General features: G+C 37.0%; 3 protein-coding genes across 9 annotated transcripts; 1 reads left to right on the top strand and 2 right to left on the bottom strand.

Annotated features, from left to right (window-relative positions):
• Positions 1–35,269: 35,269 nt before the first annotated feature.
• On the top strand, positions 35,270–48,146 carry LOC107819489 (cationic amino acid transporter 9, chloroplastic). 2 transcript variants are annotated; one of them, XM_016645594.2, is made up of 9 exons: positions 35,270–35,570; positions 37,593–38,002; positions 40,752–40,928; positions 41,067–41,291; positions 41,378–41,554; positions 42,525–42,761; positions 46,573–46,662; positions 46,773–46,968; positions 47,845–48,146. In XM_016645594.2, exons 1-8 carry the CDS (start codon positions 35,318–35,320, stop codon positions 46,917–46,919), a joined length of 1,716 nt encoding a protein of 571 aa, XP_016501080.2. In that variant the 5' UTR covers positions 35,270–35,317; the 3' UTR covers positions 46,920–46,968; positions 47,845–48,146. The 2 variants fall into 2 exon arrangements, with proteins under 2 accessions (XP_016501080.2, XP_016501079.2); XM_016645593.2 differs by lacking the exon at positions 47,845–48,146 and having other exon boundaries at positions 46,773–47,368.
• An 85-nt stretch (positions 48,147–48,231) lies between these two features.
• Positions 48,232–55,184, bottom strand: LOC107819491 (peptidyl-prolyl cis-trans isomerase FKBP20-2, chloroplastic-like). Of its 4 annotated transcripts, none has more exons than XM_016645595.2 (8): positions 55,026–55,184; positions 53,436–53,517; positions 53,156–53,388; positions 52,890–52,999; positions 51,632–51,740; positions 51,464–51,540; positions 50,979–51,076; positions 48,232–48,633 (listed from the first exon to the last, which is right to left on the bottom strand). In XM_016645595.2, exons 1-8 carry the CDS (start codon positions 55,069–55,071, stop codon positions 48,573–48,575), a joined length of 816 nt encoding a protein of 271 aa, XP_016501081.1. In that variant the 5' UTR covers positions 55,072–55,184; the 3' UTR covers positions 48,232–48,572. The 4 variants fall into 4 exon arrangements, with proteins under 4 accessions (XP_016501081.1, XP_016501082.1, XP_016501083.1 ...); XM_016645596.2 differs by having other exon boundaries at positions 53,156–53,376; XM_016645597.2 differs by lacking the exon at positions 50,979–51,076 and having other exon boundaries at positions 55,026–55,183.
• Positions 55,185–62,112: 6,928 nt separating this feature from the next.
• On the bottom strand, positions 62,113–67,006 carry LOC107819492 (phosphatidylglycerophosphate phosphatase PTPMT2). Of its 3 annotated transcripts, none has more exons than XM_016645600.2 (7): positions 66,555–67,006; positions 66,111–66,462; positions 64,323–64,445; positions 63,878–63,971; positions 63,619–63,701; positions 63,451–63,540; positions 62,113–62,801 (listed from the first exon to the last, which is right to left on the bottom strand). In XM_016645600.2, the coding sequence occupies exons 2-7, from the start codon at positions 66,324–66,326 to the stop codon at positions 62,451–62,453; spliced, it is 957 nt and encodes a 318-aa protein (XP_016501086.1). In that variant the 5' UTR covers positions 66,327–66,462; positions 66,555–67,006; the 3' UTR covers positions 62,113–62,450. The 3 variants fall into 3 exon arrangements, with proteins under 3 accessions (XP_016501086.1, XP_016501087.1, XP_075102369.1); XM_016645601.2 differs by having other exon boundaries at positions 66,111–66,334; positions 66,555–66,692; XM_075246268.1 differs by lacking the exon at positions 64,323–64,445.
• Positions 67,007–72,089: the final 5,083 nt, after the last annotated feature.

Below are 72,089 nucleotides of genomic sequence, written 5' to 3'. Positions count from 1 at the left end.
GATTTCTTCAAGACTTCAACTTGGGTAAGTGTCCTATATCCAAATGTGATTATATTTCATAAATCCATGGTCATATTCATCATTTATTTCGGATTTAAATGGAAGAAATCAAGATTTTTGCAAAATCTTCCAAAAACAAAAATTTAAGATTTGGAGGTCGAGTTGTTATCGGATTTTGGTAAAATTGGTATGGGTGGACTCGTAATTGAATGGATTATCGGATTTTATAAGTTTTGCCGGATTCCGAGATGTGGGCCCCACGGACAAATTTTGAACTAATTTCGGATTTTAATGAAAATGTAATATTTTCTTATGAAATTGATTACTATAATTTTTGTTGACTGTATCGAATTAATTATGACTAGATACGAGTCGATCGGAGTCTGAAAATTGCGGAAAAAGCATAATACTTTATTAAATTGGAGCAAGTCGAGGTAATTGACTTGTCTAACCTTGTGTGGGGGAAATTTCCCCTAGGATTGGTATTGATGTGATTATTGAAATGTATTGAAAGTCGTGTGCATGAGGTGACGAGTGTATACACGGGCTAAATTGCGAAAGATTATATTTTTAAATTGTGTATATCACTGTTGCGCATTTATTAAATTATTTTATCTTGTTATATTCTTCATCATTGATCTGAGATATATACTTCAAATTTGTTTGATCTTTTCTTACTAATTGTTTTACCTGTTTAGTTGAAACTTGGTTTCTTTTATTCTGTGCATTATTTGAAGGCTGATTTTCTTTAAATTAAATATTATTAATATGAAGTATTTGACATTTTTAAACCTGATATTGAAGCAACGTAGTAAAGATTTTGAAATATTATTTTCCTAAATTATTTACTCCTGAATATTTTTATACTCATTGTGAGGGAGCCGTGAGCTCTTTATTGTGGAAAACTATTATTGATGATTTATTTTGGCATGAGCCCTGAGCTCTTTATTGTGGAAAAATATTGTTGTTGAATTATTTTGGCAAGTTAAATTATTTGAGCACTTGAGGTGCAAATTGTGATATATTGTGATATTGATACGCATGCAGTGGTATAAGGTCTGGGTGTTGAAACGCATGCGGTGAGATAAGGGTGGCTTGATACGCGTGGCTAGTAGGGGAACTACTAGAAGTCATGCGGTGTGATAAGGGTGGCTAAAACGCGGGATGCTATTTCGGGAAAAAAATATTTTCTTTAAATAAATTGTGAAGGCTCCCGCGGTGATATAAGGAAATGAGATATTGTGAATTTATTTATGATTTGAGACTACGAGGCGGTACCTCGGGAGTACCCTTGTTGATATTGATTTATGGTCATAGTTGCTTTCGATTAATTGTTGTGATTTTCATAAAGTTGAAGAAAATTCTGTTTTGATTCCACGAGATATTATTTGTAATTATTTGATGCCATTAAATGTGACATACTATTTGATTCATTTCCAATGTCATTTTATTTTACTACATTGATAAATATTTTACCATGCCATTATTATATTCCAGTAGGGCCTCACCTGACCTCGTCACTACTCTACCGAGGTTAGGCTTGGCACTTACTAGGTACCGTTGTGGTGTACTCATACTACGCTTCTGCACATCTTTTTGTACAGATCCAGGTACATTTTACCAGCCTAAACATCAGTGAGTTACCTGCACACGGAGACTTTGAGGTATATCTGCCAGCGTCCGCAGACTCCGGAGTCCCCTTCTATCATTTTATGTTGCTTCCTTATATTTTATTTAGACCTTGACATATAGAGACATTGAGAATAAATTCTTAGAAGTTTGTGACTTATTTCTACCGGGTTTTGGGAGTTGAAATTGTTTGAATTGTATTTTATTTATTTCATATATTTATTATTATTCCGCATTGATAGGCTTACCTAGTCTTAGAGACTAGGTGCCATCACGACATCCTACGGAGGGAATTTGGGGTCGTGACAAGTTGGTATGAGAGCACTAGGTTCATAGGTGTTATGAGTCACAAGCAGGTTGAGTAGAGTCTTGTGGATCGGTACGGAGACGTCTGTACTTATCTTCGTGAGGCTATGGAACAGTTAGGAAAATATTCACTTCTTTGATTCCTTATCGTGCGACATTGATTTAGCTTGAACATATATCTCATATTCCTTTGTATCCACTTGTGTATGACATTGCGCACTCAATATCAGTTGTGCGTCAACGGTTCGTGATGCCTCAGATGGACTACGAGGGAGCCAGAGATGCTCAAACCTTGCCTTAACGTGTGGTTCCGACTGAAGATGTGGGCATATTGAGAGATCACCTAGTGAATCATGTGCGGGGTGCAACGGACATTGGCGTCTGGTTAATTTATACGAGCTATGAAGGTTATTATTGTGGATCATCGGACATTGTGACCTATGAATTCACGCCGTCCACTATCAATGGGTGGATTGCGGGGTCATGTATTATATCAGTTTTGGGCCTGAAATGCATATATGTGGTACTGAAAGGCTCCCTAAAATTTACACATGTTTAAGACCTGAGATTTTGTAGAGGATAAGGTTGGGACTTGCGGTATGTCCGCCTCCTTAATAATCCTATACTTCAATATCAAAGGAGTTATAGAAACAACTCTAAATTTGTAGAAGGTCTACTCAGCGTGGACGTCATTGTTGTGGATTTTGGGGTGCTTCGGAGTAAATGCACTTGTTGACGAGAGTCTGGACTATGTGGTTCATGACAAGATGTGTCTGTATGGAGCTCTACTTTTGTGATCGTTGCGTATAAATAGGGGTAAGGGTTACCCCAAAGAAGAATCAAAGAGTATGTTAAGAAATGGGTCAGCTCAACAGTGTTGAGTCAGCATAACAAAAGAAGAAATTTGCCTTGGGAGAGATAATTCTCCACCAGTGTTCGTGGTAAGCCTATGAAGAGGGCAGACCAGCCAATGCAACACCGCCCACTTGGCTCAGGCAGTCGTCCAGCCCAGTCCACACATCGGATTACTCGGGGTCTCCGTAATGCGTGGCGCATAGGGTTTGAACGGTTGCGTCATGTCACCATTGACGATGTCAGAATATGCCATCAAGTTTAATAAGTTAGCCCGTCATACTCCTACTTTGCTTCCTACAGCCAGAGGGCGAGTCCACAGACTCATTAAAGGACTTAATTATAATCGTAAAATTTTGTACGACTCGGGAGCTACAAGCTGATACTTCATTTATGCTAGTTGTACAAATTGCCAAGATATTAGAATGTGTTCGGGGTAAGGAAAAAGGAAACTAAGGAGACCAAGACGTCTCGAGGTTCTAGGGGATTCAGTGGATTCTACTCTACAAGTATAAATCATTATGGCGGGGGCTCAGGCAGTCGTCCAGCCTAGTCCGCACATCGGATTACTCGGGGTGCTCCAGTAAGTTCTTTTAATGCACCACCGACATGAGTTCCTATAATGGTTATTCCAGTTATCTGCACAGACTCAATATGAGCAGCCTAACCCGCAAAAGGGTTGTTATGAATACGGTGATACTAGGCACATCATGAGAAAATTATCCCAAACTTGGGAGAGACATATTTCATCAAAGCACTCAGGCTACGTGCCCCATTGTAGTTACTACACCACCCACACGACCAGTTAAGGGTGGAGGATAGACGGGTAAAAGGCGTCCTAGAGGTGGAGACCCAGCCGTTGATATATTTATTTTACGGTATGGCAGAGGTCGCTACATCAGATGGTGTCGTTACAGGTACGACCTCGATTTAATATAAAGGAATAATTTCCTTAAGTTGATTCGGTTCTCAATATCGAAATGAGTCTTCCTATCGTGCTCCACTTATGAGTGAGCTTCATAATTCTATAATTTACTTATGTGTTTACCCTGTTGGGAGATTTTATGAAGATAACTACGCCTATCATTTCGTGTTGGTCACTAATAAGAGCTGCGAGGCTAAATGTGGCTTTCTGTTACTCATTTCGGTAAATTTTGATGTAAATTCCGAATAATTAATTGCAAATTATGAATTATATGCCCTACCGGTGTGGCGTTCATTATGTGTTGTGATTGGGTGTAACCGAAATTATTTAAAAGGAGAAAATAGAAATTTTCAGTTGGCACGATGTGCATATTACTTGTGATTCAGAACTGAGGAAGAGATCCTCACATTTTTATATAAATTGATATGTTTAAACCGGGCTACGAGCTGTGGTGGAAGTTATATAAGGACGAGATCCTTGTGAGAAAATTCTTATGTTTAAGTTCTCCCTTGTGAAATTAAATTTGTACTATAGTACTAATAGGGAGTCATGTCTGTTAGGCTTATTTGAAAATTCTTATATGAAATTCTCTGTGCATAGTTGCCAATTTTGTGTTGTAATTATTGAGTTTTAACCTATGAGGTAGGTTCCCGCCTAGGTGACGTTAAATGTGACTCGTTAATTCGGGTAAATAATTTTGAAGTCTTCATGCCTCGCATCTAGTTATCAGTATTGTGAAGGTTTGCAACGAGATTTTTGTTAACATGAGGTTAAATGACGATTCTCTAATTGATTATGAACAGCTATTAAGACCAAATTGATCCAAGAGGGTGCCCCATTTACAGGGTCAGACGAGTGTGAGTTAAGCTTTCAGAAGCTCAAGATCACTTTGACTCCAACACAAGCGTTGGTATTACTTACATGTTCAAGGTCTTATACTGTGTATTGTGACGTGTCGCGTATTGGTCTCGGCACAATGTTGATGTAAGACAGTAGGGTGATTGCCTACGCGTCCCGACAGTTAAAGGTACATGAGAAGAATTATCCGGTCCATGACCTTGAGTTAGCAGCTATTGTTCATGCCTTGAAGATTTGGCGGCATTATTAGTACGGTGTCCATTGTGAGGTCTACACCGATCACCGAAGTCTATAGCATCTATTTAAACATAATGATCTTAATTTGCGGCAGCAGAGGTGGTTGGAGTTGCTTAAGGATTATGACATCACCATTCTCTATCATCCTGGGAAGGCCAATGTAGTGGCTGATACCTTGAGTCGTAAGGAGTTTGGGCAGCTTAGCATATTTACCGGTAGCAAAGAGGCCTTTGGCCTTGGATATTCAGGCCTTGGCCAACCAGTTTGTCAGATTGGATGTTTCCGAGCCGAGTCGAGTTTTGGCTTGTGTGGTTTCGCAGTCTTCTCTTTATGACCGTATCATGGAACGTCAGTATGATGACCCCTATCTGCTTGTCCTTAAGGACACAGTTCAGCACGGTGATACCAAGGAAGTCACTATTGGAGATGAAGATGTATTACGGATGCAGGGTAGGCTATGTGTGCCTAATGTAGATGGTTTTCGTGAATTGATTCTCCATGAGGCTGATAATTCGCGGTACTCCATACATCCGGGTGCTGCGAAGATGTAGCAGGACTTGAGGCAATATTATTGGTGGAGGAAGATGAATAAAGACATAGTGGAGTATGTAGCTCGGTGTCTAAATTGTCAACAAGTGAAATATGAGCATCAACGACCTAGTGGATTGCTTCAGAAGTTAGTGATTCCAGAATGGAAATGGGAGAGGATCACTATGGATTTCGTTGTTGGGCTCCCACGGACTCAGAGGAAGTTCAATGCAGCTTGGGTGATTGTGGATAGATTGACCAAGTCAGCTCATTGCAATCCTATGATGACTACCTACTCTTCCGAGCAGTTGGCTCGAATCTATATTCGCGAGATTGTCAGATTTCATGGCATACCGATATCTATCATCTCTGACGGGGTACGCAGTTTACATCATGGTTCTAGAGGGCAGTACAACGTGAGTTGGGTACTCGAGTAGAGTTCAGTACAACATTTCACCCTCAGACGGACGAGCAGTTCGAACGCACTATTCAGATACTGGAGGATATGTTTCGTGCGTGTGTGATAGATTTTGGGGGTGCTTGGGATCAGTTCTTACCACTTGCGTAGCTTGCTTACAACAACAGTTGTCAGTCAAGCATTCAGATGGCTCTGTATGAGGCCTTGTATGGTAGGTGTTGCCGGTCCCCAGTGGGTTGGTTAGAACCGGGCGAGGCTAGGCTATTGGGTATAGACTTGGTTCAGGATGCCTTGGAAAAGGTTAAGTTGATTCAGGATTGACTTCGTACAGCCCAATCTAGACAGAAGAGTTATGCGGATCGGAAGGTTCGCGATGTTGCATTCATGGTTGATGAGCGGGTATTGCTCCGGGTTTTGCCTATGAAGGTTGTGATGAGGTTCAGGAAGAAGGGCAAGTTGAGCCCTAGGTATATTGGGCCTTTTGAGATTCTTGAGAGAGTTGGAGAGATAGCTTACAAGCTTGCACTACCACCTAGTCTCTCTGGGGTTCATCCGGTATTCCATGTTTCCATGCTTCGGAAATATCATGGCGATCTGTCTCATGTGTTAGACTTCAGTTCGGTTCAGTTGGACAAGGATCTATCTTATGTTGAGGAACTAGTGACTATTTTGGATAGGCATGATCGAAAGCTGAGGTCAAAGAACATTGCTTCCGTGAAGGTTCAGTGGACGGGTCATCCAGTCGAAGAGGCGACTTGGGAGACCGAGCATGATATGCGCAACTATTATCCACACTTATTCACCAGCTTAGGTACTTTTTCTAACTCCGTTCGAGGACGAACGTTTGTTTTAGAGTTGGAGAATGTGATGACCCAAAATGTCATCTTTAAATTTAATAGTTAATTTTGTGTTCTAAGACCTCGAAAAGCACTATTTATCATTCCTTGACTTGCGTGCGCAGTCCATAAAATTTTCAGAAAAGTTTTCAGGTGAAAAATGGATTAAAATGTGAATTAGAGCTTTAAAACTCAACTGAGTTGACTTTGGTCAACATTTTGAGCAAACAGACTCGGATAAGTGTTTTGACAATTTTGGTAGGTCTGTATCGTGATTTGGGACTTAGGCGTATGCCCGGAATCAAATTCCGAGGTCCCTAGCCAGAGATATGAAATTTTGATGAAAAATTTAAAGTTTAAGTTCAAATAGTGACCGGATGTCGAATTATGTGCAAATGACCACGGAATAGAATTTTGATGATTCCAACAGCTCCGTATGGTGATTTTGGACTTAGGAGCGTGATCGGAATTTTATTTGGAAGTCCGTAGTGGAATTAAACTTGAAATGCCGAAAGTTGAATTTTTGGGAAGTTTGACCGAGGGGTTGACTTTTTGATATCGGGGTCGAAATCCGATTCTGAAAATTTTCATAACTCAGTTATGTCATTTATGACTTGTGTGCAAAATTTGAGGTCAATCGGAATTGATTTGATATGTTTCGGCGCAAAATATAGAAGTTAGAAGAATTGAAAACTCATAATTCGATTCGATGCGCGATTCGTAATTTCGGCGTTGTTTGGCATGGTTTGAAGCCTCAACTAAGTTCATATTGTATTTTGGGACATGTTGGTATATTTGGTTAAGGTCCCGAGGGCCTCGAGTGGATTTCAGAAGGTTAACGGAATGGATTACAGACAAAAAGGAACTGCTGGAATATTTCTGCTGCAGAAGCTATTTTTGGACAGCAACCGGTGCAATCGCAGAGCTGACATTGGAAGCTTATATCTCGAAATCTATAATGAATCTGAAAATTATCAAAACATTAAAGTTGTAGCCCTTTGATTCTAGTTTCCAGAACGATAAACCATTTATTATTCAGACATTTATACAAAATGTTATGATCGATTGACTGAAGCTGGTATTGCAGATTTTTGCTACAGCAGTGTGCATCGCCAGAAATTTCTGCTGCACAGGGCTAACTTTGGGAGCTTATATCTCGCAATCTATAAGGAGTTGGACGATGAGAAAAACATGAAAGTTGTAGTACTTTGTATCTAGTTTGCAGAACTTTAAACCGTTTGGCAGTTGGAGTTGAGTACAAGAAGTTATGATTGATACACTACAGGCTGTCGAGGAAGAGTTTGATGTTTTCAACATAAGCATGTAATGATCCAAAAGTCCATTTTTAGTTCTAGAGATCGAAATTCGATTTCGAGACTTTCGACATTTTGATAATAAATTATAGGAGTGATCTGGAAAGTTTGGTCTAATTTCATCAAGTCGCGATTGAGTTTTAAGCGCGAAATATGAGTTAATTGTTTAACGAGCAAAATTGGTATCACATTGAGCAAATGAGCTCCGAATTGAGTTTCGATTGAACGAATGGGTTCGTAGTTTTATTTGTGACTCATAGGAACAAGAATCGTCGAATTCCGAGTTTGTATGATGGAGTTAGAGCCTTTTTAGTGAAATAAATCTGTTGGTGTAAATAGTTTGGTGTGCACCTTTAGCGACCAGATGTGACACTTTTAGCGACGGGATTGGACTTTTAGCGACCGGAATAGTGTTTTTGGGGCAGAAACTTAAGGACCAAAAATGGTCATTTCCTTCATTTCGTTTTGGAGTTTTGGAGCACGGTTCTTGGGCGATTTTGAGGATTTCTTCAAGACTTCAACTTGGGTAAGTGTCCTATATCCAAATGTGATTATATTTCATAAATCCATGGTTATATTCATCATTTATTTCGGATTTAAATGGAAGAAATCAAGATTTTTGCAAAATCTTCCAAAAACAAAAATTTAAGATTTGGAGGTCGAGTTGTTATCGGATTTTGGTAAAATTGGTATGGGTGGACTCGTAATTGAATGGGTTGTCGGATTTTATAAGTTTCGCCGGATTCTGAGATGTGGGCCCCACGGGCAAATTTTGAGCTAATTTCGGATTTTAATCAAAATGTAATATTTTCTTATGAAATTGATTACTATAATTTTTGTTGACTGTATCGAATTAATTATGATTAGATACGAGTCGATCGGAGTCAGAAAATCGAGAAAAAAGCATAATACTTGATTAAATTGGAGCAAGTCGAGGTAAGTGACTTGTCTAACCTTGTGGGGGGGAAATTTCTCCTAGGATTGGTATTGATGTGATTATTGAAATGTGTTAAAAGTCGTGTGCACGAGGTGACGAGTGTGTACACGGGCTAAATTGCGAAAGATTATATTTTTAAATTGTGTAGATCACTGTTGCGCATTTATTAAATTATTTTATCTTGTTATATTCTTCATCATTGATCTGAGATATATACTTTAAATTTGTTTGATCTTTTCTAACTAATTGTTTTACCTGTTTAGTTGAAACTTGGTTTCTTTTATTCTGTGTATTATTTGAAGGTTGATTTTCTTTAAATTAAATATTATTAATATGAAGTATTTGACATTTTTAAACTTGATATTGAAGCAACGTAGTAAAGATTTTGAAATATTATTTTCCTAAATTATTTACTCCTGAATATTTTTATACTCATTGTGAGGGAGCCGTGAGCTCTTTATTGTGGAAAACTATTATTGATGATTTATTTTGGCATGAGCCGTGAGCTCTTTATTGTGGAAAAATATTGTTGTTGAATTATTTTGGCAAGTTAAATTATTTGAGCACTTGAGGTGCAAATTATGATATATTGTGATATTGATACGCATGCAGTGAGATAAGGGTGGCTTGATACGCATGGCTAGTAGGGGAACTACTAGAAGTCATGCGGTTTGATAAGGGTGGCTAAAACGCGGGATGCTATTTCGGGAAAAAAATATTTTCTTTAAATAAATTGTGAAGGCTCCCGCGTTGATATAAGGAAATGAGATATTGTGAATTTATTTATGATTTGGGACTACGAGGCAGTACCTCGGGAGTGCCCTTGTTGATATTGATTTATGGCCATAGTTGCTTTCGATTAATTGTTGTGATTTTCATAAAGTTGAAGGAAATTCTGTTTTGATTCCACGAGATATTATTTGTAATTATTTGATGCCATTAAATGTGACATACTATTTGATTCATTTCCAATGTCATTTTATTTTACTACATTGATAAACATTTTACCATGCCATTATTATATTCCAGTAGGGCCTCACCTGACCTCGTCACTACTCTACCGAGGTTAGGCTTGGCACTTACTGGGTACCGCTATGGTGTACTCATACTACGCTTCTGCACATCTTTTTGTACAGATCCAGGTACATTTTACCAGCCTAAACGTCAGTGAGTTACCTGCGCACGGAGACTTCGAGGTATATCTGCCAGCGTCCGCAGACTCCGGAGTCCCCTTCTATCATTTTATGCTGCTTCCTTATATTTTATTTAGACCTTGACATATAGAGACATTGAGAATAAATTCTTAGAAGTTTGTGACTTATTTCTACCGGGTTTTGGGAGTTGAAATTGTTTGAATTGTAGTTTATTTATTTCATATATTTATTATTATTCCGCATTGATAGGCTTACCTAGTCTTAGAGACTAAGTGCCATCACGACATCCTACGGAGGGAATTTGGGGTCGTGACAGCGCAACTGCTAAAACTCTGCGCACCATGCATCCTTAAGACTCTGAGGAACATACTCCCTTAAGAACATATCCGAAAATTGAGTCCAAGTGAGTGAAGATGCCTCAGTGGGACTATCCAACTCATATGCCCGCCACCACTGGTAGGTTGCTCCTCTAAACTGGAATGCAGTGAAAGAAACCCCACTGGAATCCACAATACCCATAGTACGAAGGATACGGTGACATTCCTCAAGAAAACCCTGAGCATCTTCTGAAGCTAAACCGCTGAAAGTGGGAGGGTGGTACTTCTTATACCTCTCGAGCCTGAGCTGCTCCCCCTCTGAAACTGTTGTCCTAATATCAGGCCGAACTGGGACAACTGGTTGCACTGGTATAACCTCTGGGGCATGGTCAACTTGGGCACGTGGCTCTGGAGTACGGGCGGCGGGAGTCTACGCTCCTCCCCCAGCCTGAGATATGGTAGGAGCAAGTGGAATTAATCCTTCCTCAGCTAAAGTGCCAAACATGCTCAAAACCTGGGCAAAAGTCTCCTGAAGTGAAGGAGTAGTAACAGGCATCTCAGGTGCCTGCTCTCCAACTGGAGCTATTGGTGGCTCTGGTGCAGCAGTTCGTGCATGTGCTCTGGCTGCACCACGTGGTCTTCCTCGTCCTCTGCCCTGACCCCGGCCTCTTGCAGCTCCAACAGGGGGCGCGGGTGTCTAATCATCAGATCCAGTTGTGCGTGTCCTCACCATCTGTGAGAGAATAGAAAGACAATTATTTAGAACTTTGAAATCAACAAAGGCGTACGATAAGGAATTAAAGAAGTGAATATTTCCTAACAGTTCCATTGCCTCTCGAAGATAAGTACAGACGTCTCCTAACCAATCCGCAAGACTCTATTAAACCTGCTTGTGACTCATAACACCTATGAACCTAGTGCTCTGATACCAACTTGTCACGACCCCAAATTCTCTCCGTAGGATGTCGTGATGGCACATAGTGTCTAAAACTAGGTAAGCCTAACAATGCGGAATAATAATAAATATCTCAAATAAATAAACTACAATTCAAACAATTTCAACTCCCAAAAACCCGGTAGAAATAAATCACAAGCTTCTAAGAATTTATTCTCAATGTTTCTATATATCAAGGTCTAAATAAAATATAAGGAAGCAACATAAAATGATAGAAGGGGACTCCGGAGTCTACGGACGCTGGCAGATATACCTCGAAGTCTCCGTGCGCAGGTAACTCACTAACGTCTAGGCTGGTAAGATGCACCTAGATTTGCACAAAAAGATGTGCAAAAGCGTAGTATGAGTACACCACAGCGGTACCCAGTAAGTGCCAAGCCTAACCTCGGTAGAGTAGTGACGAGTTCAGGTGAGGCCCTAGTAGAATATAATAATGGCATGGTAAAATATTTAACAATATAGTAAAATAAAATGACATTGGAAATGAATCAAATAGTATGTCATATTTAATGGCACCAAATAATTGCAAATAATATCTCGTGGAATCAAAACAGAATTTTCTTCATTTTTATGAAAATCACAACAATTAATCGAAGGCAACTATAGCCATAAATCAATATCAACAAGGGCACTACCGAGGTACCACCTCGTAGTCCCAAATTATAAATAATTTCACAATATCTCATTTCCTTATACCACCGCGGGAGCCTTCACGATTTATTTAAAGAAAATATTTTTTCCGAAATAGCATCCCGCGTTTTAGCCACCCTTATCACACCGCATGACTTCTAGTAGTTACCCCTACTAGCCACGCGTATCAAGCCACCCTTATCTCACCGCGTGCGTTTAATACACATACCTTATACCACCGCATGCGTATTAATATCACAATTTATACCTCAAGTGCCCAATATTTCAATTTTCCACAATAAATCAATAACAATATTTTTCAATAATAAAGAGCTCACGGCTCATGCCAGAATAATCCAACAATAATATTTTTTCTACAATAAAGAGCTCATGGCTCCATCACAATGAGTACCAAAAAATCTTACGAAAATATTGAAGAATAAATAATTCAGGAAAATAATATTTCAAAATATTTAATACGTTGCTTCAATATTAAATTTTAAAATGTCAAATACTTCATATTAATAATATTTAATTTAAAGAAAATCAACCTTCAAATAATGCACAATATAAAAGAAACCAAGTTTCAATTAAACAGGTAAAAAACAATTAGCAGAAAAAGGTCAAACAAATTTAAAATATATATCTCAGATCAATGATGAAGAATATAACAAGATAAAATAATTTAATAAATGCGCAACAATGATCTACACAATTTAAAAATATAATCTTTCACATTTAGCCCGTGTACACACTCTTCACCTCGTGTACATGACTTTTAACACATTTCAATAATCACATTAATATCAATTACAGGGAAAATTTCTCCCACACAGGTTAGACAAGTCACTTACCTCGACTTGCTCCAATTTAATCAAGTATTATATTTTTTCCTCGATTTTTTGACTCTGATCGACTCGTATCTAGTCATAATTAATTCGATACAGTCAACAAAAATTATAGAAATCAATTTCATAAGAAAATATTACATTTTTCAATGAAATTCGAAATTAGCTCAAAAATTGCTCGTGGGGCCCACATCTCAGAATCTGGCGAAACTTACAAAATCCGACAACCCATTCAATTACGAGTCCAACCATACCAGTTTCACTCAAATCCGACTCCGGATTGACACCGAAATCTCAAAAATTCGTTTCTATGAGATTTCTAAAATTTCCCAAATTTTAATCTCAAAACACTAATTAAATGGTGAAAACAATGATATATTCGTGTATATTGACCAAATCCAAGTTAGAATCACTTACCCAAATATTTTTTCTTGAAAATATATCAAAATCGCCTCTCCTCAAGCTCCAATTCGTCAAAAAGGCAAATGGGACGAAGTCCCCTGTTTTTATAACTTACGGATTTGTCACGGAGCTCGATTTTGTTAGGGAGCTCGATTTTGTCAGGGAGCTCGATTTTGTCAGGGAGCTCGATTTTTTCAGGGAGCTCGATTTGTCAGGGAGCTCGATTTTGTCAGGGAGCTCGATTTTTTCAGGGAGCTCGATTTTGTCAGGGAGCTCGATTTTGTCAGGGAGCTCGATTTTGACAGGCAACCCGATTTTGGCAGGCAGCCCGATTTTGGCAGCAGCCCTATTTTGGCAGGCAGCCCGATTTTGGCAGCAGCCCTATTTTGGCAGGCAGCCCGATTTTGACAGCATTTCCAGCAGAAAACTTGCAACAGCTTTTGCAGTAGCTAAGTCCTACTTTTGATCCGTTAACCATCCGAAACTCACCCGAGCCCCTCGGGACCTTAACCCAATACACCAACAAGTACTAAAACATCATACAAACTTATTTGAAACCTCAAATCACATCAAACAATGCTAAATTCACGAATCACACATAGATTCAAGCCTAATAAACTTTGAAACTTTCAATTTCTACAAACACCGGAACCTATCAAATCAAGTCCGATTGACCTCAAATTATGTACGCAAGTCATAAATGACATAACGGAGCTATAAAAAAATTTAAAATCGGATTTCGACCCCGATATCAAAAAGTCAACCCCTCGGTCGAACTTTCCAAAAATTCAACTTTCGGCGTTTCAAGCCTAATTCCACTACGGACTTCCCAATAAAATTCTGATCACGCTCCTAAGTCCAAAATCACCATACGGAGCTGTTGGAATCATCAAAATTCTATTCTGGGGTCATTTTCTCAAAATGTTGACCGAAGTCAAACTTAGCACTTTAAGGCCAACTTAAGGAACCAAGTGTTCCGGTTTCACCTCAAACACTTCCAAATCCCGAACCAACCATCCCCGCAAGTCATAAATCATTACAAGCACCTACGGAAAGTTTTATTTTAGGGAACGGGGTTCTAAAAGTTAAAATGACCGGTTGGGTCATTACATTCTCCACCTCTTAAACAAACGTTCATCCTCGAACGGGTTTAGAATTATACCTGAAGTGCTGAATAAGTCTGGATATCTGCTCCGCATGTTTTCCTCGGTCTCCCAAGTCGCTTCCTCGACTGGTTGGCCCCTCCACTGGACTTTTACTACAGAAATCCTCTTGGATCTCAACTGGCGAACCTGTTTATCAATAATGGTAATTGGCTCCTCTTCATAACCCAAGCTATTATCTAGCTGAACTGTGCTGAAGTCTAACACATGTGATAGGTCGGCATGATACTTCCGGAGCATAGATACATGAAAAATCGGATGAACTCCCGATAGGCTGGGAGGCAAGGCAAGCTCATAAGCAACCTCCCCAACTCGTTTTAACACCTCAAATGGGCCTATAAACCTTGGGCTCAACTTGCCCTTCTTCCCGAATCTCATAATTCCCTTCATCGGCGAAACCTTCAAGAGAACTTTTTCACCTACCATAAATGATATATCACGCGCTTTCTGATCCGCGTAACTCTTTTGTCTGGACTATGCTGTACGAAGTCGCTCCTGAATCAACTTTACCTTTTCCAAGGCATCCCTTACCAAATCAGTACCATATAACTTAGCCTCACCTAGCTCAAACCATCCGAGGTGAACGACATCGCCGACCATATAAAGCCTCAAATGGAGCCATCTCGATGTTGGATTGGTAACTGTTATTATAAGCAAACTCGGCCAAAGGCAGGAAACGATCCCACTGACCTCCAAAGTCAATCACACATGCCCTGAGCATATCCTCCAAAATCTGAATTGTCCTCTCTGACTGTCCATCGGTCTGCGGATGAAAGGCTGTGCTGAGCTCTACACGGGTCCCCAACTCACTCTGTACTGCTCTCCAGAAATGTGAAGTAAACTGAGGGCCTCTATCTGATATGATGGAAATTGGCACACCGTGCAACCGAACTATCTCCTGAATATAAACCTGGGCCAACCTCTCTGAAGTATACGTAGTCACAACAGGAATAAAATGTGCCGACTTGGTTAACCTGTCAACAATCACCCAAACTAAATCAAACTTCTTCAAGGTCCGCGGCAACCCAACTACAAAATCCATAGTAATTCGTTCCCATTTCCACTCTGGTATGGTCATCTGCTGGAGTAGGCCACCTGGCCTCTGGTGCTCATATTTAACTTGCTGACAATTTAGACACCGAGCTACATAATCAACTATGTCCTTTTTCATTCGTCGCCACCAATAATGCTACCTCAAATCACGATACATCTTTGTAGCATCTGGATGAATAGAATATCGAGAACTGTGTGCCTCCTCCAAGATCTTTTTCCTCAGTTCACCCACATTAGGAACACACAGACGATCCTGGAGTCGTAGAACACCATCTACACCGATAGTGACTTCCTTGGCACCACCTCGTAGTACTATTTCATGAAGAACCACCAGGTGTGGGTCATCATACTGGCGAGCCTTGATCTGTTCAAATAGTGAAGATTGGGCCACAACACATGCAAGAACTCGGCTGGGCTCTGAAATATACAGCCTCACAAGTCTGTTAGCCAAGGATTGAATATTTGAGGCTAATGGCCTTTCCTCTCCTGAAATGAAAGCCAAACTACCCATACTCTCCGCCTTTCTGCTCAAGGCATCTGCAACCACATTTGCTTTGCCCGGATGATACAAGATAGTAATATCATAATCTTTTAGTAACTCCAGCCATCTGCGCTGCCTCAAATTTAGATCCCTCTGCTTGAACAAATGCTGCAAACTGCGATGATCAGTGTAAACTTCACAAGACACCCCATAAAGATAATGCCTCCAAATCTTAAGAGCGTGAACAATCGCAGCTAACTCCAAATCATGTACCGGATAATTCTTTTCATGTGGCTTCAGCTGACGTGAAGCATATGCAATAACTTGCCCTTCCTGCATTAATACACAACCCAAGCCAATGCGCGAAGTGTCGCAATACACTGTATACATCCCCGAACCGGAAGGCAACACTAACACTGGTGCTGTAGTCAATGATGTCTTGAGCTTCTGAAAGCTCACCTCACAATCATCGGACCATCGGAATAGAGCACCCTTCTGGGTTAATTTGGTCAAAGGTGCTGCAATAGATGAAAAACCTTCCACGAACCGACGCTAATAACCTGCCAAACCCAGAAAACTCCTGATCTCCGTCGCCGAAGTGGGACGATGCCAATTCTGAACTGCCTCAATCTTTTTGGGATCAACTTTAATACCTTCGCCCGATACGATATGTCCCAAAAATGCTACAGACTCTAGCCAAAACTCACATTTAGAGAACTTAGCATATAGCTTTTGTTCCCGCAATGTCTGAAGCACTACTCTTATATGCTGCTCATGCTCCTCCTTACTACGTGAGTAGATCAAAATGTCATCAATGAAAACAATGACAAATGAGTCAATATATGGCCTGAATACCCTATTCATCAGATCCATAAATGCTGCTGGGGCATTAGTTAAACCAAAAGACATTACCAGAAACTCATAATGACCATATCTTTTACGGAAAGCAGTCTTCGGAACATCTGAATCCCGAATATTCAACTGATGGCACCCCGACCTCAAGTCGATCTTAGAGAATACCCTAGCACCTTGCAACTGGTCAAATAGATCATCAATACGCGGCAATGGGTACTTGTTCTTAATAGTGACTTTGTTCAATTGGCGATAATCAATACACATCCGCATTGTTCCATCCTTCTTTTTCACAAATAATACCGGTGCACCCCAAGGCGATACACTCGGTCTGACAAACCCTTTGGCTAGTAACTCTTCAAGCTGTTCTTTCAATTCTTTCAATTCTTTCGGAGCCATACGATATGGTGGGATAGATATAGGCTGGGTATCTGAAGCCAAGTCAATACAGAAATCAATATCACGATCATGTGGCATACCTGGAAGATTTGACGGGAATACATCGGGGAAATCCCGAACTACAGGCACTGAATCAATAACAGGAGTCTCTGCAGTAGTATCCCGAACATAGGCTAGATAAGCCAAACAACCCTTCTCAACCATGTGTTGAGCCTTTATAAAAGAAATAACTCGATTAAATGAACTAACAGGTGAACCTTTCCACTCCAGCTTAGGCAATGTTGGAATAGCCAAGGTAACAGTCTTGGCATGACAATCTAGAATAGCATGATATGGAGATAACCAGTCCATACCCAGAATAATTTCAAAATCGGTCATCTCAAGCAATAGGAGATCTACTCTAGTTTCATAACCACAGAATATAATAATACAAGACCGGTAGATCCGGTTCACAACAACATAATCGCCCACAGGAGTGGACACATAAACAGGAGTACTCAAGGACTCACGAGAAACGCCCAAGAATGGAGCAAATAGAGATGACACATATGAATACGTAGATCCTGGATCAAATAATACTGAGGCACCTTTGCCACAAACAGAAATAATACCTATAATCACGGCATCTGAGGCCTCTGCATCTGGTCTAGCCGGAAAAGCATAAAACCGAGCTAGAGCGCCAACTGGATGGCCTCCGCCTGGCTGACCTCCACCTCTAGGACGGCCCTTACCCACCTGTCCTGCACCTCTGGGTGGTCGGACTACTGGTGGAGCAACTGGTCCGGTAAGCATAGGCTGTTGACCCTGCTGTACTGGTCTACCCTAAAGCCTGGGCAAAACCTCCGCATGTGACTGGGATACCCGCACTTGTAACAACTCTTCGGTGCGATGGGCTGCTGACTAAGTGTCTGGCCCTGGGGACCTGAATACCCACTGGGAGGACCCTGAATAGCTGGTGGGCGGTAAGAACTCACTGGGATAGCACTGAGATAAGGTCACACTAGAGCACCTCGAGGAGGTGGTGGTGTTGGATATGGGGGTCTGCTGGACTGCCCCCTCACGAACTGACCTCTGCCCCCGGACGGAGCACCTCTGAACTCTCCAGAGTACCTGAACCGCTTATCTCTCATAATCTGCTCTCGGCTTCGCTGACGTACACCCTCAATCCTCTGGGCTATCTCAACAACTCGCTCATAAGAAGTACCCATCTCAACCTCTTGAGCCATAGTGGCCTGAATACTAGTATGTAAACCAGCTACAAACGTTCGCACTCTCTCCGCCTGTGCATGGCGAGATAATTCAGAAAACCTCGCCTCATAATCAGTCACTGACATCTGACCCTGCTGGAGCTGCTCAAACTGAAACCGCAACTCTTCCCTCTGGGAGGTTGGAATATACCTGTCCAAGAAGATACGGGTAAACCTGTCCCAAGTCATGGGAGGAGAATCTGCTGGTCTGCCAAGAGCATAAGACTGCCACCATCTACGGGCTCTACCCTCTAGCTGAAAAGTAGTGAAATCAACCCCATGGGATTCCAATATCCTCATGTTGTACAGTCTATCCTTGCAACGATCAATGAAATCCTGTGGATCCTCATGTCGCTCACCCCCGAAGACAGGAGGATGTAGTCTAGTCCATCTGTCCAATAGTTTCTGAGGATCGGCGGCTACAGCTGGCCTGGGCTCAGGTGTAGCTGCTGCCACTGGCTGGGCTCCACCCACGGGTAGTGCACCCTAGGTCTGATATACAATAGCTGCCTGTCCATGAACCTGTGCGGTAGGGGTCTGTGCTCCCCCGCCCGCCTGAGATGTGGCTGGGTCTGCCGGAAATAAACCGGCCTGAGTCATATTGTCCATGAATCGCAACATACGACCCATGACATCCTGAAATCCCGGTGCAGATGTGAAGTCCACCGGAGCTGGCTCTGCCACAGGCACCTCACCCTGCTCCTCAATAATGGGATTCTCTGCTGGATCCACTGGCGGCATAACCGGAATAGTCCTGGGATGTCCTCACCCTCTACCACGGGTTGGAGCCCTCCCTCGGCCTCTGCCTCGGCCTCTAGCAACTGGGGGAGTAGCTCTTCCCTGGTCTGAAATCTCATTAGAGCGTGTTCTCAGCATCTGTGAGAGAATAAGAGAAGGATATTTAGTACTACATCAATTGCACGATAGAATATGAAGAAAGGTAGTTTCCTAACACCATATAGCCTCTCGAAGATAAGTACAGACGTCTCCGTACCGATCCGCAAGACTCTATTAGGTCTGCTCATAACTTGTGAGACCTACATGAACCTAGTGCTCTAATACCATGTTGGCATGAACCAATTTCACCTATAGGTCGTGATGGCGCCCAACACTACAGCTAGGCAAGCCAACTAATAAGTCAAACATGCATTGGTTAAACTTTTATTCCAAGAAGATAATAAAATACTAATTTCTACCAATGTGTGTGCCAAGACCTGGTGTCACAAGTGCATGAGCATCTAGTAGATTATACAAAACTTCAAATACTGTCTGAAATAAAATAGACAGAATGTAAATATCAGAAGAGACACTGGTAGCTGCAGAACGGCTCAGAAAGGCAGCTCACCACTATACCTCGGGATGACGTGGGTATGTGATGATAGGTCCTCCACTAGTACCTATCTCAGATCCTGAATAAAAAGTGCAGCAAGTGTAGTATGAGTACGTAAACAACGTGTACCCAGTAAGTATCAAGCCTAATCTCAAAGTGGTAGAGACGAGATGGCCGACTTTGACACTCACTATAGGTGAATAATAATTGAAATAAAACTAAGATATTTAAATCAGCATGATTTACAGAATTTACAAATAATTTTTTTACTCAGCGAAAATAATCAAATTCCTTCAAATGTAACAATTCTCAATATATTAATTAAATTCCTTCAACTCAAATAATTTCCAATTTATCAATTAAATCTCATTTACAGGAGTAACAATTAATTCCTTAACAAGCAAGAATAATAATTTATTAAATTTCAAGGATTTTCCAATTTATTAATTAGCTTCACGAGCTGAAATAATTTATTAAAGTATCGTGTAATTATTATTATTAAGCACGATTTCTGTCGAGGACGTACGGCCCGATCCAGAGTGTCGTGTACACTGTCGAGGGACGTGCGGCACGATCCATAGATGCATCTATCCTGCCGAAGCGTTCGGCCCGCTCCACAAGAAAGGAGGACATTTTCTTATGTGCCTCCGGAAGGATAGTATGTTTATTATATGATAAATTTGGGAGGAGAACAATTTCTTTTGACAATTAATAATTTAAACAGAGAATCAAGTATATGAGGTTTTCATCCTTTAATATCTTTATCTAACAATTCACAATATATATTCATATATATATCAATTAATATTAATTAATCAAAGAATACAATTTATAAAAGTAATGCATGCTTTGAGTCCTAAACTACCCGGACTTTAGCATTAATAGTAGCTACGCACGGACTCTCGTCACCTCGTGCGTACGTAGCCCTCACAATTAGCAACAATTATTTAATCTTAATCACCTATGAGGTAATTTCCCCCTCACAAGATTAGACAAGAGACTTACCTCGTCTTGCTCCAATTTAATCCACTATAAGGCCTTTTCCACGATTATCCAACTCCGTCTGGCTCGAATCTAGCCAAAATAATTCGATACAATCACTAAATATTATAGGAATCAATTCTATAAGGAAATACTACATTTTTGATAAAAATCCCGAAATTAATTAAAAATTCGCCAGCGGGGCCCACATCTTGGAATCCGACAAAAGTTACGAAATCCGACAACCCATTCAATTACGAGTCTAACCATACCAGTTTCACTCAAATCCGACTCTGAATCGATACCGAAATCTCAAAATTTCGTTTCTATGAGATTTCTAAACTTTTTCAAACTTCAATCTCAAAACACTAATTAAATTGTGAAAACAATGATATACTTGTATATGTAGACCAAATCCGAGTTAGAATCACTTACCCCAATTTTTTTTCCTTGAAAATCTGCCAAAAGTCGTCTCTGCTCAAGCTCAAGTTCGCCAAAAATGGCAAATGGGACGAATGTCCTCTGTTTTTATAACTTACAGCTCTGCCTAGTTCGATTAAGGAGCTCGATCAGGGGAGCTCGATCTTGGGAGCTCGATCTCAGGGAGCTCGATCTCAGGGACATGGTCATGGCCTCGATCAGGGTATCGAGGTTGGGCCTTCGATCATAGCCTCAATCATTGCATCGAGTTTGAGCCTTCGATCAGGGCATCGAGCATGGGTCTCGATCCTAGCCCTCGAGCCTTACCTTCGATCATGCCCTCGAGCCTTGCCTTCGATCGAGGCTTCGAGCCTTGCCTTCGATCTAGGCTTCGACTCAGGCCTCGATCGTGGGATCGATATCTGGGGCTCGATCTGAGGCTCGATATCTGGGGCTCGATCTGAGGCTCGATCACAGCCCAGAATATGCAGCAGAAGAGAAAAAATTGCAGCAGCTTTTTAACTCAAATTTTTGATCTGTTAACCATCCGAAACTCACCCGAGGCCCTCGGGACCTCAACCAAATATACCAACAAGTCCTAAAACATCATACGAACTTAGTCGAACCTCTAAATCACATCAAACAACGCTAAAACCATGAATCATACCCCAATTCAAGCTTAATGAAACTAAGAGTTTTCAACTTCTACATTCAATGTCGGAACTTATCAAATCAACTCTGATTGACCTCAAATTTTACACATAATTCATCAATTACATAACGGAGCTATGAAAATTTTCAGAACTAGATTCCGACTCCGGTATCAAAAAGTCAACTCCCCGGTCAAACTTTCTAACTTTAAATTCCTATTTTAGCCATTTCAAGCCTAATTTCACTACGGACTTCCAAATAAAATTCCGATCACGCTCCTAAGTCCAAAATCACCATACGGATCTGTTGGAATCATCAAAATTCTATTCCGGGGTCATTTTCTCAAAATGTTGACCGAAGTCAAACTTAGCACTTTAAGGCCAACTTAAGGAACCAAGTGTTCCGGTTTCACCTCAAACACTTCCAAATCCCGAACCAACCATCCCCGCAAGTCATAAATCATTACAAGCACCATATGGAAAGTTTTATTTTAGGGAACGGGGTTCTAAAAGTTAAAATGACTGGTTGGGTCATTACAGTGATATCGTAATCCTTAAGCAACTCCAACCATCTCCGCTGCCGCAAATTAAGATCCTTCTGTTTAAACAGATGTTGTAGACTCCGGTGATCGGTGTAGATCTCACAATGGATACCGTACAAATAATGCCGCAAAATTTTTAAGGCATGAACAATAGCTGCTAACTCCAGGTCATGTACAGGATAATTCTTTTCATGCACCTTTAGCTGTCTGGATGCGTAGGCAATCACCCTACCGTCTTGCATCAACACTGCGCCGAGACCAATACGCGACGCGTCACAATACACAATATAAGATCATGTACCTGTAGGTAATACCAATACTGGGGCTGTAGTCAAAGCTGTCTTGAGCTTTTGAAAGCTCTTCTCACATTCCTCGGTCTACCTGAACGGAGTACCCTTCTGGGTTAATTTGGTCATAGATGCAGCAATAGAAGAGAAACTCTTTACAAATCGGCGATAATACCCTACCAAACCAAGGAAACTCCGAATTTCCGTAACTGAGGACGGTCTGGACCAACTCTGCACTGCTTCAATATTCTTCGGATCTACCTTGACCCCCTCGCATGAAACTATATGACCCAAAAATCCCACTGAATCAAGCCAGAATTCACACTTAGAAAATTTTGCGTATAGCTTCTTTTCTTTCAAAGTCTGAAGCATAGTCCTCAGGTGATGTTCATGATCTTCCCGACTCCGAGAATACACCAGAATGTCGTCAATAAATACAATGACAAAAGAATCAAGATAGGGCTGAAATACACTATTCATTAAGTGCATAAATGATGTTGGGGCGTTGGTTAGCCCAAATGACATCATAAGGAACTCGTAATGACCGTACCGTGTCCTGAGAGCAGTCTTCGGGATATCTAGCTCCTGAATCTTCAACTGATGATAGCCTGAACGTAAGTCGATCTTAGAGAACACTCTGGCACCCTGAAACTGATCAAATAGATCATCAATGCGTGGCAATGGATACCTGTTCTTCACTGTAGCCTTGTTTAGCTGGCGGTAATCAATACACATCCGCATAGAACCATCCTTCTTCTTCACAAATAAGACAGGAGCACCCCAAGGTGATATACTGGGCCGAATGAAACCCTTATCAAGCAACTCCTGTAACTGTTCTTTTAATTCTTTCAACTCTACTAGGGCCATACAATATGGTGGAATAGAAATGGGCTGAGTTCCCGGTAATAAATCAATTCCAAAGTCAATATCCCTGTCGGGTGGCATACCTGGAAGATCTGCTGGAAATACATCAGGAAAATCCATCACTACAGGAACTAACTCCATAGTAGGAGTATCAATACTAACATCTCTCACATATGACAGATACGCATCACACCCCTTCTCAACCATTCGTTGAGCTTTAAGAAATGAAACAACCCTGCTATGAACATGATCCGAGGTACCTCTCCACTCTAGCCACGGTAGACCTGGCATAGCCAACATCACCGTCTTGGCGTAACAATCCAGAATAGCATGATAGGGCGACAACCAGTCCATGCCCAAAATAATATCGAAATCCACCATACTTAGCAATAATAAATCAGCCCTAGTTTCAAAACCACTGATAACAATTAAACACGACCGATACGCACGGTCCACAATCATAGATTCACCCACGGGTGTAGATACATAAACAGAAGAACTCAAGGAATCACGTGATACGCCCAAATACGGGGCAAAATAAGATGACACATAAGAATAAGTAGAGCCTGGATCAAATAAGACTGACGCATCTCTATGACAGACCGGAATAATACATGTGATAACATAATCGGATGCAACAACATCTGTCCTAGCATGAAGGGCATAATATCTGGCCTTGCCTCCCCTCTAGGGCGACCTCTACTTGCCCGACCTCCACCTCTAGCTGGATGTGCAGGTGGAGTGACAACTGGTGCAGTAATCATGGCCTGAGAAGCCTGAGGACCCTGTGGAATAGGTGGGGCCTGAGAAATCCGTAGAGGTGCACCCCTCCTAAGTATGGGGCAATCCCTCATGATATGACGAGTGTCACCATACTTAAAACAAGCCCTCGGAGGACGTGGCTGTTGGGACTGGCTCGGGCCTGATCGACTAGACTGTTTGAAAGCACCCCGTACAGGAGGTACAGAAGACACTGGTGGTGCATAATATGGAACCTGAGGTCTGGGAGTAGTCAGAATACTACTAGAAGCTAAAAGTGCTAAAAGAATAGGACGGCTCACATAACCTCTACCATGACGGGCTGCAACTGGGGCACGAGAATTATTATATGTTCCAGAATCTCGGGGTCTCTTAGCTTCCCTCTCTTCCCTTTCCCGAGTCCGCATACCTTCCAATCTTCTAGCAATTGACACACCCTGTTGGTATGTGATGTCCATCTCTAGCTCTCGGGCCATACTGTATCTGATACTAGGGTGAAGAACCTCAATAAATCTACGAACCTGCTCTTGAACAGTAGCAACTAAGGTTGGTGCATGCCTAGCCAAATCACTGAATCGGACCGCATACTCTGACACGGTCATAGAACCCTGGCGTAACTGCTCAAACTCTGCACGCCATGCATCCTTAAGACTCTGAGGAACATACTCCCTTAAGAACATATCCGAAAATTGAGTCCAAGTGAGTGAAGATGCCTCAGTGGGGCTATCCAACTCATATGCCCGCCACCACGGGTAGGCTGCTCCTCTAAACTAGAATGTAGTGAAAGAAACCCCACTGGAATCCATAATACCCATAGTACGAAGGATACGGTGACATTCCTCCAGAAAACCCTGAGCATCCTCTGAAGCTAAACCGTTGAAAGTGGGAGGGTGGTACTTCTTATACCTCTTGAGCCTGAGCTGCTCCCCCTCTGAAACTGCTGTCCTAATATCAGGCCGAACTGGGACAACTGGTTGCACTGGTATAACCTCTGGGGCATGGTCAACTTGGGCACGTGGCTTTGGAATACGGGTGGCGGGAGTCTGCGCTCCTCCCCCAGCCTGAGATGTGGTAGGAGCAAGTGGAATTAATCCTGCCTGAGCTAAAGTGCCAAACATGCTCAAAAACTGGGCAAGAGTCTCCTGAAGTGCAGGGGTAGTAACAGGCATCTCAGGTGCCTGATCTCCAACTCGAGCTACTGGTGGCTCTGGTGCAGCAGTTCGTGCAGGTGCTCTGGCTGCACCACGTGGTCTTCCTCGGCCTCTGCCCCGACCCCGGCCTCTTGCGGCTCCAACAGGGGGCGCGGGTGTCTAATCATCAGATCCAGTTGTGCGTGTCCTCACCATCTGTGAGAGAATAGAAAGAAAATTATTTAGAACTTTGAAATCAACAAAGGCGCACGACAAGGAATCAAAGAAGTGAACATTTCCTAACAGTTCCATAGCCTCTCGAAGATAAGTACAGACGTCTCCGTACCGATCCGCAAGACTCTACTAAACCTGCTTGTGACTCATAACACCTATGAACCTAGTGCTCTGATACCAACTTGTCACGACCCCAAATTCCCTCCGTAGGATGTCGTGATGGCACATAGTCTCTAAAACTAGGTAAGCCTAACAATGCGGAATAATAATAAATATCTGAAATAAAGAAACTACAATTCAAACAATTTCAACTCCCAAAACCCGGAAGAAATAAATCACAAGCTTCTAAGAATTTATTCTCAATGTCTCTATATATCAAGGTCTAAATAAAATATAAGGAAGTAACATAAAATGATAGAAGGGGACTCTGGAGTCTGCGGACGCTGGCAGATATACCTCGAAGTCTCCGTTCGCAGGTAACTCACTAACGTCTAGGCTGGTAAGATGTACCTAGATCTGGACAAAAAGATGTGCAAAAGCGTAGTATGAGTACACCATAGCGGTACCTAGTAAGTGCCAAGCCTAACCTCGGTAGAGTAGTGACGAGTTCAGGTGAGGCCCTACTGGAATATTATAATGGCATGGTAAAATATTTAACAATATAGTAAAATAAAATGACATTGAAAATGAATCAAACAGTATGTCAAATTTAATGGCACCAAATAATTGCAAATAATATCTCGTGGAATCAAAATAGAATTTCCTTCAATTTTATGAAAATCACAACAATTAATCGAAGGCAACTATGGCCATAAATCAATATCAACAAGGGCACTACCGAGGTACCGCCTCGTAGTCCCAAATTATAAATAATTTCACAATATCTCATTTCCTTATACCACCGCGGGAGCCTTCACAATTTATTTAAAGAACATATTTTTTCCGAAATAGCATCCTGCGTTTTAGCCACCCTTATCACACCGCATGACTTCTAGTAGTCACCCCTACTAGCCACGCGTATCAAGCCACCCTTATCTCACCGCGTGCGTTTAATACCCAGACCTTATACCACTGCATGCGTATTAATATCACAATATATCACAATTTACACTTCAAGTGCCCAATATTTCAATTTTCCACAATAAATCAATAACAATATTTTTCAATAATAAAGAGCTCACGGCTCATGCCAGAATAATCCAACAATAATATTTTTTCTACAATAAAGAGCTCACGGCTCCATCACAATTAGTACCAAAAAATCTTACAAAAATATTCAAGAATAAATAATTCAGGAAAATAATATTTCAATTTTTTTAATACGTTGCTTCAATATCAAATTTAAAAATGTCAAATACTTCATATTAATAATATTTAATTTTAAAAAAATCAACCTTCAAATAATGCACAGTATAAAAGAAATCAAGTTTCAATTAAACAGGTAAAACAATTAGCAGAAAAAGGTCAAACAAATTTAAAATATATATCTCAGATCAATGATGAAAAATATAACAAGATAAAATAATTTAATAAATGCGCAACAATGATCTACACAAGTTAAAAATATAATCTTTTACATTTAGCCCGTGTACACACTCGTCGCCTCGTGTACACGACTTTTAACACATTTCAATAATCACATTAATATCAATTCTAGAGAAAATTTCCCCCACACAAGGTTAGACAAGTCACTTACCTCGACTTGCTCTAATTTAATCAAGTATTATATTTTTTCCTCGATTTTCCGACTCCGATCGACTCGTATCTAGTCATAATTAATTCGATACAGTCAACAAAAATTATAGAAATCAATTTCATAAGAAAATATTACATTTTGCAATGAAATCCGAAATTAGCTCAAAAATTGCCCGTGGGGCCCACATCTCGGAATCCGGTGAAACTTACAAAATCCGACAACCCATTCAATTACGAGTCCAACCATACCTGTTTCACTCAAATCCGACTCCGGATCGACACCGAAATCTCAAAAATTTATTTCTATGAGATTTCAAAAAAAATTCAAATTTCAATCTCAAAACACTAATTAAATGGTGAAAACAATGATATATTCGTGTATATTGACCAAATCCAAGTTAGAATCACTTACCCAAATATTTTTCCTTGAAAATATATCAAAATTGCATCTCCTCAAGCTCCAATTCGTCTAAAAGGCAAATGGGATGAAGTCCCCTGTTTTTATAACTTACAGATTTGTCAGGGAGCTCGATTTTGTCAGGGAGCTCGATTTTTGTCAGGGAGCTCGATTTTGTCAGGGAGCTCGATTTTTGTTAGGGAGCTCGATTTTGTCAAGGAGCTCGATTTTGTGAGGGAGCTCGATTTGTTAGGGAGCTCGATTTGTCAGGGAGCTCGATTTTGTCAGGGAGCTCGATTTTGTCAGGGAGCTCGATTTGTCAGGGAGCTCGATTTTTGTCAGGGAGCTCGATTTTGTCAGGGAGCTCGATTTTGACATGGAGCTCGATTTTGACAGGGAGCTCGATTTTGACATGGAGCTCGATTTTGACAGGCAGCCCGATTTTGACAGGCAGCCCGATTTTGGCTGGCAGCCCGATTTTGGCTGGCAGCCCGATTTTGGCAGCATTTCCAGCAGAAAACTTGTAGCAGCTTTTATAGCAGCTAAGTCCCACTTTTGATCCGTTAACCATCCGAAACTCTCCCGAGCCCCTCGAAACCTCAACCCAATACACCAACAAGTCCTAAAACATCATACAAACTTATTTGAAACCTCAAATCACATCAAACAATGCTAAAATCACGAATCACACATAGATTCAAGCCTAATGAACTTTGAAACTTTCAATTTCTACAAAAACCGGAACCTATCAAATCAAGTTTGATTGACCTCAAACTTTGTATACAAGTCATAAATGACATAACGGAGCTATGAAAATTTTCAGAATCGGATTTTGACCCCGATATCAAAAAGTCAACCCCTTGGTCAAACTTCCCAAAAATTCAACTTTCGACATTTCAAGCCAAATTCCACTACGGACTTTCAAATAAAATTCCGATCACGCTCCTAAGTCCAAAATCACCATACAGAGCTGTTGAAATCATCAAAAATCTATTCCGGGGTCATTTGCACATAATTCGACATCCGGTAACTATTTGAACTTAAACTTTAAATTTTTTATTAAAATTCCATATCTCGGACTAGGGACCTCGGAATTTGATTCCAGGCATACGCCCAAGTCTCAAATCACGATACGGACCTACCGAAACTGTTAAAACATTGATCTGAGTCCGTTTGCTCAAAATATTGACCAAAGTCAACTCAGTTGAGTTTTAAACCTCTAATTCACATTTTAATCCATTTTTCACCTGAAAACTTTTCAGAAAATTTTACGGACTGCGCACGCAAGTCGAGGAATGATAAATAGTATTTTTCGAGGTCTTAGAATACATAATTAATTATTAAATTTAAAGATGATATTTTGGATCACCACAGAAAATTTGTGTCCAAAAGAATTACATGCCTCTAAATATAATAGAGCAAACCTTATGATACACGGGCTTATTAGCATTCCAGAAGTCTTATCGGTGGTATGATTAGGTCCAAGCTTACTAATTATAAGAGGAAATATACCCCAAAGGATATAATTGATGATGTGAAATCAGATTTTGGTGTAGATGTTAGTTACATGTTGGCGTGGCGGGCTAAAGAAAAGGCAATGAATTTTTTGAGAGGTGAACCGGTTGATTCATACAATAAATTACCAGGATACTTATATACAATGGATATGACATATCCTGGTTCGCATATTAGAATGGTAAAATCGCCAAAAAATGAGTTCATGTATGTGTATATATCTTTGTATGCCTTTATAAAGGGGTTCGATCATTGTAGACCCATTGTGGTTGTGGATGGAAGCCACTTAAAATCGTATTACACCGGGACATTCATCTCGTCCAGCACGTTGGATGGTGCAGGTGAGTATGGGGATTATAATAAAATTTGATTATATTACTACCTATTAAAGATTGAAATACATATTTATAATATGTATGCAATTGTCTTTATATATACTACCACTAGCATATGGTGTTATTGATTCATAGAACGATGCTTCTTGGTCGTGGTTCTGTGAGCAATTCAAGGAAGAATATGGTGAGAGGGAAAACATGTGCATCGTTTTAGATAGGAATGAGAGTATCATCAAATCTGTATCAAGAGTGTATCCAGCGGTACCACATTTTACTTGTATATGGCATCTATGGAACAACGTATATAAGAAATTCAAAAAGAGTCATTCAAAGTTGAGCGAGATATATTTCTCGATGGCAAAAGCATACATACATGCTGAATTTGACAGTCTAATGGAGAAGGTGGAGAAGGTAGATATTAGGGTGAATACACGTGCACCTCATATGTCATTACAACAAACTTTGGTTTGTAATAGTCAGAGCAATAATCTTCTGGCATTAGAAACTTGCTCTTCAAGACAGCCCAAGCGTGTTGGCATGGTAATTCATCAACTTGGAACTACCCACAACTGCATTTTCTCTCTAAGAGGCACACGATGTAATGCCTTCATCGTTCACTGTATGCAAGTATTCGGTCGATGGTACCACCTACATTTAAACAAAGACCAATTAGTTTAAAACATTTTTAAAAAAAATCATTTATATATCAAAGAATAGACGTATTAATTACAATATAGATATATAATTAAAATATAATTTAAATATACAGCATTAAACTTTTATTTAGCTTTCAGAATCATCATATATATTGAATTCAAACAAATTTGTATTGAATACAAACATATATGTATATATAAAATACAAAGAAAATACAGCTATATACAATGAAATACATTGAATACAATATGATACATTCTATATGTAGGCTGGTAGAATATTAAAGATGATTACATCTTGATTGGTGAATACAGTGATATATAGTAACTATCTGCTTATGAAGTGCATATGGTTAGAAACAAAACCATTAAATTCAACTAACGATACAATTAGCATAAGTTCTGTATTTTGAATAGTAGAAATTGTATCAAAAATAAATACACCTTGTACCATGGATAAATATAGGATACAATGACTTATAAAAAAATAACTTACAGTCATGCGTGTAGACATTACCTCATTCAAGGTAAGCATATCATGGGTTTTTTTTTCAAGCGTTGTGTATGTCTGTGAAGTTTCTTTCCGATTGCTGCAATTCCAACGTCCAAACATCTTCCTAACTTCTTCGAGGAAGTCGTATATTGCCAATTCCCTTGCTGACACAAGTGCGGCATTGATTGACTCAGCAATATTTGACGTCATGGTCCATCCCCTATTAATAGGTGCATACAATCTAGCCCACTTTTCGTATCCAGCAGGAAGTTGTCTTACCACCCAAATGGAAAAGACCTCCTGGAAGGCCAAAGAAGAAGCGCGAAAAGTCGTTCAGTGAATTGCCACAGAAGAAAAATCAACATTCATGTAGCATATGTGGGCAGGAAGGTCATAATAAGCGTACTTGTAGAAATGTTCCACGTAGGACTTAGTTCACATTCCGACTTGTATTAGTGATATAACGATGTGTCATAGATTCAGGTTACATTTTGAAATAATACATTTTGAATTTTTGCATGAATATATTCTGGATATAGTTAGTTGGCGTATTAAATCTGAATACATAATTACAATACGAGTATTACATATCAATACAAAATGTTAGAATATGAGTGTATTGTAAATAGATTTCATATGTCATTCATCATAAATCATTCATGTTTTTGAATACATTTAAATACATCTAAATATAAAACATGTTTGGATGTGAGATTGTATATGGTTTCTAAATGTGAAATACATCTAAACACTGTTTCTGACTTGAAATACAACCTGTTAAATACATATGAATACAATCTGCCAATATCATATAAATACAACAGGTTGAATATATGTAAATACAATCTGTTGATTACAAATGAATACAACATGTACAATTCATATGAATGCAAACTGCTGAATACAGATAAATACAACCTGTTGATTACAGATGAATACAAACTGTTGAATACAAATGAATACAATCTGTTGAATACAGATGAATACAATTTGTTTAATTCATATGAATGCAATCTGTTGAATACAGATGAATACAACCTGATTTATTCATATGAATGCAACCTATTGTATCCATACAAACACAACCTGTTGATTACAGATAAATTCTGATGCATAAAAACATTGAAACATCGACTGAATAGTTGAAATGATTATATATAAACACTGTGGATACAGTGAATAAAATATAAACATGATTTTTTCTTAACTAAACACCATATTTACCAAAACATTATCCAAAATACAGTATTCACACAAAACTACCATCCAAAACTACATTCACATAAAACTACTTTAACATTATCTTAACCGACGTATCCGAATCTGTGATTTGTCTAACAATCTTTGAGGGTGCTTCGTTCTCGCTTATGGCATCAGCGTCTATCTTCTGCATAGCATAGTCCCAAAGGAGCGCACCATATCTTTGACGGAGTAAATTGGCATCAAATATTGATTGTGGAACCAAACCAACAGTGCTCAGAAACTCTGCGTATGCCGCGACATGCAACCCACAATCCCTGAAAAAACAGATTGAAACAATAAAAAACAATTCATATTATTATATTTATAAACGATACAAGCAATAGGATTGAATACATACATGCTCCCAGATTTTTGTTGAGGCAGATTTGAAATGAAAACAACATCAAAGGGATCAGTTTGTGCCTTGTCACTGTATGCTGAGTCATAAGACCAATCTATGCCTTGCTTATCTCTGTAAAAATTATTGATCGATAGATACAAAGGTACAAGCTTAGCTAGCTTATCTACCTCAGAAGCCACATAGGCATCATGACCTGCCGATTTGTATGAGTCATATACTTTGATACATCTCTCCTTGAATGAGGCAACTGCCAATATCTAATGAAGTTTGTCTTTCAAGTTGACTGGTATAAAGATATTGTCAACAGTATGCCACGGTACATTAGCTAGCAATATGTAGCCCCTTATGTACTCACATACCACATCCTCTTCTTTGGCTAAATTTGCATTGCTATCTGTATCAGCATACCTGTCGAAGATTTCAACGATTCTTGTCTTGAATATACAATCAACAGTTGTATACTTGAAGTTGGTTGTTTGGTTGTACTTGCCATTCTTTCTCAAGTAGTAAAATATGACATCAATATGCTATATATAAAATTGAATACATAGCGTCAGTACATTAAATGAAATCAAGGAAAACAAACTGAATATAGGAACTGAATATAGAAGTATCAACTGCTGAAAATAAATTGAACTTACACAATTCTGTTAGATACATACTGATACATAATTGGCTAGCAGATAACAAACAGAAAACATGGATAATCAGAGTATCTCCCACTCTCGACCAAGTCAAAATGTAGTCTTGGGATGGTTGTGCTGTTCTTCTCGGATGAAAATATGAAAGTGTGTATGAAATACAACACAGCTATCTTGATGGCATCCCCATCGTTATCACGACCCCAATTCTTGTCATCAAAGCATGTCAACAAATCTTTCTTTTTGATATTCTTTGCGCCGCCAAAGTATGTCTCAACAATCCGGTTAGGCACCTTTGTGTTGAACCGAAAATCTTCAGGGTCACCCACATAATTGAGACCAGTGGCAAGCGCAAACTCCCTGATTGAGAAGGATAATGTTGTACCATTGACGTATATTGAAAATACATCGTCATGACTTCCTTTTAACTGACGAACCATGAAGCACCTGAACAATTGATGCTGGACCTCACAAGGCTTCATATCAAGAAAACTTCCAAAACAAGTAGAACCCAATATTTTGTACTGCTCAGGAGTAAGCTTTTCTTTGAGGTTGGATACTATGTCCGTGTTAGTATATGAACTGATATGCGGTGATGAAATAGGCTGGTGTTTCACAAAAAGTTTAACTTCCTGCATACAACAAGAATTACAAAAAGATTTCATATGTCAACAGGAATACATAACTCATTAATTGTTTTAAATACACATAAATACAACTAAATACAATATGCAAAATGCACTGGAGTACGAAATCAGAGATGGAAATAGTTGTATATATATAAATACATCCAGACACAACAATCATTCTTCATTGCAATGAGTACAAAACAGTGAAGGCACCTTTGAAATACTTATGAATACATCTACATACAGTATGCAAAGGTCACTGTAATAAGTACAAAATACAGTGAGTGAACTTTTGAATTCAACTAAACACATCTAAATACAAAAGACACTAGACTAAATAAGCACAAATCAGTGAAGCCAAAATTTGGATACATATAAATACATCTACATACAAATATGCAAAAGTCATTGTAATATGTACAAATGAGTGATAGATTTTTTGAATACTTATGAATACATTTAAATACGATATGCAAAAGTGAGGGTAATAAGTATAAATAGGCAATTTTGAATACTTATGAATACACCAACATACATATAAATCACATCAACAAATAAGAAGAGGAAGCTATGTATTCACTATTGTGCACATATAAATACAATAACATATAATAATAGAAATTCATTGAAGAAGATAATACTCAATATATGAGGACTCGAATACATATTGATACATCGATAATTACCTTTTTGTCTCATGTATCCGAGCTATTTCTTGCATCGACCTCCTTTCCCTTGACACATGAAGCATCATCCATAGGTTTTTTTCTCTTTTCCGCAACGGGAAGTGTTGATTCTTTCGAAGATTTCTCAACTTGGGCTTCTTTCAATTTGTCATTGTGTATTTTAGTTCTCCTCTCTGCAGCTATATTTGCTGTTGAACCTGCAAATTTGAATTCCGCTTGAGTGATTTGCAAAGAGAAAGAGGGCCCATCGAAATTGAGTGTTTTGGTGGGTATACCTCTGGTAATCCTCTTGTGGGATGTTGAATCAAACATTGGAGAGAAAATCTCAAGTTTTTTGTTGAATACAATAACAATGGTTATTGTTTATAAAAAATTAGTAGATATAAACAAAATACAAGCGAAATTCTAACAAGTTAAATAGTTATCACAACTATTTGTAGCAAAAAAATGAGAGTTGAGAGAGACAATGCTGATGGCGTGTATGAAATTAGCGTGGTGACTGAGACTGGGAAGACCTAGACGATGTGGGTGAGAGGGAATTTCAGTTGCAGAATCGTGTTTTCTGGGGAAGATAATGGCGTGTATCAAATTAGAGAGAGGGAGAACGTGGAGAGAGAACTTCCCATCAAATACGGTAAATTATGTGAGAAAAATCTGAAAAAGGAGAGAGAAAAATAATAATTAGCGTATATAGTGGCTTAAGGGTAGGATTTAACCATAAATAGATATTTTGCTATAACCATTAAAAGGTAGCTATAGAATATAATTTTTTAAAATAATATTTATTTAAAATAAATAAGGTGTTAAGCTTTGCTACAGGAGGTAAAATTCTAAAAAATAATTAGGAGTATTAAAGTTCAACACTTTGTATTTTACTTATATTTAATATAAAAATATATCTTTTTTTGCAATAAACTAAAAAAGAAGTGTTACGTAATGTGTATTGATACCTCGTATAAGCCTCCTTACTAGAATTTACGAATCGACGATTTGTGATAAGTAGTAATTCTTTTTTACTTTCTACCATCTGAATCACGTGGCTAAGTTACTTTTTAATCTTTTTAGCATCTAACTTCCTAAATTAAGCTTTTGTATTGTGAATAACGAGGACAGAAAAGGAAATTTCGAATATGAGTGCTGGGCAACGCTCTGAATCTTCTTCTTCTTCGTCATCACCGTCATGGTTATCTCAGTTTTGGTCATCGGCGCTCCGTTCAAAACCACTAGCTTCGCCGTCCGACACCACAATCCGTACTGCCTCCGGCGGCGAAGGTCTCGTCCGCCGTCTAAGTCTCTTTGATCTTCTTCTCCTCGGAATTGGTGCTTCTATTGGTGCCGGAATCTTCGTCGTCACCGGCACCGTCGCCCACGATGCTGGTCCAGGTCAGCTTCCAACTAACGTCCAATTGATTGCTACATAATATTAAAACCCATTATTACGTCCTTATTATGTTTGACACTTTAAATTTGACTTACTCTCTAGTCTTTGTACCAATTTATGTGATGCATTTTGATTTTTAGTCTGTGCTGATGTATTTCTGTAATACAACTAATCTAACACAAATATCCCTGACTTGTTTTATACTACAAGTTTCAAAAGCCTTTCTTTGTTTAACTCCGGCTCAATCTGCATCACATAAAATGAGACACAGGGAGTACTATGGATTTTGGAAGCTAAACTGAACAAGATAAGTTCTTATTGTAAAGTTAAATTTGATTTTGAAAGCTACATGAGACATTACTGTAAGTTGCAATCTTTCTCTATCAAAACAGTAAAGGTTTTCTTTTAAAAGATATTGGTCAAAGTTCACTTAGTTTGAACCTTGCAAAAAAGTCACTTTGAAACTAAATTATTTAGGATTTAAGTTATATGCATTGACAATATAAAAATTTGTTTGCAGTAGCGGTGAATTTTAACAATCACAAGTTAATTAACATTTTTAGCATATTACTATGTTAATCAAGAGATTACCTGTAATTACCTACTAACCTGATTGTGTAAATACGTCAGAGATAGAACTTAAAGTCCATTATTTATTGATAATGACGGTGTTTGAACCAGCTTGCTCGCACCTCGACAATGAGAATAGATGCTTCTAAAATTAGTTTTACAAAAGTTTTTCCTAGAGAGGTACACTTAAGAGCTCTCTGAAAGTCCCTCCTGGTTATTGAACTCCTTAAAGGTCCTTTCTTGGCACTGTATTAAACACTAATTTTATAAAAAGTGTTTATAGGATCCAAAAGTCCTTTCCAATAATTTCCTAAATACCCTCCGATCGCTTCCTTAAATTGATGAATGATAGTAAAGAAGAATGTAAATAACCAATGGTGGTTCTTCTTAAGGTATTTTCGTATCAATATAAAAGGGCCTCATGCCCATTGTGTACCTGTATCTCAAATAGGTTATGATAGGTCATTCCATGGTTAGATTATTACTGCTCTGTAAAAGATACTGTACCTGGGTGATATTGACCTCTAATATATTTTTTTGGATCAGTTAAAGATGAATTGTTTTTGACCTTTTTATACTTTAATTGAAGAAAAATTCCATACTTTTTTTTATAAAAAAAACATACTTGAGGCTCTTGCGGTTATGTGATAAGTTGCTATCTAAATTGCTCCGACATGGCAGTTTAGGTGCCGCACCCGTGTCGACACGACACTAGTATGGGTGTGGGTATTAGATCCATACCGGATCTGGTCAAACAATTTTGGGTACTTTGACCACGACAGATCGAAAAATTCGAGACGAGATACAATTTGATTAAAGAAATCAGAACTAAAACTAGGGTAAATTTGAAGAAAATAACATATCTTATCTAGGAAATCAATCTTTTACTTATCTACAACTTGAGAATAAAAAGGAAATCCACACTTTACAAGTTATACGTAAGTATTCCACAAAATTTCTCATAAATTAGAGAGATTTATATATTTTTTAATTATTTTTAGCCAGATCCCCGCACCCGTATCCGTACTAGGATCCATATCCCCGAATCTTAAAATTTACATCTTGAAAGATCCGACCTCTAGATCCGCACCCGTGTCGGACACCCGCACCCGTGTCCGAGCAACTTAAGTTGCTATACCAAATGTATGGTGATAACTTTGCAAACTTTTGGCTTCATGTTTTCTTCAGTGAGAAGTTTAGCTTCATCCGTGTGTGTGTATGCATGTACCTTTATTTCCCAATTTCTTTTGTGTAATCTAAAATAGGTTTTACAGTTATCAGTTATCACATAGAAGTTGCAGGTAAAGGCTGAAGTATCTAGTTTGAGTAGCCATTGCTGTAAATTAAGCTTCTTTGATAGAAGAGAAGCAAACTACATAGCTTATATCCTTTCCATCGTAGTGTGCATATGTTATTAGTTTTCATTAATGAGGATTTGATTTCTGCTGATGCAGGAGTCACCGTAAGCTTCATAATTGCAGGAGGATCTTGTGTGCTCAATGCTCTCTGTTATGCTGAGTTAGCTTCACGCTTTCCAGCCGTTGTTGGGGGAGCATACTTATATGCTTATACAGCTTTCAACGAGATTATTGCTTTCCTTGTGTTTTCTCAGTTGATGCTTGACTATCATATTGGTGCAGCTAGTATAGCTCGCAGTTTAGCAAGCTATGTTATTACTGCACTAGAGCTCATTCCCTTCCTCAAGAGCAACATTCCAAGTTGGGTTGGACATGGCAGTGAAGAAATATATGGAGCATTTTCTTTTAATTTATTAGCTCCAATTCTCCTAGTGCTTTTGACAATTGTTCTATGTCGAGGTGTTGGAGAATCTTCTATATTAAATTCAGTGATGACAGTGACTAAGGTGATCTTCTCATCTACTCTTTTTCATTTGTTATTTGGAATAATAGGGGAGCTTGTCCTTCTTGGTGATTGAATATCATTTAGGGTAAAGGTCCTTCTAATTTCGAAGTGTAACTCCTTAACTTAGCGTAAACATTGCTAATGCAAGTTCAACAATTAGTAATGAAATTAGTTAACTTAGGACATTAAAGTCCTCCCATAATCTGAGGAAGAGGATAACTACATATACTAGTGCTTTATGTATGGATGCTTAGAAAAAGTTGTGGATCACCTCTAATTGCATAGCTAAGTGGCTATGCACCTGTGGTGGGTTCTTTAACTAGTCAGAGTGCACGGGATGATGCCGGGTTTACTGAATGACGCACATAGTTTAGCCATTAGATGAAGAAAAGGAAAATACAGGGCAAGGGATGTTGCATCTCTAGCCATCACGTGGGTACTTTGGAAAGAAAGGAATAGGAAAGCTTTTGAGGGGATAGAAAATGATTTTGTATAATGTAACCATCTCAAAAGAAAATGAATCTGTATCAAAAGAAATAGCCTTTTATTCTTGGTTAGCTTTTGCTGCACCCTAGAAGATTGGATGTCATTTATAGAGGACCATGTTTTTGTGTAGGTCCTAACCTTTATGTAGACGGCTTATATACAAGAGTATTTTCACATTGATAAAATTATTTACCTTATCAGAAACATTTAAATTCTCCCATAGTCAGATAAATTTTTGCCATAAAGGAGGAAATGACATCAGCATAGTGGATGTTTCAGTCGTACTTCAAATTTGTCGAGTTCTAGAGTAGCAATCAATTAACTTTTTATATTTGGAAGAGAAATGTAGTAGACTCATATTGGCCACATGAAAATATGATTTTTTGAAAGGGAGGGGTTGGGGGGAATCTGATAGTAAGAAAAGTAGGCAGTCTAGTAAAATCAACAACTATAAGGAGGTACATAAACATTGATCTTGCAAATTTTTTTTTTTTTTTTTTGCAAAAAGATTATTCTTGACAAATTTTGTTATTTAGAATAATTGGACTAGTTGTGTATGGTATTCTCTGAAGTCAGTGACATAAATAATATTCAAATGTGAGTATTACCTCTCTGTCCTTCCAGGGGTAGGGGTAAGGCTACGTATATCTTATCCTCCCTAGACCCCACTTGTGTGAAACTATTGGGTTTGTTGTTGTTGTTGTAGTTGTCCATCCATGCGTGTTTTTTTTTTCTTTTTGTGATGTAGCACCACCAGGATGAGCAAAATGATGAGGAAAAAGTTAAGAGGGAGAGGTTATAATGTGGGAAATGGAGAATTAGAGGAAGGCAGGAGGAAGAAATGAGAAAAGGGAGGAGAGTGAAAGTTCAGAGCAATGGCAGGAAATAAGAAAGGAGAAAAGAGAGAAACCGAGTCGTGTCTGATTTAAAAAGTACATGATGGTCCTACCTCTAGCATAACTTTAACAAGTTAGAACTCTTCCTACGATTAAGGGTGTGTTTGGTATGAAGGAAAGTTTTCATGGAAAATGAGTGGTTTTATCACTTATTTTTCCTTGTTTAGTTGTTGAGTGAAGAACTTTTTCCGGAAAATATTTTCTAGTGTTTGGTTAGAGAGTAAAAACTATATCCAACGTTTTTAGGACTCTCTTTTCTTCAAGAATTTAATTATTCTTCTAAAAAATCACACAAACCCAAAGGAACTAATGTGTTGCTTTACTTTTTCACGCAAAAATAACGTTGAAATTTGTGCTCCATAACTGAAAAGAAAATACTCCTTTTTTGGTTGAAAAAGAAAGTACTACAACATGAAAATAAAGTACTCATTTTGTTGAAATGAAAGAAAATATTTTTTCTACATCATTTTGTTGAAATGAAAGAAAATACTTTTACTATATCATTTTGTTGAAATGAAAGAAAATACTTTTTACATCATGAAAAGAAAGTACTTTTTTTGTTAAAATAAAAAAAAAGTACTTTTTTTACATCATGAAAAGAAAATGCTTATCTGTTGAAATGAAAAAGAAAGTACTCTATCTATAACATGAAAAGAAAGTACTATTAATAATATTTTTATGTAGGGTGGGGGTGGGGGTGGGGGTGGGGTAAGGGCAAGGGTGGGTAGGTGGGGTGGGTTGGTGGGAGTTGGTGGGGATGGGGAACATGGTGGAGAAGGTTTTCCTTCTCTTGATAAGGAAAACATTTTCCAAAACATTTAAGCCGGAAAATGTTTTCCTTCATACCAAACGCACCCTAAGATAATGCAAGTCAAAATCAAACCAAACTAAAGTGTTAATGATAGGATATAAATTTTTTATCTAAGAGATGCCAGCATAATCTAAAATTTGAAAAGTAAAATGAAAACATTATAAACATAAAGGTAAAATTAAGCTGAAAATATGGAGAGAAAACTAAAGAATCTGCAGTAGCTCATCTTTTTCTACAGAACAATTCCCGATTTTATGAGCTACATTAGTGTCAGGTCTCCCCAAACCCCAGAACTTTCTTAGTAATAGATTTAAGTAGGTGATGTTTCCTTTTTTTCATTGAGCCGTAAAAGAAGTAGGTGATGTTTCATTTGTTATTTATCCAGCCATTCATGTGTGGCTGCAGTGTGGACTTCCTTAATAAGAAGTTCTGCAGTCACTATATTATTCTCCTTTGTTCTGAAAAGTTTGTGAAACACATAGTTGAATGATTCTTTCTCTTAAGATTGACATCAAATGACATGGCTGATCTCTGACAGAAAGACAATTTCACTGCAGGTAGTCATTGTTATTTTTGTCATTATTGTTGGAGCCTTTGAGGTTGATGTTTCAAATTGGAGTCCATTTGCTCCTAATGGTTTTAAATCTGTACTGACGGGAGCAACTGTTGTATTCTTTGCGTATGTTGGGTTTGATGCAGTTGCTAATTCTGCCGAAGAGTCTAAGAGCCCACAGGTAAGACTGATTGATATGATGCCCTTTTCACAACTGTCTTTTAACAAGTATTAAGTGATTTTATTCTTCCCCCCCCCCCCCCCAATTTTTTTTTGGGGTGTACTTACTGATATATTTGATGATGAATCTGGTGATCAGAGAGACTTACCGTTAGGCATAGTCGGGAGCCTCCTTATTTGTATTGCATTATATGTTGGAGTCTGCTTGGTGCTCACTGGGATGCTTCCATTCAAGTCCCTTGGGGGAGATGCTCCTTTGGCTGAAGCTTTTACGTCTAAGGGCTTGCAATACGTGTCTGTATTAATCAGCATTGGTGCTATTGCTGGACTTACTACCACTCTCCTGGTTGGGCTTTATGTACAGGTATATTGCTTTTACATCGAGATGCTGATGTCATTAAAGTAGCTACTTAAGTGGTTCGTAAGAGATGAATTGTTTCCGATGAGCAGTCTCGACTATATCTTGGCCTTGGAAGAGACGGTTTGTTGCCATCATTGTTTGCTGAAGTACATAAAACGCGACACACTCCTGTTAATTCACAAATATGGGTTGGAATTGTAGCCAGTGTGTTGGCAGGGCTATTTAATGTGCATATTCTCTCACACATTCTCTCAGTAGGAACCCTGGTACGTTCTTTTTCTTTCACCTCTTATTTTTATAATAGCTATATTTCGTGAGGTGGATAAATCATATTTATTGTTAGTAAGTTTATACTTAGCAAGAGAATAATGTCCAAAAGATGTTTTAGCACTCTTGCACTCAGTGTTTTCAAAAAGCACTGTGTGCAAGAGGCTGCTGTGATGAATGAATAGTTCATCTTCATATTTTATTAAAAAGAGAAAGCAAAAGGGCAAAAAAGCATCAAGGGTCCTTGGGCTTTAACCATGAAGCAAGAAGGTGGGCACATCATTAGAGAATACCAAAAAGTAACATTACACATGAATAAATGGGAAATCCTCGTCAATGTAATAACAATGCTAACTCAGCACAGGTCTTAGGTTTTAAAACTCATGTGAATCAGTCACAAAAATAAAAGCACTCATACAGTTTAGAAGAAACCTTCTTTTTTGTGTGATAAGGGACAGCTTAGAAGAAGTCCTGGTTGGCAGGGTCAATTTTTGTAATGAGAGCTCATCCAAAACTTCCAAATTTTAGTGCTATGTTTTTCCTCTGTCAATGGTAAAAAACCGAAGAATGGGAAGCCGCGAAGCGCACTCCTTACTCATGCCTGTAAAAGATTGGCACCATCGTGTCACTTCGATCAGTCACTTTAACTGATGTAGCCAGCACTTTTCAAAACTCTGCTTGCATAGCGTGAGTAGGAGAGAGAACTTCTCAGGTTGACGGCAAAATAAAAGGAAACTTTCTACATTTTTAAAAAGAAAAGCAAAAAAAAAAACTTTCTATTTTTAATGAGTGATACTTTTTCTCCTTGTAGGTATGTAATGATGAGTGATTATATTTAGTTTATACTTTATTTAGAAGATAAAAGGTAGTTCTACTAACAGATAGCATGAGCTGCTTCTTGAATGTCTATAAAATATACCTGGTTAATATAGGATTTCATGTAACTTACAAGGATGGTGGTCTGTTCAGACAGGATATTCTGTTGTTTCAGCATGCGTCGTGACTCTTCGCTGGAAGGATAAGACTGTGCGTCAGGTGTTTGGCATGCCTATGTCTAGCAGGGCAGAAGGTCTCATATGCCTCATCACAGTTGTTTGTTGTGGGTTTGCTGCAGGAGTTTTCTACCGTTTCGGAGCTTCATTTATATTCTTGATCGTAGCTGTAGTTATTGCGATCTGCGCAGCTGCTGCTCTTCATCTCCGTCAAGTAAGTTGGTTCAGTTTTTGCACCGAGAATCCTAAGACTATATATCAGGACGTTTACTTGCACCAGTAATTCAGGATATCCTTGAAGCAAGAGAACTGAATGTGCTTTTCCTGACTTGGACCATCAATGAATTTTAAATGGATGAAAAAAAACATATTGTGGATTCGATCTTTATGTTAAAAAATGGCCATGTAAAGCTTTTTGAAAGCTTGAACAGCTTCAAAAAAAAGAAAAAAAAAAGAATTAAGCAGCAAAACCTTTTTTCACCATTGGACCAGCAATGTTCAACTGCGGACTTTTGATCATTAAATACACGTGTGTCCTCCGTAACCACAATATGTTGGTGGGAGAGGAATTTGACCTTTTGAGGAAATTAGTTTAAACTACTCTTTTCAATCTGGTACCCAAGAATGATCTTAAATTTGTGAATTTTTGAATGAGCTGAAAAGTTTGTAGTTTCATAGCCAATTTTTTCGCAGTTACCGTCTTGTCTGTCTAGCATTTGTATGTTTTTGATGCTCAACTTATTCTAGTATTTCTGAAATTTAGTTTGGTTAAGGAAATGCATCAACTCTCCCTCCGGGGTGTCAAAGCTTACTTTAGAACAAGCTATCTCACCAAATTCAAATCTTAGAAATTCCCGAAACAGAATTGGAAGGAAATGTATGCGATTGAGCTTTCTCAGAAATGGGAGTGTTAAATGTTTTGTATACATCAGAAACTTCTAAAAACAGTGAATGTAGGACCTAGGTCTCAGGATTTTATCCATTTACAACAACAACAAACCCAGTGCAATCCCACAAGTAGGGTTTGGGGAGGGTAATGTGTACGCAGGGCTTGACCCTACCTGGTAGAGAGGCTATTTTCGATAGACGCTCGGCTCAAGGGACAGTGAAAAGGAAGCAACAGACAATAACAACAACGTGGTATCTTATTACCCTTTTTTTTTTTGAAAAAAAATAGTATTAATACTACTAGTAAGACTAGGAGAAACTCTCGACTACTTGTCAACCTTGAAACCTAATTCTCGACCTCTACACCTTCCTATCGAGGGTCATGTCCTCGGTAAACTGAAGCAATGCAATATCTTGCCTAATCGCCTCTTCCTGGTACTTCTTTGGCCTATCTCTACCTTCTTCAGATGCGTCATGGTTAACCCCTCACACCTCCTAACCAGGGCATCTATGTCTCTCCTCTTCACATGCCCGAGCCGCCCCAACATCGATTCCCGCGTCTTATCCTCGGCTGGAGCCACTCCCACCTTATCCCGAATAACTTCATTCCTAATCTTATCTTAAGACAACAACATTGTCAAGGGTTTTATCCTATCAAGGGTTTTTTCCATTTTAGGGCCCAAAGTTAAGACAACATTGCCAAACTCGTACATAGGGCTGTTCAAAATCGAAGCCGTTAACCGAACCGAATCGAACCGATGGCTTATTGGCTTATTGGTATCGGATTATCGGGATAATGGATGGTGAACGGATTGAGATTTTACAATTAACGGCTTAACGGTTTTGGGGGCGGATTACTCAATTTTCCTATCGGGTAAACCGTTGACCCGTTAAGAATTTTTATATTTACACTTTTACCTCTATGTATATAAAATATTATTGAAAGTAATTTGTTGAATTGTCCGCTGGTTTTATCCGTAATAGCTGGATTGTCTGGATTTATGTCCTTTTTTGCATGCATCTAACAAACTAAAGTCTGATTTTCTGGATTTTTGGTTTTACAATCTGGATTTCTTGTGAAGAACGTATGTTACTGAAAGTTTGATTGATTCATATGTGTATGAGTAGTCTTGAATATGAACTAGATTGGAACTTGGAAGAAGACTCTTCAATTCAAAAATACTGTTAGATCTTAGATGGTATTAAAAATTTGGTATTGATTTGAAACCGTTTGGTATTGATTGAATGATTCTTCAAAAAAAATTTATTTGGTTTAGCCGATAAACCGCCCGATAATCGTTAATCCGATACTAATCTGCCCGTTGTCTTATTGGATGGCTAGCGGATTACTACATTTATAATCTGATAACCGATAAGCCGAACCGCTAAGCGTAATTATCCGCTTGATCCGCCCGATAAGCACCCCTACTCATACATACATCATTTGAGGACATATTACCCCAAAAAAAACAAGGTAATAGATAACAGGAGCGAACAACACAACAGATAGAAATAAAGATCTAAGAATAAGAAAATACAAGAATAGTACTAATGCTACTGGTAAGACTAGGAGAAATTCTCGACTATCTATCAACCTTAAATCCAAATTCTTGACCTCCACACCTTCCTATCTAGTTTCATGTCCTCGGTAAGCTGAACCAATGTCATATCCTGCCTAATCACCTCTCTCCAATACTTCTTTGGTCTACCTTTACTTTTCCTCAGACCTGCCATGGTCAACCTTTCACACCTCCTAATCGAGGCCTCTGTGTCTCTCCTCTTCACATGCGTGAACCACCTTAGCCTCGATTCCTACATTTTATCCTCTATAGGAGTCACTCCCACCTTATCCCGTATAACTTCATTTCTAATCTTATCTTAAGACAACATTGTCAAGGGTTTTATCCATTTTAAGGCCCAAAGTTAAGACAACATTGCCAAACTCATACATACATCATTCGAGGACATATCCCTCCCCCCCCCCCAACACACACACAAAAAAAAAGAAGGTAATATAAGATAACAGGAGCGAACAACACAACAGACAGATATGAAGATTTAAGAATAAGAAAATATAAGAATAGTACTAATACTACTGGTAAGAGTAAGAGAAACTCTCGACTGCCTGTTAACCTTGAATCCTAATTCTCGACCTCCACACCTTCCTATTGAGGGTCATATCCTCGGTAAGCTGAAGCAATGTCATATCCTGCCTAATCACCTTTCCCCAATACTTCTTTAGCCTACCTCTACTTTTCCTCAGACCTGCCATGGTCAACTTTTCACACCTCCTGCCCGAACCATCTCAGCCTCATTTCTTGTATCTTATCCTCTATAGGAGTCACTCCCACCTTATCCCGAATAATTTCATTTCTAATCTTATCTCAGGACAAGTCAAGAGCTTATCCCATTGAGGATTTTATCCATTTCAGGGGCCAAAGTTAAGACAACATTGCAAAACTCATATATACATCATGCGAGGACATATTACCCAAAAAAAAAAAAGGTAATAAGATAACTGGAGCAAACAACACAACAGATAGAAATAAAGATATAAGAATAAGAAAATACAAGAATAGTACTAATATTACTGGTAATACTAGGAAAAACTTTCGACTATCTGTTAATTGAACCCTAATTCTCGACTTCCACGCCTTCCTATTAAGGGTCATGTCCTCGGTAAGCTGAAGCAATGCCATATCCTGCCTAATCACCTCTACGCAGTACTTCTTTGGCCTACCTTTATCTTTCCTCAGACCCGCTATGGTCAACCTCTCACACCTTCTAACCGGAGGCCTCTATGTCTCTCCTCTTCACATGCCCGAACCTCCTCAGCCTCAATTCCCGCATTTTACCCTCTATAGGAACCACTCTCACCTTATCCCGAATAACTTCATTCCTAATCTTATGTTAAGACAACAACATTGTTGAGGGTTTTATCCTATCGAGGGTTTTATCCATTTCAGGATCCAAAATTAAGACAACATTGCAAACCTCATACATACATCATTCGACGGCATATTACCAAAATAATGTTTTACCTATATAGCATTGTTTTCCCAATTTCAGGTTATATTTTGCCACAACAGTGTATAGCATTGTTTTCTAAATTTCAGGTTCTCCTTTGTTCTTCACAGGTTTATACTGAGACACCTGGATTTTCTTGCCCAGGAGTGCCCATTGTGCCTATTGTTTGCATCTTCATCAATATTTTTCTTTTTGCCCAGGTTTGCTCACAAAGCTTCATCCATTACCGTAAACATAGTTCAAATATCGTCGGATGCGATAAACTAAAAGATTGGAATCCAAGCTCATTTTTCCATTTCCTTTTCTGCAGTTGCATTATGAAGCATGGGTGAGATTTGTTGTTCTGAGCATAGTTACAGTTGGAATTTATGCGGGTTATGGACAATATCATGCCAATCCTCTAAGTTCGAAAACATCAATTATTTACCATAGGGCACCTGCAGAAGAAGCTCCGTGATTAAGCTTCTAATGGTTTTCAATCGACCTTGATTACAATTTTATCAACTGTAAGAATCTTGACGCAATGTCCTCAAGAATTAGAGGAGCTCTCGTTTCCCATTCAAGCCACATAAAATTGCATTCGTCAAATGCTGTTGTTCCATGTGTGTGTATATATGTAGATTTATCTGTAATCTATTGATTAAAAACTACACTTGAGCTTACTGCTGTAGGAAAGCTTGGTGCTGCTTTTGGATATATACACTGTAATTGTACCGCACCATCTTCCTGCTGGATTTCAATGAAACTTATATTGTTTACTGATAAAAAAGAACCACATGCGATCTTATTGCCGTGGACAATTGCAACTTTATAGTTTCTTAAATTGTTTCTGGTTTATGTGTTGCATTTCTAGATTACAACAACAGTTTTCTGGATTGATTTCAGACTAAGGACCATGTTAGAGATTAATTTACTGATATTGCCATTATTGTGTAAATCCTCACCTCTTAACCTTTGTGTATTTCTTGTTACTTGGATTATAAGTGTGGTCAGTCATGAATATTTTCTCGCCGAACTCATGGTTCAATCAAATGCTGACATTGACTCCTTTCCCGTCTGAGCAAGTTGAAAGTATAATATGGATCTTTGGAGTTGTGGACCTGTGAAGTCCTTGAGTTAGGACCTAATCTGCAGGTTTAGTTTAGTTTAGTTTAGAGTACTTTGGTAGGAACGCTGTCTAATTTCCTTCAGATCAGTGTGCTCTGTCTCTAGGTGCACTAGAGTGTTTACAGCAAGGTGATGAGAATTTATGGTTTTGGTTTCAAATCTCGTTTGGTATAGTAGTATATGCTTCTTTCCACTTGGGTAGGTAATTTGCCATCAACTGCATTGGTTTTTCTTTTAAATGTAATTGCTTATTGATCGAATTTAAACTTTGACAGGTTCTATTATACTTCACTTCCGACTTTTCCTTTTGAGAAAGAAGAGATTGTTGGACAATCGACGGAGCGTTGATGGTTTATTTGTAACAATAACTTAACCTCCAAAATACTAAAAGAGTATTTCGGGCGAAAAAAGGTAGGGAAGCAAACACTCATATTCATGTGCATGTAGTCTGAGAATTGTTTATCACTTCCTCCGTCTCATTTTATGTAACCGTTCTGACCTTTCAAATAGTAGCTAGGATAAACGTTGTGCTTGGTTTTGTTCTAAAAAGTTTCACCTCACTGTTGTTTCCTTTTAATTCTCGACGATCCAAGGAGTTCATTCAGTTACTGATGCATAATACTAGAGAAAGATCAAGCACAAGTAGTTCTATAGGCCCATTCTTGCCAAGAAAAGTTCTCGAATTGATTTATAGATACAACAAATACAAGATTTCTCAGCAAACATGAACCTCTTAATCAAATAACAGTAGGATAGTCTCCTGTTACTTTCAGTAGAAATTTACTGTTCCAGAACTACCTTTGTGATCTCTAGCCTAGTCTTTACTTTCCTCCATTTCTCTATTTGCAGTAAAAGAATGAAAAGGGAAAAATAAAAACAAGTCTCTTCTGATAATAATGATGCAAGATGTGACTAAAATATTCACAAAAGGGGATTATTGCTTAATTGCAGACAACATCAGAGTAGAAGCCTGCTATTGTCCTCCGTTTGCAGTCTTGAATGCCTAGCAGTTCCACGTCAAATACTTCAAACTGTTTTGAGCTAAAAAACGTTGAAGGCCCAACCTGTGAAAAATGAATAATTCTAAAATATCAAGATACATTCTACTTATGCACGTTCAAACTTCCAAACAGTGCTATATATTACTTGGCGCAATAATCAAAGTCTGCAATAGACTAGTAAATTACACCCTAGTTTGAGAAATACAATAGCGTAAGATTGGCTCCAAACGTGATTTTCAACGTTTTTTTTTTCCAACTTAACCATCAAGTATTCAAAGCTCACAGACCCAACTAATCCAGATCCGCGCCAAGTAGTCTTACTAAGAGGGGTAAAGCGCTCACTACTGAAATGTTTCTACATTTTTTTAACGTTTTAACCTTTATTATTCTCAAGTCATGGGAGTTGCAAAAGCGACCTCAAAGGTGACAACGTTTTAATACATATCTTGAAAGAACAAATGTAGTATTTTGTGCCTAGTTATAGAAGTCATGCATCTCTCATCATACTTTCCTGAACTATGCACCTAATATCCAACTTTTAAAGTAAGTAATGAGGAGAAAAAAAAGGCATTCTCTGGTCTGTTGGGGCTAAGCGCTAAACACAAATAAAGTGTGGGTTTTAGTGAAGAAAGACACAAATGGAGAAAAGTAACAAATATATATGTGTAGTCCAAAACTAATATCTATAAGCATGAATACCAAATATATGGACAAAGAAATTAAAGATAATTTATAATAAAGTGAAATATCAATTGTTTAGTAGGATTACGCCATTGGTAAGGAAAAATATGTTTTAGAGCCTTGATGACAACACTGAACCGCCTGTTAAGCGAGACGAAGTGCTCAACATGTTTTGAGCCTCGCTTTAGGGATTTAGCGCACTTTAAGTGCGCCTTTGATAACACTGATTCTCTTAACACCATTACTTTTGGATGGAAAAGCAATATGTGCCCTTAAAGCTCAAGCCGTACTTTCATTTATTCACCCATCGGGGAAGGAACAAACCCCATCAATTGGTGCCAAATCCGCACAACTTTAATATGCATACTGATTTAAGTTCTCATAATAATATTAAAAAGATTAAGTTGCCTTTTGTTTCAGAAAATATTTAAGGTAGAGTTCTTTTCCTTTTATATTTGGTATCTAGCTGTAATTCAATCTTAATTATCTGGAAAAAAATTAAATACTCGGGAAACAAAAAAAAAGTTCCTTTCTTCTTCATAAAACGTTTTTGTGCTACGACAAAATGGTATAAACATAAGTTGGAGCGAAAAAAACTAATGACATGTTTCGCATTTTTAAGTGTATCCGCTGCTTAACGATCAAATAAGTGTGTCAATTGCTTATAAGCACTTGCTGGTGTACACTAATGTGAAGTGCAGTCAATTAGAACTCATGAAATCTACAACATATACCACAACACTTAGTTTTTAGAACATGCAATTTAAAATTTCTAGATTTCTTCTAAATGGGTCATTTGCATAGCAAGTGATATTTTCTCACAACCAAAATAACAATGTAGAAAGAGGTTCCACTTATTTATGTTGCTTTACGAATTGCATATTATGCGCACAATTCAAAGAGTAAGACAAATCAAGCACGATGTCTATAAACCAGGAACCAAAACTGCAATTTGTTCTTCATAATATACAAAGATACAGATACTTTATAAGGATGTATTAGAACGCCAAACTCAGTTAATCAACATCATACAATATATGGATAGAATCACTTGTATTACAAACAATTTTCAAAATTAATGTGTAATTGAATCCTGTTAAACCAATTGATTAGAACAGAAACTACATCTAGGTTTGTGTTGGTAGTTACTGACAGTTGGGTATTTAATTTTTAATATTTTATAAAATAATATAATTACTGTAAATATTTATAAACATGTAAAATTGCATAAAAATTGAAGAAAACTATAAATATGTGAAATATATATATATAGATGTGCTCCATCCCATAAAAAACTAGTCAAAACAATATATTATACGCTACTTACAAGCACAAGTAACTTGAGTCGAAAAGAATAAAGTTTTCTATATAGAGGAACAAAAAGGATGACTAACCTGCAATTTGAACTTTGAACTTGCTGCTATGAAGGAGAATGAAGTTCTTTTTGTATTTGTAAAAAAAAAAAAATTAAATATTCGTTGTTTTGGGGAGATATTAGCATACTAGTGGACAAAATAAAGAATTGGGAAAACCCATAAATTAGGGCTTCAATCAATAAAAAAAGGTCTTGACTTTTAAATTTAATACATTTCAGTTCCTTTTTAAAACTTTTGAGTAATTACAAGCTGACTTTTGAGAATTTGGGTATTATATGAAGGACTTATTCAACAAATTTTATTTTAATTTGAAAAAGTCTCTGAGGCTTACGCCTCACTACAAAAACGCACCTCAAACGCCCGGGCGTACGCCCCGAATTGCTGGGCGTACGCCTCTTGAGACTTTCGCACCACACCATCGCCGCGGGGCATTTTTGGTGTGCCTCGACCTGAAAATGCCTTTTAAAACACTAGTTAAAGGATTCGTGTTGGTAGTTTTGAGTTCCTAATAACTCCAAGTTTACAAGGAACTTATCCTTAAAGTGGCAAAATGTATATATAGGTTCTCTGAGTAAGGAGTACTCCAACTGAAATCACACTATGTAAATGGCTGAGGAAGACGAAAGAAATTACAAACGCGAGCAAAAGAAGTATTAAGAGCTTCCTTGGCTTCTGTTAGTTAGCAGTATCAGAAATAGATTCTTATCAAATAAATAATATCGGAAGAATGCAACACAATGCATGCAGGTCTAAATGCTTATTTTTATTCCATAACAGCTTTAGATGATACTGATTATAAAAGCATTCAATTGAGGAGCAGACTAAAGGACACTTACCGGCGGTCCTAGTTCTGGAGGTATTATAATCCTCCTCCTCCCGCCAGGTCTCATGTCTCTAATTCCTTCCTCAAAACCTGCATTCATCATTTTCTGCTTATTACTGCAAATATTTCTCATATCTGAGAGTTAAAAAAGGTTATGACATTGTGTGTTTGCTTAGATCACCTGGGACCAATGCGTTAGTGCCCATCCGAATCTTTGCAGGAGCATTTTGTAGGTATGTACTGTCTATACGACGTCCAGACTCGTTATAACCAATATAGTGGAAAGTCACCTGTCAACGGAGTAAAATAATTCTGGTGATAATAACAACAAAAAAAAAAAAAACCAGTGAATTTTCATAAGTGGGGTCCGGGAAGAGTAAGATGTACGCAGCCTTACCCTTACCAGGAAGGGCACAGAAGTTGTTTCCAAAAGACCCTCGGCTAAAGAAAAGATAAAAAGAAGTAATGGCAACATGTATTAACAACAACAAGACAAAAAGAAGACTGCAGCCAAGGTAGCAATTAAATGGTAATAGCAGCAATCTAAGAATAAAAGGATGACAAACTAACACTAATGCTATCGAATTGAGGAAGATAAAGGGAAACGCTCGACTACCTACTAACCATCTATCCTGATCCTCGACCTCCACACCCTTCTATCAAGGGTCATGTCCTCAGTAAGCTCCAGCTGCGACATATCCCGTTATCATTCTTAATGCTAGTAAACCTTTCTTTGTTCCATTTAATATGTAATTGGAATACCTATTAAGGTAATAAAATCCCATTTGTCTTTTAATGTTTATAAATTAAGTGAAACATGAAAGGATCATTACTAGGCCTAGGTGCCAAGTCGAGCCAATCCCAACCGAGCTTAGCAATAGTTTAATGAGCCCGAGTCAGCTCTTTTGTGTTTATCAACCGTGCATATGTCAGAATAACTGCATAATACTTAAAACGGTCACATCTCTGTGAAGGAAAATAGATTTCAGAACGATTGCGATACATTAATTCCTTCAGAGACTGGCAGAGCATCCAACTTTTGGTTTCTTGAAATTCAGCGTTATTCCCATAATATAGACATCCAAGAATCATCTTATTACAAACTATAATAGTAACAGCCAAGACACCATCGCCTGTGCAGTGATAGTTTCTAGAAGACCAAATGAAACTCTTGAATGCAATAAATACAAATCAATTATAAAGAATATACAAAAAGGAAGCATAGGAAAAGAAAATTAAATGCATTTCTTCTTGCTTTGTTTTATTGTGAATGTACCATATCGGTTCCAAGACTCCGGTAGAGCAATGAATGAACATAAACGATGAACTACGGCACCATTATATACTCGTTTCCCAATGATTCATGGATGCATTTAAAATTAATGACATTCTACTAAAAGCAAATCACAGCTTTACAGTAACAAAGAATGAAAGAAAACCTGTTGGCCATCCTTTGGGCAATCACCTTCACCAACAGCAATATCCCACAATATAAGACCTGAGTCACGCTTTACATAGTTATCGGACGTTACTACTTTAACTTCAAAACCTGAAAAAGGATTCAAAGAATCACACTCACATTATAATGTACCATGGTATCAAAATAAGGAAATGGCAAGTCAAACTACTGATGTCTTAAAAACTTGGGTAATAAACAACATGGTCATTTCCACTCACACGGTGTCTCATGGGTAGACAAACAAACCTTCTCTGATGAAACTGGGGAACTCTTCAGGGGCATTATTTTCTCTTTGGATCCGTTTGTTTTGCTCTAGCAAGCGTCTTTCATCATATGGGTTTTTGCTCTTTGTTTTCCCATAAGCTGGGAGAGCGGGAGATATGCCAGATGTAATCAGAAAAAACAGGAGAGATCTGCGCTTCATATTGTCCTCATAATGCAATATATTTACTTTTTGTTCCCTAACCCTGAAATATTTTCTTTTTCAGCTACAAAAGATTGACATTTTGGTTAAAAGTTAAGTTACCTTTTATCTTGTAATGTGACAGCTGAGCAGCACTGGAACATGGACTTCTGTCTGTGAGTTGTGTGACAAGCTGAAAGAGTATCTGAATTGAGAATAAAACAAGCAGTTTAATAAAGGGATTTATGCATGACAAACCATAACGATTACCTATCAAAGGCTGTCAAATGTTGCTTAAAGGATCCTACAACCTACATTGTATCTACTGGCAAACTACACAGGAAAACCAATAATTTCGGTAATCCTGCTATTTCCCTATTCTTTTCTCATTTTTCCATGAGCACTATCGATATTTAAGTATGGAAATTTTTCACAGCAACATGAAGACAAATTTTTCTAATGCCTCGAACAAATTGTTCCCTTTGTGAGATTAAAATCCTACATGAGCTCACATTGCCAGTCCAAAACCCGGATAAGGAGGATTGTATGTTAAACCGCTACCACGAAACTAGTTAGTTTATGATGAATCTTCCCAAAATTGGAACGTGCTCCTAGGAACACACAACATTGGAATGAAATGGATCAAACTGGAGCTAATTCATCATATAGCTGACCCCAAGTTGCTTGGCATTGAGACGTAGTAGTTCTTGCAAGCCAATTAAGAAGTCATAAATGTACTAGCACTGCATCAAAAGATGCAGTCATTGACTCTCTTGCGATGTATAATTGGCACGAGCAAAGATATTATTGACATGGAAGGCTTTTCCGTTATGCTACTAGAACAAATGTAATTAAGTTTAACGAATTATTGGGGCTAATATAGCATTTAATCTAATTCAAACGGAGAGCAAACAAGAAAAAGGCATTCATTCACATTATTCTTCACAGCAGAGCTATTAAAGTGAACATGGCATGTATATCACATCTAAATTTCTCTTTGAATGGGGAAAAAAAGGTAAGAAAAAACAGAACACAACTCAATAAACCCACAAGTTCAAGCAAAGATTTTCCAAAATGGAAAAGAACAAAGAAAGAGACTGTTAGAGGACAAATCGAACCCTTTTTTTCTCACACCATAGACAAGAAAGTTTTAAAAAAATAAAAAAATAGCCAAAGCATTCAGAAACTGAAGAAATATTAAAAAAATTCCACAGTTTTTTCTTGTTTTAATGCTAAGAAGCAGTAGCCATAACCAGGATAAAGCATTGTTAGATGATCTTGTGTAGCCTATTTTCCTTTTCAATCTGTCAAAAAAAAAAATCATATTTCCTTGTATAGAAACAATTCAATTTCAAAATTCTCATTTTACATAGATTGAGACGGAAGGAGTATTATGGTAAATACTTAACCGCACCTGTTATTTACACCAAACCAATTGTCAAAAGTAATTTGATAAAGTAAAAACATGCATTAATTAACTATGATTAAGTAAGAGAACTGTGTATGCAAATACATGTCATGTTTCTATTGGCCCGGTGAGGTTAAGAAGCCAAATTGAACATTTCCCTCAACCACAGTCCACAGCCAAGAAAGTGAGCGAACATAAGAAAAAATTCCATAATTTCTAATTTCTTGTTTCTATACTAAGATTAAGAAGCAGTAAACATAACAGCAATAGTGTGTAAGTGTCACTCTGAGGAAGAGAGGAATTACATGGAAAAGAAATCTTGGAGAGGAGAAACGAAGAGTTCGGCACCATGGCTTTTGTCCCTCAAAAGCGCAATGGAAAAATGGCTGTTTTTGCAGTTTATTTGGGTAAGAAAACAAATGCTTTATCTTCACTTTGGATGTGCTATACAACTAGATATTAACAATAGGACCCTTATGATATCTTTGATGTTATCAATGTGCTACTATATTTTATTTTTCTGTCATTTTGCCTCCCCCTTGGGCCTTGGCCTTTCTCTTTGGACAACACTTGCTACCAGAACGTAGTTTTAACTTAGAGACTAGAATAGTCTTATATACTATTCTGTTATAAAATAAAGACCGTTAAGTAAAGACAAGTATAGAGAGAAACCGATATATTATTTAAATTTCAAACTTATGTACATATTAAACTGAAATTTCCTCTATTTATAGAAGAAAGCAAGTTGCTGTGTAAGCTGCTTCTGCAAGCTGCTGTGTAAGCTGTTACTGTACCAGATATAGATAATCTTTTTATCGGGGGTAATGTTTATTCATAACGGGGTACCGAAAGGATAAGCTCATTATACCAGATATGGATAATCTTTTATCGGGAGTAATATTTATCCATAACGGGGTACTGAAAGGATAAGCTCATTATACCAGATATGAATAATCTTTTATCGGGGGTAATGTTTATCCATAACGGGGTACCGAAAGGATAAGCTCATTATACCAGATATGGATAATCTTCTACCGGGGGTAATGTTTATCCATAACGGGGTACCGAAATGATAAGGTCATTGTACCAGATATAGATAATCTTCTATCGGGTGTGATATTTATCCATAACGGGGTACTGAAAGGATAAGCTTCTTCAAGAGACTTATTTCTAATAGAGTACTAAATAGATAAATATATTTATGACGAAGTATCATATAGATAAGCTTCTTCAGGAAGCTTATTTACAACAGTGTATTAAATGAACATCCATAATAATATATTTATAACACTCCCCCTTGGATGTTCATTAAAAGATAATGTGCCTCATTAAAACCTTACTAGGAAAAAACCCATGGAAAAAAATTCTAGTGAAGGAAAAAGAGTACACATATTTAGTAATACGCATAACTAGTTGTCTCAAAAAAAACCTTATAAGGAAAACCCTGTGGAAAAAATCTTAGTAAGGGAAAAAGAGTATAGCGCGTATTTTACTCCCCCTGATAAAAATCATGTTTCAAATATTTGAGTATCCACATTCCAATCTTGTATACCATCTTCTCAAAAGTTTAAGTTGGCAAAGATTTAGTGAATAAATCTGTCGGATTGTTACTTGAACGGATTTGTTGCACATCAATGTTACTATTTATCACCTTTTATAAATTTCCCATTTAATTCAGCATTGCCTTTGTATAAAATTGTGGATCTTTTATCACATTCCAAAACGTATTTTTCTTGAATAAATTGAATTACTGATCCCGACCATATACATTCTCTACTTGCTTCATGAATAGGTATTATCTCAGTATGATTTGAAGAAGTAGCAACAATAGATTGCTTTGTGGAGCGACATGATATGATAGTACCTCCACATGTAAATATGTATCCAGTTTGAGATCGAGCTTTATGTGGATCAGATAAATAACCTGCATCTGCATAACCAACAAGATCTACACTACCTTTGTTAGAATAAAATAAACCCATATCAAGTGTTCCCTTTAAATATCGCAATATATGCTTAATCCCGTTCAATGTCTCCGTGTAAGGGAATAACTATATCTTGCTAGTAAATTAACAGAAAATGGTATGTTAGGCCTTGTAGCATTACCAAGATACATAAGTGCACCAATTGCACTAAGATAAGGTATTTCGGGACTAGGGAGTTTCTCATCCTCTTCTGGAGGTCGGAACAAATTCTTATTCACTTCAAGTGATCGAACAACCATTGGTGTACTCAATGGGTGCACTTTGTCCATGTAAAAGCGTTTTAAGATCCTTTTCTATATAAGTAGATTGATGGATAAAGATCACGTCTGCTAAATGTTCAATTTGCAGACCAAGATAAAGTTTTGTCTTTCCAAGATCTTTCTTCTCAAATTCTTTCTTAAGATATTCAATTGCCTTTTGGAGCTCCTCCAGAGTTCCAACAAGATTTATGTCATCAACATAAACAGCAAGTATAACAAATTCTGATGCCAAAATAGATGGACAAATAACATCATTTATGTAACCCTCTTTCAGCAAATATTTACTAAGGCGATTATACCACATACGCCAAGATTGTTTTAAACCATACAAAGATCTTTGTAATCTGATTGAATACATTTCCCGAGATTTAGATTTGCTTCAGGCATTTTAAATCCTTCAGGGATTTTCATATAGACTTAATCAAATGAGTCATATTGGTTATGACTTGCATTTAGATGGCATGACATCTTCAGGTATTTGGACTACAGGTCCGATCCTCATAATCTTTCACAATATTGTGAACTATATTGTATCAAATATATCATCGACGATTATTTTGTATCGGTTCCTAAGCGACATAACTTGTTGAGATCTTATCACTTTCTTTATTTTCAGGTACCTGAACTTCTTCTGGAGTTATCATGAAATGTTATGTCGTGGGCTCTTCTAGAGCTCATATCCTCCTCATTATGATCATTTCGATCATTTGATCCTATTATTTTCCAAGGATTGTTACCTTCGGAACCGATCAGTTTATTACGCTTCATGCGTGCAGTAAAATTTATCCTTCAAGGACTTTAATTTTAATATGAGCATTTGCAGCTGAAATATGATATTTAATTTTGAATCAACAAATGCTTCTGGCATTTGACTTGAATTATCTTCTAAGTGAGGATCATATTAATGATAATTCGATTCATATATCATATTTTTCAGCTGTTTATTTCATCCCCCAAATGTTAGAAAAACTAATACATATCCCCAATCTTCTTTGGGAAACCTATCTCTGTGCATTGTGGTAGAGAAATTAATCATATACCACACATCAAAAGTTATTAGATAGTAAAAATATTTGGTTTCTGATCCTAAACCAATTGTGAGGGGAGGACATATCATATATTGTTGGTCTGATGCATACAAGTGTTGTTGTATGCAATTTAGAAAATCTTAGACAAACACATGAGGCTATGTTCTCATAAGCAATAGTTTAGCCATTAATAGGAGGTATTCAATGCTAAACTAGCTTGGATATAAACCAGCATCATCAAGATGAACTATCTTGATTTCATAATCTGGAAATTATGCTCTTAATTGAGAAAAGCAATTTCAAATGCCAAATTGCAGGTTGACAATAAACACACATGTAACCATCTTATATATGCATCTATTAATGGTTCACATGATAGGTGAATGGGCCCATATTCACCTTTTATATATATTCCAGAATTCAGGGGTCTTAGTCCCAACTTTAGCTGGTATAATCAATTTATTATAAGAATAAGCAACACAAGAGAATTCCTGAAGAATCTTCTAGTTATTCAGTATATGCTTATCTGAATTCTCAAATAGCTCATTTAAAAATGGCAAATGAAAACTTCAAGTTTATCATGGCATGTGCTATCTCTTAGTAAGCTTCTGGTTTACTATAGCATAAACTTTTGCATTAATAAACTTTTGGTTTACTGTGATACATGATGTAGTACAAATTGAATAATAAGGCGGGTAAGTTCTCATATACATATTATTTTACCCCTATCATTGTGGAAACATGAAGATTTTCAATCTTTCAATTATTTATAGTCTCAGTATGATAGCCATTCGTATTAGTAAACTTCTGATTTATTACAATATATGTTTTGACCACAATCATATAATATGAATGACAAATTTGCATATAAGATCTTCGGGAGCCTTCAATTTATTGTCCACAATCAAATATTATTCAGGCACTACTTGTGTCATGTGTCTTCTAGACAAACAGTTAGCTCTTCAGGATCTTTTGATAAATTTTGTACTACCAAATATCTCTCAGACACTTCTGGTATCATGAGAAATTTTTTTTTCAAAATGACATAAATAAAATAAATATGATAGTAAACATCATTATCAAAGCATAACTTTTATTTATGTACAACAATTACATAACCAAACTATCTACTACAAATTTAAAAAAATAAAATATTTATATTTCTATAGATTCATCACCGACCACATGACTTGTTTCTCCTTCCGAGAGTGCAAAGTAATCAGCTACATCCAAATGCATGAAGTCTAAATTATCTTCAGAAATAAAATTTGCTTCAATATTTTTCTCTGTCTTCTTCAGGGAGGCTTGATATAGCTCAACAGGTACTCTGGCGTACGACGGGTACGTGACCAATGCCCTTTTTCCTCCACATATACAACATGCATTTTCTGCCTTTGCTGCTTGCACCGCTTCATGCTTTTGTTCCTTCCTTTTCCACTGCTGGGGGTGAGGAAGGTTCTTTGGTGCATTATTATTACCATGATTAGTGTTTCTTCCCCGACCACGGTCATGACCACGACTGGGGCCACGTCCTCTTCCATGCTTAGCTTGGTGGAAGTTCGTCTCATTCACTTTAGGGAATGGACAAGAACTCGTAGGTCAACTTTCATGGTTTTTCATTAATAGCCCATTATGTTGCTCGGCTACAAGAAGATGTGAGATAAGTTCAGAATACTTTTTGAATCCCATCTCTCGATATTGCCGTTGCAAGAGCATATTCGAGACATGAAAAATGGTGAAAGTTTTTTCCAACATATCATGATCAGTAATATTATCACTGTATAATTTCAATTGGAAAATAATTCTGAACATAGCAAAATTATACTCACTGATAGATTTAAAATCTTGTAGCCTTAGATGAGTTCAATCATAACGTGCATGTGGAAGAACGACCATCTTCAGGTGGTCATATCTTTCTTTCAAATTATTCCACAATATGACTGGATCTTTAATAGTGAGATATTCTATTTCCAAGCCTTCATCATGATGATGGCGTAGGAATATCATTGCTTTGGCACAGTCTTGGTTTGATGCTTGATTTTTTTCCTTGATGGTGTCTGCTAGACTCATCGCATCAAGATGAATTTCGGCATCAAGCACCCAAGACATGTAGCTTTTGCCTGATATATCCAGGGCTACAAATTCAAATTTAGAAAGATTTGACATTATTTAGAAAAAGAAAGTTCGTACCTCTGATACTTTCAAAGTATTTGCTCGAGATGACAGAGTCTCGTGCTGATAACTGTTATAAAATAAAGACCGTTAAGTAAAGACAAGTATAGAGAGAAACCGATATATTATTTAAATTTCAAACTTATGTACATATTAAACTGAAATTTCCTCTATTTATAGAAGAAAGCAAGTTGCTGTGTAAGCTGCTTCTGCAAGCTGCTGTGTAAGCTGCTACTGTACCAGATATAGATAATCTTCTACCGGGGGTAATGTTTATCCATAACGGGGTACTGAAAGGATAAGCTCATTATACCAGATATAAATAATCTTCTAACGGGGGTAATATTTATCCATAACAGGGTACCGAAAGGATAAGCTCATTATAGCAAATATAAATAATCTTCTACCGGGGGTAATGTTTATCCATAACGGGGTACCGAAAGGATAAGCTCATTATACCAGATATGGATAATCTTCTACCGGAGGTAATGTTTATCCATAACGGGGTATCAAAAGGATAAACTCATTATACCAGATATGGATAATCTTCTACCGAGGGTAATGTTTATCCATAACGGGGTACCGAAAGGATAAGGTCATTGTACGAGATATAGATAATCTTATATCGGGTGTGATGTTTATCCATAACGGGGTACTGAAAGGATAAGCTTCTTGAGGAGACTTATTTTCAATAGAGTACTTAATAGATAAACATATTTACGGTGGAGTCTCATATAAATAAACTTCTTCAGGAAGCTTATTTACAACAAAGTACTAAATGAACATCCATAATAATATATTTATAACATATTCAAAATTGAGAATAAAGTTTTTTGAGTTAATATTATCTCCATGGTTTGTGAAAAGGTCTCATATTTGCCTTTAACCCGAGCTTCAACTTAAGGGCAATTTTAAAGAGAATAGGGCTAAATTTGTCCTTCTACTTTTGAATATTATCTATATTTAACCTCCGTTATACTTTTGGGACATATATATCCTTACTGTCGGTAAAATATTCAAATCTATTCTTACTTTTAACGGTGCTCCAACGTGGCAGTAGACCTAGCAATTAAGGGTGAGGTCAACGCCACGTGGCATGCCACTCTCACCGCTCTAATCCTATTTCACCCCTCCCCAATACCTATTGTGTCTTCTAAGAGCAACAACAACACTGAATCATCATGTAGTTGCTACAAAGTTTCAAACTTGTTTGAGACCATTTCGGATACAAATCATACTGCTAACCTACACGATTGTTACATTCTTGGAGAACAGCTGGACTTTGGGGTTATTTGGGATAATCAGGAATGCTCTGACAAGTTCACAGGAGAGGCGTTGGCCTGCAAATCATTTGAAGTTAATACACATTATCATAAAGGAACAGTTAATGTAGAGATACCCAAATTCAATAATTTGAAGTTCTAAATTTTAGATATATTCCAACCATTCTAAACTGAAAACATGAATTGAATATAAGAGGGTAAAAAGGGACAGAGAAGCATTTTGATACCCACATTGTATCAAATCTATTTGAACAACATAGTTTTCTTATACAATTTCGATTCAGTGAAAGACGCTAAGTTGCCAGTGATATAAAGGATATCAAATCTTTAGCCAGCTCTGCAGGAATTGACATAATTTATTTTGCACTTCAACTGATGAAGACGAGCGTTGGAACAACAATAAAATTGTCTCTATATCACGAGTTTAAGCGATGAAATCAGTCACTACACTTGTATTAGGATAAGTTGCATATATCACACCTTTCCTAAAACAATTCGTTAACGTGAAATATTTCTTACAATATTTTATTGGTGCTTCGCAACTAGTGGCCAGTTTTGAATTTTTTTCATCTCATAGATTATCTTCAGGTGACAAATTTGCTTTTGTTGAATGATCTTAGGAATAAGTGTGTCACGCGGGGAGGGGGGGGGGGGGGGGAGATGAAAGTAAATAGATTTTTGCATTCAAAACATCCAATTCATTAAAACATGCACGCCTCACTCTTCCCTTTCCAGAACAACTCAACTTACTACATTGTTATGCCCTGTCGCAACACTACATAGTATTCACTGTGTACAATTCTTGAATCTTGGCTTCTTGCCAAGACAATCTTCTCACAGCTTGAATTACATTCGCAACAACATTGTTGTAGCTCCACAAAAGACACGAAAAAAGGGGGATCGGGGGATGGTTTAAGAGAGAGAGAGAGAGAGAGAGAGAGAGAGAGAAGCAACATAAGGGAAAGGCAACACCTCGGCTTCCCTTAACCAAGATATGACATCTCAATAAACGTGGATGTTAACGCCAATACCTCCTAGCTTCTTCGTTGACATTTTTTGGCTCGAATGATAGCGAAGCCAGAAAAATGAAAGCCGGGAAATTGCAGCCTGGCTAGCAACCTGAACACTTCTACATGCAAGGTTTAAATCCGCTAACACTTCGTTTCGTGTTAGACCTGATTCAACGCTTTCATCATACCCATCAAGGTCGGATTCAGAGACTAGAACAACCGAGCCATCGTCAAAAGCAGCAACTTCTTTTTGTGCTGGAAATTCCAAGACTTTCAATGAATTATCACCTCCACAGACATCACTATCAGTATTATTTACTCTTACGTAGAATTCTTGAACCGCCTGCATTTGTATAAGCAATGAAAGTGCTTCAAAAAAACAAGACAAGAAAGGACAAGGGATTCTGAACTATCAAGGACAGCGTTTGGGAAAGAGAGTAAATAATGAAGAATACAGTAAACAAATGATATATACATATAACTTTTTCTAATAACCGAAAAATCTCTTGTTTCCAGAGTCGAAACTCAGAGAACGTTCTTGCCCCTCTACCCTTCTCCTCTTAAATACTGACTTGGTTCACCAGCCAGGATTCAGAGTGACATGTGCTTATACACATCTCTCATTCTACTAACTTCCGTTGAACTAAAGCTCTAGGGTCAGTGATATATGCATATAATAAAAACACATATACACACAAATCTAAAGTTGAAGACATGAACGCACAAATCTAAAGTTGCAGTGGACTGGCTGACATATTCTAACTCAAATGTGCAGATTTTGTTTTTTAAACGCCAGTGTCCGGTCCAGTTTCGCACAACCTCGACTATTTAACTGAGTACGTGCGACCTCCCACTAGCACAGATACATCAAAACTCTCACCTAGAATATTTTGTCTTTGCTGGGGTTTGAATTGAGCAGGAGTATAAGTGCCTCGTACAAACAACAACAACTAAGCCTCGATGCAGAACAAGAATCCTGGTTAAGAGCATACCTGCCACTGAGAGGAGGCTAACAACACCCTTGGTCTAATGGATCTGACATATTCAAAAGCAGCCTTAGGCGTCATGCGCTTGTGTTTGACCTGCCCAAGAGGAAACATTAGAATAGAGAATATCCATGAAGCAGATAATAATTATACGCTCTGAGTTGTGGTGCCCACCAGGTAGCAAAGGACAATTGTTGTACTACGGCCACGGCCGGCTTTACAGTGCACATATGTTGTCTTACCACAAGATGCATTACCTACAAAGCCACATGCATAAAACTATGAATTGACAATCAAAATAACATAATGAAATTGCAAAATCCAGCAATATGTAATATCTTTACCGTTTTACTCAAAAGCATAGTATATAAAAGCTGGGGAAGGATTCTTACCTTCATTTTACACACTAGAAAGCTGGGAGTAAGAAACTTACCATGGATGAATTCAATAGCTCGGTCAATATCTCTATCTGAAGGTGCAAAAAGATAGTCTCTGGTAGGAATCACCAAGTGATTGATGCCATGATCCTACAAATAAAGTAAAACGGCATAGTTGGAATGATTTTTTTTACAAATTATCACTGTTTTAGTGATAAATAAGGAGCACGACAATCATTTAGAAACAATATGGTTAAGTTTTCTTGCTCATGCATATTAGGCACACAGATGTTTCCTCTAGTTAAAATTGATCCTTTTACAAGTTTACACACGTTCACGGAAAATCTGCATATAGGTAGACAATCCAGCCATCTTGTTTCGATCAGATAGCTAACTTAACATAGTTAATAACAATAAACTAGTTAACAAGCAATTTCAGTATAACAAAATGTGATGACTTAAAAATGAGATATAGTGTGAAAGTGGGCGTGTAGACGGTACAAGATATAATGATGTTGAGACCAAAGTCTCATATGGTTCATTCAAGGTAACCACTCCAGCCACCCCTAGAGCCTTCAAGCGAGGGACATCAGCAGGAAATGGAACAGCTCCTAACAGTATGAACTGAAAACACAAAAATCAATCAACAACACCTCAATTAATTGAAAACATAATAAATGGTTAGTCCCCAATGTAATATGCATTTTAATTTTGAAAGCGATAAGTTCAGAGATAGAGAAAAGAATGAGCAGAGAAAACTGTAAAATCCACAATATTGCAGTGCATGAACAAATATTAACAACAGCTGCAGCTTACTCAAAGGCTGTATATAAATGAAAATATTGCTAAATGACAGACTTAATCTATGAACTTGTATATCCAAAAGTGTTGGCAAGTCTTCAGAACTGCAACTATTTGGTTCAAGAATTAGAAGGACCCAAAAAGAAAGGGAGTGTGTGTGTGCGTGAATGGATAGAAAGGAAGAAGGGAAAGGAAGGAGATGGGACATTCCTAGAAGATCAGTATTTTTCTTCTCCCTTCTTTCGTATTCCTCCATATTCAAACATGCTAGTGTAAATAACTTAATTGTCCTCCTCTCTTTTATATCCATTAATTTCCTTTTTCATTACCATATATTTACACCACACAAAATGGTAAATAATCCTAAACTCTAAACTTGTTGAGCATCCGAACATGTCGATCTTTAAAGGTATAAGCTTAGGAAATGGTTACTTCACATATAACAATCTTATGAAACATCCAAGCCAAGGGCAAGTGACAAATGAGGATGACAATATGCAATAACCTCCCACGCATAATAAGAGAATGCACAGCCAACACATTAGCTTACTACTTTAAATTGATAGAAAAAATGTAGAGGGAAATAAGTTGAGAATTAATCATATACACCAACCAGCAATCAAAAGCAGAATATTAGAGAATATGTGAAAAATGAAACTCAATAAATTAAAGTCGACATCAGTTACAGTTTCACATCTGGACCACCAACACGGCATTTCAACAACACTACGATGGGAAGAGATATCTATTTCTTAGTAAACATCATATATTAAATACTCGGTACTGATTTGCCCAGGAAAAGCACATATCCGTGCAACAGGAGGAGATTAACGAACATGCGCCTATCACATGCTTTGCAACACAATACTGAGATCTCCTAGAGTAAATGGATATCTCTAACAAACACTAAAAGTTTCTCCCGGGCAAGGGGTTTAGGCAGAGGCTGATCCAAGACTTAAATTTGATGAGCTCACACTGAACTCATCGTACTTTCAAAATTGCGGGTCACAATTTAATATTTAATGAAATTTTATTGGTTTTTCACATATATATCTAACAGTCGAACTCATAGACAATACACTCCATTCGCCTTTGGGTTAGGGGGTGGGGTTTACATATCAAAAAGAAAAAATCACAAAGAATCAGCAGTACTAAGAACTTGATCCTTTGGTTGAATTTTGATTTGGGAATTTGGAATAGTCAAACTATGTGTCACATCTTAAAGTCAATAACTTCTAGTTATACTAAAGCTAAGCTTTGAATAATTTGAACTACCAACCTAGAAAATATTAGGAAAATATAAACCTTTTTGACATTGACCAACTATTGGTTGCTAAAGATAATCTGAATTATACATTGAAATATGAAATGGCAAAAATTTAATCAAAAAAGCTTAAAAGCAATATACACATAAAAAGTGCAGATAGTATGTATGTTAAAGAGCTCAAATGCAGTAAGACATGAATATTAGATAGGTAGAACTTATACCTCATCAACCCTATCCCACCATCGAAACTCGGTCTCAATCTTGTTTCTCACAACATTATACAACAATGTGGGATAAAAAAGAGCACGAGCCCCCGCTCCAACCAAAGCCCTTTTCGCACCCAAAACAACCAATGCACCTTCACAAGTATCATCACAAATCTTCTCCTCCCTGTTTACTACTGCTTCTTCCCCCTCATTCAATTCCTCAATATACATCTCTTGGACTAAACACAAACACAACTAACCCTCAAAAAATAGCCTTGAAAATCTCTAATAAACCAAAAAAGATTCAAACTTTATTCTTATACAGTATCAATTTCAAGAACTAGAATTCTTCAGGCATGAATTTTACCTATAAAACGAATTAAAAAGCATATGAGTACAAAAAATTAGAACCCCAGAAGAAAAAAAAGATTCAATTCAATAACATGTTCAGTTACTCACCAAATTGAAATCAAATACAGAGGCTGTTGCTGCTACAAAAATTACACATATTTCTATAGCATGATAATAAAACCCAAAAGGAATTGGATTCAAGAATGTGCCTTTTACATGCCATATTCAATAACAAGAACAAGAAATTGATCTAAGGGATTAATTACTAAAAAAGAACCAAGATTTTGAATAAATATAAGATGAACAATTTCAAAGGAGCAAAAAAGAGAAACTTTATAGCTTCAAGAAAGGTTCTTCGTTGTTGGGTGAAAAATATAAATCTTGAATTATTATAGAGAAAAAAAAAGTGGGTGAGTTTTCTCTCTCAAGAACTTAGAGTGTTTCTCTCTCTATGTATATGCCTTTCCTTTTCTCTCAACAAATTCTAACGCACTGTGTGTAGGAGTGCGTGTAAAGCTAATGTAATGCTATTACATACTCCCTTAATTTCAGTTTGTGTCAGGAGTGCTTGACTGAGCATACATTTAAACAAAATTAATTTATGTAATGATATTTGAATGAGCAATAAAATTCAAGAAACCACTTTTAGAATTTATTGTCTATAAATTTTCATATATATATATATATATATATATAAAATATCATTCTTTTTTAGGAAAAATTAAAAAAAATATAAAAATATTTATATAATCAGGTCACATATTAAATAATAATCATTAATTGGTAACAAAAAAATGATTATTAACCTGTTTTAAAAGATTAAGCTAAGCTACTATGTAAAAAAAAGGTAGACCAATATATATATATATTTGCTCTATCCAATTTTCTTTGACACATTTTTTCTTTTATTTACATTTGTCGAATGATTGTAGGTTTCTACTTGAAGCTACAGAGTATCCTTCATTACTACTAGAGATATACAAAGATCGGGTTGGTTCAGATTTTTCAATTATCAAATCAAATATGTGGTATCGAATTTTTTAATTTATAAACCAAACCAAACCAAACCAAACCAACAAAGTCTGGTTTTTCAATCTCGATTTTTGTCGGATTTTTCTATTTTTCGGGTTTTTTCCGGTAAAGTTTTCATAGCACAAAATATGTAATTTTTGCTCCAAATATTTTTTTAATCCTAGTAAAATATAACTATATAATATATATTTTTTTTTAAAAAAAGAACACCATAATATGGGATAAGTCATAGCATTATACTAAAATATTCAATAACAAAGATAATAAAATTGCATAAATTAAATATTGCTAATTAATAAGCCATAATAAAAATTAACAATATCTAAAATACTATATATAAGTCATGCTAAAATAAGTATAGCTAATAAGTACTATTAATTATATAACTAAGCACTAAAGAAAAAGATAAACTAAGTTATGCATTTTCATTATAAACCAATGTAAAACTAAAATATAGATATCCAACACTATCGTCACTCCTAGTGTTATAATTCAATTGTTTTTGTTAGCATTAGTATTGATTTGAATTTTGTTTGAGTTACTACGTTTATGGGCTATAAAATTTATTTACCATTTAAGAATGTTAAGTTCAAACTTGAAATAATACGTTACAAGATAAAACTGTGAAAAAGTTTAAGAAATATTTATAATGTATAAATATACTGTTGGGTTGGTTTGGTTTCGGTTTGACTTTTTTTAGTTAAAACCAAACCAAATCAATTATGATCGGATTTTTTTTCAATACTATCAATCCAAATCATAATCGATTTTTTATTTTCCGATTTAACTTAAATTATCAGTTTGGTGCGATTTATCGATTTTTTTTTTTTTACACCCCCACTTACGACACATCTACAAAGGCAAATATGGTGGATGATTCACTAGCGCATTTTGGGAAATCAAGAGCAACACTCTGAACTGGAATTTAAGACTTTGTTTTGGTACTTTTCCCCTATACATTTTAATTATGGAATTCATTCGACTAGATTAGTTCCTGTTTGTATTGAATCACCTTAATTGTCTTTACGCTTTTAGTAAAATGCACTTTTATCAGCAAAAAAAATTATTTAATTTAAAAATTTTCATTTGTGTCTCTAATGAGATGATTTATAATCACGCAAATATTTATAACTTATTTTAAATTATAAGTGAAAAAATCTTTCTTTTCTCTTAAACTTCGTGTTCAACCAAATATAATCCCATAAATTAGGATAAAAGTAATACAACGTAAATACTTACATATTTATTACACCCCATAGATAGATATAGATGGTAAGTTTTAACAGCTAAGGACCAAGAAGGAAGTTTTTTTTTTTTTTTGGTAATGACCAAGAAGGAAGTTACCATATAGTTTGTAGCGCCATTGATTTAATTGTTACACCGTGTTTGGAGGGAAACGTTATGGATATGGAAACATCTGAGTTTGCAGCTATTAATAGTAAAAATTTATTAGCATAATTATTTGATGATGATGTAATAAAAGTATTTCCCTAGATATATTAATAAAATAAAATTTAAAAAAATGATAACTTGAGCTCTTTTTTGTTGAGCTCTTTTAGGGATAATAATTAATAGGGTTTTAAGTTTTGTGTTGATTGATTAAAATTACACAATCAAGTTATAATATATTAAATTACACTGACGATTTAAAATATTTGCTATACTATCAATGGATATAACATAGTTTATATTTAATATATAGTGAATATAAAAGGTTACTTTGTGATTATCACCTTACACTTCTTATAAAAAGTTACTTTGTGATTATCTTTTTAACTACCATAGCGTAAAAATAAAAAAATCTTGTGGGAATATATTGGGTATGTTGTTGTTGTAGTGTAAGAAAAAAAAAAATACTGTTAGTTTATAAAAATTGACTCTTCACGAATTAGTTTTGGTGGCAGGAGTAATGAGTTAGAATCTAGTGAAAAACTCAAAATACCACATTAATTTTTCTGGAACGGTGATAGAATTTCATTTATTTTAATTTAATTAACAAAACCTAAGTGTATTTTCGCATAGATGTTAAATGTCGGCTATCCATATTTCCTCTGAGAAGAATGGTTCAAAAACAGTTCTAAGGTGTAATATTATGTGAATCTTGAAACAAGATCTCCTGGGATATCGCATCTTGACGCTAAATCACTACATTTTCTGTAAGTAAATAAACATGTCCTAAAAGAATGATGTAAAATTTATACTTTTGAAAAAGATTCTTGGCTGAAAATAAAAAGTGGCAAGTCCCTTGATTCTATACTTTTTTACCTATTTTGATTTTCTTCTTAATTGAATATAATATATTGTCTATCCTTTTTATACTTTCTTTTGATTCCACTAAAGCATACTTAGTGGGCGTTTGGACATAAGAATTGTAAAATTTCAAAATAGGGGAAAACATTTTCCAAATGAAAATGATATTTGAAATTTAGAGTTGTGTTTGGACATGAATATAATTTTTGGTTGTTTTTGAAGTTTTGTGAGTGATTTGAGTGAAAATTTTGAAAAACAATCTTTTGGACTTTTTCAAATTTTCGAAAATTTCCAAAATGCATCTTCAAGTGAAAATTGGAAATTTTATGAACAAATACTGATTTCGAAAAAAATAAATTTTTTTTGAAAAAAAAGGAAAAAATTTCTTATGTCCAAACAGGCTCTTAATTGTTGTACCTTCATGGAGTAAATGAGCATGAAATTTATAACTTTCACACTTTCACCTGATATTCGGTATTCTTTTTCCTTTTCTAGAATCTTATAATCAAAGTTCTTTAAGAAGTTTGCGCAAGAAATTAAGTTTCTATTTGACCCTTACTTAACTAGTTTTTAAAATAGCATGGGCTAGCCAGTTCGGAATGGTAATTGAAAAATAGCCAGCGTTTGCAAAGTCATTAAAAAATAGCCACTATTTTGCTGCAACACGAAAAGTTTCAGCATAATATACTAGAGATTGGTGCACCTGTGTATGAACTTCTAACATATTATGCTGGAACTCCAACACACGGAAAGTTCCAGCATAATATACTGGAGATTAGATGTCACGACCCGATATAACAAGTATATGACACTGTAGCATCAAAATCATCATTTAGCATTGGTGAGCGTATTCTTACCAAGTACAGAAGTTGCATCCATCATGAAAATGTCCAAATACTTGTTACTACTCCAAATTGGCTGCACGGCTTTTCCCAAACTCAAACTGGTAAATTGTTTTGTGTGAATTTGAATATTACTAGTTTTTAAAATTTTATTATTCTTAATATTAAACTAATTAATATTGCATATGAATTGTAGATGTAGATGAAAGTGAAGATGTTAAGACAACCTTGTCATAAACGGATTCAAATGTATTTGATCAAGATGATGTGTTAGATATCCCATGAGCATCATGTACCTTTTCTTGAATAGTTTGTTTTGCGTCTTGACTTTTAGTGAATGAAATATAGTTTTATTTTTTTTTACTTTTTTAGTGTTTATTGTAATATATTGGAACAGTATAAAAACATATTAAGTTTCGCAAAAAATTTCCAATAAGATAATTTTTTAACTTTTAAATATTTATATTTTTTTAGGTTAGTATTTAAAGAAAATATAAAATTATATTTTAAAAAATAATGGGCTGGCCCGTGGGGCCCGCGACCCACATAGAACTGGGGTGGGCTGATCATTATAAGGCCCATCAAAATGGTGGGTTAGTCCAACCCAGCGCGTCAATTGCTAAAATCTATGTGGGCTGGGCTGGGCTAACCCAACCTGGCCCATATTGACAACTCTATTTTTTAGGTTGGGTTTTAATTGAAATTGAAAAGAAAACAAAATGCGAAGGTATACTAAGGCTCCGTCAATTATTCTCTTAAATTAGAATATCTCAATCTGAATATATATATATATATATATATATATATATATATAGTCTTATTGTCTTTTACTTTTTTTAGTGTTTATTGTAATATATTGGAACAATATAAAAATATATTAAGTTTTGCAAAAAATTTCCAATAAGATAATTTTTTAACTTTTAAATATTTATCTTTTTTTAGGTTAGTACTTAAAGAAAATGTAAAATTATATTTTAAAAAATAATGGGCTGACCCGTGGTGTCTGCGACCCACATAGGGCTGAGGTGGGCTGATCATTATAAGGCCCATCAAAATGGTGGGGTTAGCCCAACCCAGCGCGTCAATTGCTAAAATCCATGTTGGGTTGGGTTGGGTTGGGCTGGGTTGGGTTGGGCTAATCCGGTCTGGCCCATATTGACAACTCTATTTTTTAGGTTGGGTTTTAATTGAAATTGAAAAGAAAACAAAATGCGAAGGTATACTAAGGCTCCGTCAATTATTCTCTTAAATTAGAATATCTCAATCTGAATATATATATATATATATATATATATATATATATATATATATATATATATATATATGTAAAAAATATAATAATTTAAACTAATTTACATGATATTGTAAAAAATATTTATTTGATGAAGTGATGTGTGGCTATAATTCCATAATTTAACACATTATTCGCCTTGCATTTTATATGCTTTAATGATAAATTACACTTTACTAGCGCGTAATGGAGTCTATTTTATGTGTAGGTGAATTGGAGATGAAAGTA

This window comes from Nicotiana tabacum, chromosome 23 (assembly GCF_000715075.1).
Source record: "Nicotiana tabacum cultivar K326 chromosome 23, ASM71507v2, whole genome shotgun sequence".
In the NCBI taxonomy this organism is placed as follows: domain Eukaryota; kingdom Viridiplantae; phylum Streptophyta; class Magnoliopsida; order Solanales; family Solanaceae; genus Nicotiana; species Nicotiana tabacum.
This window is presented reverse-complemented; position numbering and strand designations above follow the sequence as displayed.

Excerpts from the sequence above, each read along its gene's own strand:
- LOC107819491 (XM_016645595.2), bottom strand. The coding sequence starts at position 55,071 with ATGGTGCCGAACTCTTCGTTTCTCCTCTCCAAGATTTCTTTTCCAT. Across the intron at positions 51,741-52,889 it reads GCCCAAAGGATGGCCAACAG|GTGACTTTCCACTATATTGG; the intron begins GTTTTCTTTCAT and ends CTCCGTTGACAG. Across the intron at positions 51,077-51,463 it reads CTCCAGAACTAGGACCGCCG|GTCGAGGCACACCAAAAATG; the intron begins GTAAGTGTCCTT and ends AGGCATTTTCAG.
- LOC107819492 (XM_016645600.2), bottom strand. The coding sequence starts at position 66,326 with ATGTATATTGAGGAATTGAATGAGGGGGAAGAAGCAGTAGTAAACAGG. Across the intron at positions 63,972-64,322 it reads TCTCAACATCATTATATCTT|GATCATGGCATCAATCACTT; the intron begins GTACCGTCTACA and ends CTTTATTTGTAG. Across the intron at positions 63,541-63,618 it reads CAATTGTCCTTTGCTACCTG|GTCAAACACAAGCGCATGAC; the intron begins GTGGGCACCACA and ends CCTCTTGGGCAG.
- LOC107819489 (XM_016645594.2), top strand. The coding sequence starts at position 35,318 with ATGAGTGCTGGGCAACGCTCTGAATCTTCTTCTTCTTCGTCATCACCG. Across the intron at positions 42,762-46,572 it reads CTGCTCTTCATCTCCGTCAA|GTTTATACTGAGACACCTGG; the intron begins GTAAGTTGGTTC and ends TGTTCTTCACAG. Across the intron at positions 46,663-46,772 it reads ATATTTTTCTTTTTGCCCAG|TTGCATTATGAAGCATGGGT; the intron begins GTTTGCTCACAA and ends CCTTTTCTGCAG.